The sequence below is a fragment of the Molossus molossus genome, unplaced genomic scaffold, assembly GCF_014108415.1.
Source record: "Molossus molossus isolate mMolMol1 unplaced genomic scaffold, mMolMol1.p scaffold_m16_p_3, whole genome shotgun sequence".
In the NCBI taxonomy this organism is placed as follows: Eukaryota; Metazoa; Chordata; class Mammalia; order Chiroptera; family Molossidae; genus Molossus; species Molossus molossus.
Window position 1 is genome coordinate 129,384,010 of NW_023425366.1, and position 66,078 is coordinate 129,450,087.

The 66,078-nt window shown below is 44.0% G+C and overlaps 1 protein-coding gene across 2 annotated transcripts; it reads left to right on the plus strand.

Moving 5' to 3' along the window:
- Nucleotides 1-25,332: 25,332 nt before the first annotated feature.
- Nucleotides 25,333-54,649, plus strand: CDR2 (cerebellar degeneration related protein 2). Of its 2 annotated transcripts, XM_036279786.1 has the most exons (5): nt 25,333-25,515; nt 33,970-34,082; nt 50,821-50,969; nt 51,676-51,837; nt 52,987-54,649. In XM_036279786.1, the coding sequence occupies exons 1-5, from the start codon at nt 25,437-25,439 to the stop codon at nt 53,822-53,824; spliced, it is 1,341 nt and encodes a 446-aa protein (XP_036135679.1). In that variant the 5' UTR covers nt 25,333-25,436; the 3' UTR covers nt 53,825-54,649. The 2 variants fall into 2 exon arrangements, with proteins under 2 accessions (XP_036135679.1, XP_036135680.1); XM_036279787.1 differs by lacking the exons at nt 25,333-25,515; nt 33,970-34,082 and adding an exon at nt 37,388-37,410.
- The last annotated feature ends 11,429 nt before the right edge of the window (nt 54,650-66,078 follow it).

Here is a 66,078-nt window from a genome sequence, read left to right on the forward strand (position 1 = left end):
TTTCCTGTTTCTTCACAGCCCGAATCTCCTTGACCAAGACAGCGGGCCACATAAATCTGATATGTGAATTCTCTGTCCTGGTCCCCGAGTCCCCACATTGGACCACAATGAGTCGTAGCAGGTGATGGTGATGCAGTATTACATTATGAAAGAGAGAGAAAGGATGTCTCGCTAATAAAATCAGTCAAAGAAGAAACATGAGGCTTGAAACTCCATAAGGCAGTGACATCAGTCAGGAGGGCTGGGACCCGAGCGAGGAAGCAGCAGTCAAGGGTGGAGAGCGACAGCAGTGTCCTGGCTACCAGTTCGTGTGGGAACAACCAGAGGTCTTAACTCGTAACTCCCTTAGTTCGCGCTCAAGAAGCCATACAACATGATCTTTTTTGTTTCATTTGTTTGTTTTCTAAACAGATCAGAGGTTAGAGAACAGTTTTGCCTCCTGGTGCGATGCCAACGCTGCAGGAACAGAGAAGCGGACGGCGTTCGTGCGAAGCCCGCGCTGGGCCAAGTCCTGGGTACTCGATGCAGGCGACTGAGGGGTGCAGGAGCCAGGTGTTAGCCCAGCAGTCCTAGTAAGGCCATTTCCATGTGGTGACCTAAGACACTGTAAACGTGCGGTGACGGCAGGTGGGTCCGGGGGCTTCTCTGGTGAAGTGGTAGTTGAGCTGAGTGGGAGGAGGAGTAGGCGTTAACTAGAAGGCCTCTGCCTAGAGTCCTGTGCCAAGCCTCCACCGCCACCACCTCCCCCTCCAAACACCGGTACCGTGAGGTCTGGCCACCCTCCCGACTGCTGCTCCAGAGCCCTCTCCACACTGAGTTCTTCTCAAGCCAAGAAGTGAATGGTTGTGACCCACCCTCTGTGTGTTCCTCTGCCGCTACCTTCCGGGCCCCGAGACAAACAGCGAGGCTTCGGTCATGGGCTGGCCCACCTGACACTCACCAAGGGTGCATTCGGGATGTGGGTACACTGCTGCCCTGCCAAACTAGCCACAGAAACCCTCCTTTCTGGGGCACATGGTGTTCTGTCTTCCCAGCACTCCTTCCTTTAAGAAAGATTCTTGTGCCCAGCCAGCGTGGCTCAGTGAGCATCGACCCCTGCACCAAGAGGTCACCAGGTCAATTCCTGGTCAGGGCACATGCCCAGGTTGTGGACCAAATCCCCAGTGGGGGGCATGCAGGAGGCGGCCAATCGATGCTCTCTCTCATCGATGTTTCTATCTCTCTCTCCCTCACCCTTCCTCTCTCTCTAAAATCAATAAAGAAAAAAAAAAGAGAGAGGGAATTTCTCCTCTCTGGCCAGGCTGATGAGTCCCTTGTGAGACTAATGGTGGTGTGACATGTACTGCCATGACATGCATTGCCGTGACATGCACTGCCGTGACATGTGTTGCCGTGACATGCGCTGTCGTGACACGTACTGTTGTGAGATGTGTTGCCGTGACACATACTGTTGTGACACGTACTGCCGTGACACACACTGTCGTGACACGTACTGCCGTGACATGCACTCCCGTGACATGCACTGCCGTGGCATGCACTGCTGTGACATTGACATGCATTGCCGTGACACGTACTGCCGTGACATGCATTGCCGTGACATGCACTGCTGTGACATTGACATGCATTGCCGTGACATGTACTGCCGTGGCATGTACTTCCATGACATGTTCTGCTGTGACATGTACTGCCGTGTCGTGTACTACTGTGACGTGTTCTGCCGTGACGTGTACTGCCGTGACGTGTTCTTCTGTGACGAGTACTGCCGTGACATGTTCTGCCATGACATGTTCTGCTGTGACATGTACTGCCACTCCCTCTGTGCCTGGCCTTGTTTGACACTTTTCTGTCATTGCTACTAATTTCCGCAGTAGCCTCAAGTCAGACACTACGGCTCAGCCAGGGTAATTCAACGGCCAAAAGCCCCACACCCAGGAAGTCTGAAGCTGAACTTCTCACTGGGATCTGAACTAAAAATCTCTCCAGAGAAAATGATAGTGATGATGCAAATTTATCAGAAGAAAAAACTTCATTTGTTAAGAGGAAAGTCGTGTGTTCCCTGCGGAAATGAATTTGGGGACTCCCCAGAAAGGCAATGGCCTGTTACAACTCTCAAAGCTGGATATGAGACGCTGCTGACACAGAAATATCTGAATCTAACTCCCTTTCTACCTGTTTCTCTTGGCCAGAGTGTGGTGACTACTGTTATGTTTCCACCTATTAAGATTAAGTGGGAAACAGTAACAGTATAATATTTCTCCCCCCAAAATCCCTAAGGTTATCTTCTCCTTTAGATCTGACCTTGTCCTCAGGTGGTCCCTGTGCAGTGAAACACTGACCCTATTCACAGAGGAAGGGAAGTGAGCTATGGGGAAGAAAATAACCAGTGACAATTCTGGGTGAAAACACAGGATACATATTACTGTAGTCCCATGAACTCCTGGATAGAATTCCTCCACAAAACCTCACATCACAGCCCTTCTTTTCTCCTGAAGATGTATTTTCCATTGATTTTTTTTTTAGAGAGAGTAGAAGGAAAGGAGGGAGGGGGAAGAAGGGAGAGAGAGAGAAGCATCAGTGTGAGAGAGACACATCGATTGGTTGCCTCTCTGACGTGCACCAACCTGGGATCGAACCCACAACACTTTTGGTGTACGGGACAACACTCCAACCAACTGAGCCACCTGGCTGGGGCAGAAGAATGTTTTCTAAGTAATGGATTTTATTTATGTTTCCTGCAAAGTACGCACAGGTGACACTGTAACTCAACAAGTAAACACTGGGAAAGTGTACGTTTCTATCCCAGCATGTCCTGTCTCAGCAGGAATCTGGCCAAGACTGGAAGGCAGAGCCCGTGGAGTCCGCGAAGTGTCCTGCCTCCCTAACAGGCACTGAGTGACAGGTTTGTGGTCCTCTTGCTCTGTGCGCTCATCTCCACCCGGGACTTCAACCACTGATGGGCCCTCCCAGCAGCCTCGCCCACAAGTGCCAGGTAAGCACGGGGCATCGAGCCCTGCGACTCTGTCTCCACGGCCAGCTCAGTGCCAACACCGGCAGGCACTCCGTAAACGAGTGCTGACCGAGAGCGTGTAACAGGCCAAATAGGAGTACACTCCTCTATAGTGGACTAGAATGTCATTGTCGTCTTCTGTGTGAAAAGTAAAGACGTGGTTGCAATTTAAATAATTTTTTTTTATCCTCACCCGAGGATATTTTTGCATTTATCTTCAGATAGAGTGGGAGGGACAGAGGGAGGAAGAGAGAGAGAGAAACATCGATGTGAGAGACACACATCGACTGGTTGCCACCGACATGACCCCAACCGGGGCCGGGGACAAACTGCAACAGAGGTACGTGCCCTTAGCAGGAACCAAACCCAGGTCTTTCTGGTTCGTGGGCCAACACTGTAACCATGGAGCCAAACCAGCCAGGGCTGCAATTTTTTTTTTTTAATTTTTTTTCTTTTTATTGGTTTTTAGAGAGGGAGGAAGGAAGAGGAAGAGAGAGACAGAAACGTTGATGAGAGAAAACACTGACTGCCCGCCTCTCGCATGACCCTCACTGGGGATCTGGCCCACAACCTGGGCATGTGCCCTGACCAGGAATTAAACAGGCAACCTCTTGGTGCATGGGTCGATGCTCAACCACTGAGCCACACCGGTCAAGCTATTTTTTTTTTTAATCCTCACCTCAGGGTATTTTCAGACAGAGTGGGAGGGAGAGAGAGAAAGAGAGAAACATCAGTGAGAGAGAGACACATTGGTTGCCTCCTGCATGACCTCAACCAGGGCCAAGGATCAAATCAGAACCTAGGTATGTGACCTTGACCAGAATTGAACCCAAGTCTCTTTGGTCCACGGGCCGACGCTCCAACCGCTGCGCCAAACCAGCCAGAACTGTTGCAATTTTTAACTAGGAACTACCTGGATAAACAATTAAGCTAATCAATTTTGAATATTACTATAATGAGAAGACATTACACACTGACTTTCTCGACCAAGCACCCCAGCTGAGAATCTGCACTAACAGTGAACTTAGTTTGTCCGTTACATTTACAGGCTGCTGAGTAGTATAGCCTTGGGTCAATAAGAAAAATATAGATCTATTAAACCGAGTAAAACAATCCACCCTGTGGGACCAACCTATCTCAACTGTATCAAGGAATCAAAGCCACCTTTTCAATAAGCCAGGAGGAAGAATAAGACTCCTGAACCACACAGTCCTGCTGTTGAAAGTATGAAATCCATTTCAGACGGCCGTCTGCTGCATGGGTGCTGGTGGCCCTGGAGGCACTCCCCAGTCACCTGCCACGCCCTGCCGAGTGTGCAGCCGGCCTCTGGACTTCAGCCGGACCCTTGAGATCAGCACTAGGTATGCAAGGCTGACAAATGCAAAACTGCAAATGATCAACGAGAAATGATACTTGGTGTCCTGATTAAGTTTATCCCTCTGACGATGCTTACAGTGTCATGAGACTAAATGGCCAATGTGTCCGGCCGTCCACGTGTCTGTGCAGGTCAACAGGACTGATCTCTAGAGCCTTTGTTCCCAAGGACGTAAATCTCGAGGCAGTCCGCGCTGACTGCGCGACAGAATAGGCGAGGGAGCTTTAGAAAACACCGACATCTGCCCTGGCCGGTTTGCTCAGTGGTTAGAGTGTCGGCCCGCAGACCAGAGAGGCCCGGGTTCGGTTCCCGCTAAGGGCACGTACCTGGGTTGCAGTTTGTCCCCGGCCCCGGTTGGGGTTGTGTGGGTGGCAACCAGTCGATGTGTGTCTCTCACATCGATGTTTCTCTCTCTCTCTCTCTCTCTCTCTCTCTCTCTCTCCCCCCTTCCCTCTCTCCCTCCCATTTTATCTCAAGATGAATGCAAAAATGTCCTCAGGTGAGGATAAAAAAGAAAAAAGAAAACACCGACATCTCACCCCCAGAGACTCTGACTTAACTGGTCTAGGGTGTAACCAGGTCACCAAGACTTCCTCAAGCTCCAAGTAATACTAATGTGTGACGAGGCTAAGACCATCAAAGTGAGTTTTCAGAAGCACAAGTGCACCCCTGCTTCCTGCTTTGCCTTCGTTAATCAGCGAGTGAGCTCAGAGCCCCTGCGCCACACTGTCCCTCTCCCTTCCCGGCGCCATGCTTGGCTGCTACAGCACGGCTTGAGGCTTTCCGTGCTACCTGGACCTCGAGCAGCTCCCCCGAGCAGGGGAAACACTCCTGTGGTGGGTAGAGAGAGCCCCCTTCAAAGTCCACAGAAGAAATGCTGTCCACAACAGTCCGTGGGAGGGAAGGAGGAGAAGAAAGAAACATCCGTGTGAGAGAGACACATAGATTGGTTGCCTCCCACACAACCCTGCCCAGGGCTCAGAAGTGAACCTGGAACCCAGGTATGTGCCCTTGACCAGGAATCAAACCCAAGACCGTTTGGTCCAAGGGCCAACACTCTAACCACCAAGCAACACTGGCCAGGGCTCACCTTATTTCTTTTTTTTCTTTTTCATTTATCTTCAGATACGGGGGAAGAGAGAGAGAGAAACATCGACGTGAGAGAGACACATCAACTGGTTGCCACCCACATGACCCAACCGGGGCCAGGGACGAACTGCAATTGAGGTGCGTGCCCTTAGCAGGAACCAAACCCAGGTCTCTCTGGTCCGCGGGCCGACGCTCTAACCGCTGAGCCAAACCGGCCAGGGCTGTCGATTGTTTCTTGAGTGGGTGCTCATCACTTCACAAGCCCCGGCCTTGCATATACCGATCCTCTTCCTTGGGTACTCCATCTGCACTCACAGTATCAGCACCGGCTGAGGCATCTTTCCTTGGTCAAGCCTTCCTGGGCCTGGCTTCCAGGCAGTGTGGGTCATGCCTGCCTTTGGGCCACCATTAGACACTCCCACTGCTAGTGCCTCCATTCTAGGTGGCAATGATCTAGCCTCACATCTGTCTCCCTCACTAGACCTAGGCTCCTGGCTGGCAGCAACCATGGACCTCCACAGTCTGAGCACTTGTGACTAACAGGTGGTGAGCAGCCACGCTTTCCTTCTTGCCCCCTCCAGTCCTTGTTTATACCACTGCCAGAATGTTCTAAAACAAAAATCAGAGTATGTCTTTCCCAGGCTTAAAAACCTTCAGTGGCCTGGCTGCTGTGGCTCAGTGGTTGAGTGTCGACCCATGCACCAAGGAGTCAACAGTTCATTCCCGGTCAGGGCACATGCCCAGGTTACAGGCTCGATTTCCCAGTGGAGGGTGTGCAAGAGGCAGCCAATCAATGTTTTACTCTCACATCAATGTTTCTATCTCTCTCTCCTTTCCTCTCTGTCTAAAAAATCAATAAAAACATATTTTTTTAAAAAAGAAAGCTTTGCCAAGGCCAGATTGGCTCAGAGGTTAGAGTGTCATCCTGAGCTCTGAAGGATCACGGGCTCGATTCCAGTCAAGGGCACATACCTCGGTTGCGGTTCAGTCTCCGGCCCTGGTCAAGGTCATGAGGGAGGCAACCACCTGATGGGACTTTCTCACAAAATGTTTCTCTGTCTCTCTTTCTCTCTCCTTTCCTCTCCCACTCTATCTGAAGATAAATGGAAAATGTCCTCGGGTGGGAATTCAAAAAATAAAAAGTTGTAAGAAAAATAAGATGGCTTGATGTATAGAGGGATGGATATACTGATCAATATGTGCTATAACCGCCCTGGCCAGTTTGGCTCAGCGGTTAGAGCGTTGGCCTGTGGTCTGGAGAGACCCGGGTTCGGTTCCCGCTAAGGGCACGTACTTCGGTTGCAGTTTGTCCCCGGCCCTGGTTGGTCGTGCGGGTGGCAGCCACTCAATGTGTCCCTTTCACGTCGATGTTTCTCTCTCTCTCTCCATCCCACTCTACCTGAACAAAAATGGAAAAATATCCTCGGGTGAGGATAAAAATAAAGAAAACAATAAAGAAAAAGAAAAATGAATCTAGACTCAGACCTTACACACTTTAGAAGAATGAACTCAGAATGGATCATAGAACTAAGTGTTAAACACAAAACTGTAAAACTCCTAGAAGATAACAGGAGAAAATCGGGGTAACTTTGGGTATTGCAATGACTATTTAGATATAACATGAAAGGCACAATGCATGAAAGAAATAATTGATAAGCTGAACTTTATTAAAATTAAAAACGTCTGCTCTGCTAAAGACACTGTCAAGAGAATGAAAAGACAAGCCACAGACTGGCAGAACATATTTGCAAAAGACATATGTGATAAAGAACTGTAATCCAAGATATAGAAAGAAAGCTTAAAACTCAGCAAGAAAATGAACTACCTGATTTAAACATGGGGAAAAAGGCATGAATAGACACCTCACCAGAGATATTCACATAGATGGCAAATAGGCATATGAAAAAATGCTCCACATGGTGCCGCCACTATGAAAAACAACATGGAATTTCCTCAGAAAATTAAAAATTGAACTGCCATTTGACCCAGTGATCCCACTTCTAAGAATATACCCTAAGACGCCTGAAACACCAATCAGAAAGAATATATGTACCCCTATGTTCATAGCAGTGCTATTTATAATCGCTAAGATCTGGAAACAGCCCAAGTGTCCATCAGTAGATGAGTGGATAAAAAAGCTGTGGTACAGCCTGGCCAGTGTGGCTTAGTGGATTGAGCATCATCCTATAGACTGAGAGGTCCCAGTTTGATTCCTGGTCGGGACATGTACCCAGGTTATGGGCTCACTCGCTAGTAGGGAGCATGCAGGAGGCAGCCGATCAATGTTTATCTCTCATATTGATGTTTCTATCTCTCTCCCTCTTCCTCTCTCTCTAAAAAATAAATAAAAACATATTTTTTTAAAAGCTGTGGTACATATACACAATGAAATACTATGCAGCTGTAAGGAAAAAAAATCTCTTACCCTTTGAAATGATATGGAGGGACCTGGAGAGTATTGTTCTAAGTGAAATAATCCAGTCAGAGAAAGACAAATATCACATGATCTCACTTATTTGTGGAATATAATGAACAAAATAAGCTGATGAACAAAACAGACCCAGAGACATGGAAATAGAGAACAGACTGACAAACCTCCGAGGGAAGGGGTGGGAGGGCAGGAAGAGATAAATCAAAGAGCTTATATGCATATATGCATATTCAATGGACACAGATGGCAATACTGTGAAGGTTGAGGGGTCAGATGTGGGGAGGAGGGTGTCAATGGGGGGAAAAGGAGAAACATCTGTAACAAAAATAAATTAATTATTTTTTTTTTAAAGTTCCATATCATGTGTCATTTTGGAATTGCAAATTAAAATGAGATACCACACACCTATAGAATGGCCAAAATCCAGCCCTGGCCGGTTTGGCTCAGCAATTGGAGCATCAGCCTGCGGTCCAGAGAGACCCGGGTTCGGTTCCCGCTAAGGGCACGTGCCTCGGTTGCAGTTTGTCCCTGTCCCCACTTGGGTTGTGCAGGTGGCAGCCACTCGATGTGTCCCTTTCACATTGATGTTTCTCCCTTTCTCTCTCTTCCTCTCTCTCCCTCCCACTCTACCTGAACAAAAAATGGAAAAATGTCCTCAGGTAAGGATAAAAAAAAAAGAATGGCCAAAATCTAGAACACTAGCAGCACCAAATGTTGGCAACTATATGGAGCAACAAGAACTCTCATTTCTTTGCTGGTGGATTTTCAAAATGGAACAGTCACTTTGGATGACAGATTGGTGGCTTCTTACAAAAATAAAATACTCTTATATAACCTACAATTACACTCCTTGGTATTTACCCAAAGGAGGTGAAAATGTATGTTCACACCAAAACCTGCACAGGGATGTTTACACCAGCTTCATTCATAGCTGCCAAGCTTCACAAAAAACAAGACGTTCTTCAGTAGGTGAATGAATAAATAAACTGTGGTATATCCAGACAATGGAATATTATTTTAAAAAGAAATGAGTGATCACACCATGAGAAGACATGGAGGAACCTGAAATGACTATGACTAAGGGAAAGAAACCTATCTGAAAAAGCTACATACTGTATGACCCCGACTATATAACATTTTGGAAAAGGAAAAACTATGGAGACAGCGAGAGGACCAGCGGTCTAGGTGAGGCGTGGAGGAGGATGAGTAGGTGAGGCAAGCGGATGTTAGGGCCGTGAAACTAGTCTGTACGACACTGTAATGGTGGGTACACATCCCTATACACTGTCCAAGCCCACAGAACGGACAACAAGAGTGAACCTTAATGTAAACTGCGGACTTTGTGGTGATGTGTCCGTGTGGGTTCAGCTGTTGTCACAAAGGTGCCACTCTGGTGGGGGTTGTTGATAACAGGGAGGCTGTGCATTGGGAAGAGCAGAGAATATATGGGAATTGAGTGTACTTTATGCTCGATTTTGCTGTGACTCTAAAACTGCTCTAAACATAAAATCAATCAAACTAACAAATCATGCGCTGCCTCACCATCACCGCGCACCTCAGGGAGGCGAGAGCAGTGAGCGCAGGGCCGCAGAGACCCGTGGGGGCTGGCCTCCCTCTCGCTCGCCTGCCCAGCCACACCGGCCTCCTCGTCAGACCTAGAAGGCCAGGTACTTGCTCTGCTCTCTGCCAGGCCTTTCCCCACCCCCGAGAGAGTTGCCATGGTTCCCTCCCATCTTCCTTCAGTCCTTGAGTCAAATGTCCCCTCCTCAATAGGCTTTCCCCATCATCAATCTAGAAATGCATTCTTGTTAACCCTTCCAAATCTCTTTCTTGTTTGATTTTTCACCAGAGACCTCATTACCATCTAACATACTATATATCTTACTAATTTAATTTCTTGTCTGTCTCCCTCCTACTACAACATAAGCTCTGTGAGGGCAGAGATGTCACTGCTGTTCATTGCCCTGTCACAGAGCCTAGGACGTAGAGGCTCTCAATAACAGTTGTTGAATGAATACATGAACAGCCTGTTGAGAGTGCTCTCATGCTTCCAAATATTTACCAGGTTTTCCCTACCTGCAGTGACATTCCTCCGTGTTCAGAAAGGGAATCCAACTCAGTCTCCAACACTCAGCTCAAGAACCCCTCTTCTGTGACACGACCCCTGACCCTAGGCAGACAGAGATAGGATCTCTTCTCTGATTCCCACAGTGCCCCATTATGCTTCTGGGGGGCCCTTATCACAGTGTTTGGTAATTTGCGGGGCTCCTTATTCATCTTGAATACCCCACACATTTGAACCTGGCAGATAATAATAGCAGGCCCTCAGAAACATTTATGGAAAAAAATTAAGAATAAAGCCATCAATATGTAGCTTAGACATTTGCAGTATACATAATTTAAATACCATTAATGATACTATTGAAGTTCCTTTGACATTAACACTTTTTACTATAGCTTACTCAACATCTATGAGTTAATGACTAATAATATCCAAAGTCCAAAACAACTGCCTATTAATCAGTGTAAAAGGCTGAGTCTGCATTAATATTTTTTTACATTACTTCAAAGGTCGTTTGTGTTTCCATATCGATACTAGGTTAGCCTACAGAGTATCACCATGGGAGCAAAAGACTGAGCAGGTTTGGTAAACAAAGCATTGATGCCAAAAACCATTGAGGAATGGGGTGACCTGGAACAGAAAAAGTGACATGGGTCTACGTCACACACAAATGCCATGTGTGTGTATATATGTGCATATACATGTATAGGTATCAGGCACCTTTTTGTCTGTTAATTACACCTTGACTCTAACTACTATACTATTATCATCTCATTAGGCTCAAGAGGACTTAATTATATGTTTCCTATTAATTATATATTTATTAACCCCATAGTCATAAGAGGTTATAGAACTAGAAGAACCTAACTCTAAATAAAGACACTAAGGTCCAAACAGGAGACACAGCTAGTCTCTTTAGTACTCACTAAGTGGCAGCTATCTGTGCCCTGTACTCAAGTAAGGGTGCCACAGGTACTACTTCCTATGAGCCCCACCACAGTCCATGAGGAAGACAATGTCACCCGTTTCAAAGATGGGAAACAAACTAAGGTGTCCACAGTCTCACAGCTACTCAACAGACCTGGACTCACACCCACGGCTCTGCCCCATTTCATTAGGGGTCACTCTAATGTGTTCTAGTAAGACTCCTGCCAGATCACTTTTCATAATAAAGCTATGTCATATAAAATAAATCAAGTGCAACTTCCGGTCAGGATGGCGGGTAGGTAAACGCGGTATCACGTCCTCCCACAACCACATCAAAGTTACAACTAAACTACAGAACAACCATCATTCAAAACTGCCTGACATCAAGCTGAATGGAAGTCCTACAACTACGGAATTAAAGAAGCAACTGCATCGAGACTGGTAGGAGGGGCGGAGGGGACGGGCTGGTCTCACACCCACGTGTGGCGGATAAAAATCAGGAGGACATGCCCTGGCCAGTTTGGCTCAGCGGTTAGAGCGTCGGCCTGCGGTCTGGAGAGACCCGGGTTCGGTTCCCGCTAAGGGCACGTACTTCGGTTGCAGTTTGTCCCCGGCCCTAGTTGGTCGTGCGGGTGGCAGCCATTCGATGTGTCCCTTTCACGTCGATGTTTCTCTCACTCTCTCCCTTCCTCTCTCTCCCTCCCACTCTATCTGTACAAAAAATGGAAAAATATCCTCGGGTGAGGATTAAAAAAAATAAATAAATAAAAAAAAAAAAAAATCAGGAGGACACCTCGGCTGGGAAGGTCCTCCTTAAGGACTGAGGGGTCCCCGTCCCACACCAGGAGCCCCGCTCAGGGTTCCAGTGCCAGGAAGAGAATCCCCATCACTTCTGGCTGGAAAAACCAGCGGGAACTGAGGCTCAGGGAAGCTGAGGCGGCTGGAGCCCCAGGCAGCTCCTTAAAGGGCCCGCGCACGGACTTGTCGGACTCTCTCCCTCTAAGCTCGGAGGGGAGGCAGCTCGAGGGGCGCCAGAGACACACAGGGAAGAACTGAGCTGTTTGGCACTGGAGCGAGGGCTGGAGAGGGGGCTTTCTCCAGGACAAACGTGCTGTCAGAGGCCTTTGTTACTTTGGTGAGCCCTTCCCTGGGGCGGCAGACAGAAGCCATATCTGGGACCTCAGCAACCTGGCTCACACTGGTAGCCCCGCCCTGGTGACTCCCTGAGGCCCCGCCCCACCCAACCTTCAGGCCCACCCAAGCTGTTGCCAGTTGCTTAACCATAGGATTGATCTGTCTTGGATCCTGCTTCAGGTTTTCCTAAATTCTTTCAAACAAGCAGCATCTGGTCTCAGATAGCCCCATACCTCTCATTAAGTAATACACAGAAACAAACACAGGGAGGCAGCCAAAATGAGGAGACAAAGAAACAGGACCCAAGTGAATGAACAGAACAGGAAAAGAACTAAGTGAAATGGAGATAAGCAACCTAACAGATGCTGAGTTCAAAATACTGCTTATAAGGATGCTCAGTGAACTTAGTGAGGGCCTCAAGAGCATCAAAAAGGACCAGTCAGAAATGATGGATGCACAGTCAGAAATGAAGGAGGCATTAACTGAAATAAAGAATAATTTACACAGATTCAATAGTAGAGTAGGTAAAGCCAAGAAGCAAACCATCGATTTGGAATATAAGGAAGCAAAAATCACCCAATCAGAACAAACAAACAAAAAAAGAATCCAAAAAAATGAAGATAGTGTAAGGAGCCTCTGGGACAACGTCAAGCGTGCCAACATTCCCATCTTGGGGGTGCCAGAAGGAGAAGAGAGAGAACAAAAAATTGAAAACCTATTTGAAACAATAATGACAGAAAACTTACCTAACTTGGTGAAGGAAACAGACATACAAGTCCAGGAAGCACAGAGAGTCCCAAACAAGATGAACCCCAAGAGGCCCACACCAAGACACATCATCATCAGAATGCAAAAGGTTCAAGACAAAGAGAGAATCTTAAAAGCAGCAAGAGAAAAGCAGTTAGTTACCTACAAGGGAGTTCCCATAAGACAGTCAGCTGATTTCTCAAAAAAAACTTTGCAGGCCAGAAGGGAGTGGCAAGAAATAATCAGAGTGATGAAAAGCAAGAACCTACACCCAAGATTACTCTATCCTGCAAAGCTGTCATTTAGAATCAATGGCCATATAAAGAGTTTCCCAGACAAGGAGAAGTTAAAGGAGTTCATCACCACCAAACCGTTATTATATGAAATGTTGAAGGGTCTTCTTGAAGAAAAAGATAAAAAATATGAACAAACAAAATGGCAATGAATACAAATCTATTGACAATTGAATCTACAAACAAAATGAACAAGCAGAACAGAAACATTCTCATAGATATAGAGAACATTTTGTTGGTTGTCAGATGGAAGAGGGGTTGAGGGAATGGGTGAAAAAGTTGAAGGGATTAAGAAGCACAAATTTGTTGCCAGACTGACAAACCTCAAAGGGAAGGGGGGTTGGGAAGTTGGAAGAAATAAACCAAAGAATTTAATATGCATAACCAATTGATAGAGACAACAGTGTGGGGAAAGGCAGAAGGAGGGCGGGAGTGGGAAGGAGGGGGTTAATGGGGGGAAATGAGGAACATCTTTAATACATTCAACAATAAAGATAAGTTTTTTAAAAATCTATCTACTCTTTTTAAAATATTTTTTATATATGAGTTCACAAACTTTTTTAAACCTGGAGAAGAGGAGATATTATAGGCATGTATGTGGGAAGACAAATGTAGCCTGGAATCTGATAGTAACAAGCAGAGACAGGAACTCAAACAGGTTCCATTCTAGGTCATTAAACACAGAAACAAATAGCTTGCAAACTTCAAGCTGCCCTGAAGGGAGAGCATCGCTTTCTTATGCACACACCATACCTGAGGCTATATGGCTAAGCCAAAAGTGATCTACTTGGTATTCTCTGTGAGCTAAACTGTGTCAACACAGTACCTTTTTTTTTTTTCTTTTTTCTTTTTTTTTTGGGGGGGGGGGTACATGCCCCTAGCAGGAACTGAACCTGGCACTTTCTGGTCCACAGGCCGATGCCGCAACCACTGAGCCGAACCGGCCAGGGCTTTTTTTTTTTTTTAATCTTCACCTGAGGGTATTTTTCCATTGATTTTCAGATAGAGTGGAAGGGAGGGAGAGAGAAAGAAAAATCAATGCAAGAGAGACACATTGACCAGTCACCATCCCCACAACCCCAACCAGGGCCAGGATGGAAAGGAAACTGAGGTACATGCCCTTGATCAGAATCAAACTCGCGACTCTTTCACCTGCCCAGCCGGCACAACACAGTACTTTATAGTTTTGGTACATGCCTAGCGAGAACCAAACCCGGGACTCTCTGGTCCGCAGGCTGATGCTCCAACCACTGAGCCAAACCAGCCAGCGCAACATAGTACTTTAGAAACAGAATCTTTTTTTTTTTTTTATCCTCACCCGAGGACATTTTTCCATTTTTTGTACAGATAGAGTGGGAGGGAGAGAGAGGAAGAGAGAGAGAGAGAAACATCGACATGAAAGGGACACATCGAGTGGCTGCCACCCGCACGACCAACCAGGGCCGGGGACAAACTGCAACCAAAGTACATGCCCTTAGCGGGAACCGAACCCGGGTCTCTCCGGACCGCAGGCCGATGCTCTAACCACTGAGCCAAACCGGCCAGGGCAGAAACAGAATCTTAATGTGCACAGCTCTGCAGGCAGATGCCTAGCGCCTCCCTTTCTCACCTGTAAGGATAAGAAAGAAGAGTCTTCCCACAAAGATGGAGTGAGGATTATGTGAGATAATGTGTACAATGCACTGGGCACAATCCGTGGCACCCAGTGCATGTGAGTTATCATTATTAAGGTATATACGGTAGCCAAACTACGATAAAGGCAGGAAGGCACGCTCTACTCTGTACACTTTGCTTAAGAAAGTATGACAACACTTAAAATATTTTATAAATATTTCTATCTTGCATGGTTCAAATATTTTTGAAAGTTAGTAAACAGTAAAAACTCGTCTATCTAGACGACTTATTCTGAAGAGTATACATCACAGGTTTTACTTGTCATTTAATTATGAAAACAGGAAAAACTCATCTTAGTTTTGGAAGCTACCTTTAGGTTTATTTCTGAAGGAGATCCACGCCTGCAAGAATGGTAACAACCATGGAATTTTAATAACACTCTGGAATTCCAGGACTCAGTCTTCGAGCCAAGTGGTTTTGAAACCTGGCTTTAAGATTCCTGAGTAACTCTTCTTCCCTGTGAAGGTCATAAGAGTCTTAACTGCCGGGGCAAAGCGAAACTACACTCACGGAAAGCCACTTCCGTTCTTCCACAGCTCCGCTAGGGCTTACACGAGAAAGCTCAAGGCTACAAACTCAACAGCGCAAACGTTTAGAACATGATGCTGCTCGGCTGCCACTGGGTTCCCCTTCCTTTCCCCCTTCACCACCTGTTTCCATCATGTTTCTGCTGAATCTTATATAATGTCTGGGGCTCTGAATCTTTGGCTCTCTTAATTAATAATGTCATTTTCTTTTTCCCCAAACTACCGACATAGTTAGGTTCTTCACTTCCTCAGCCAGGTAAGAGTTAAATCTTCGATCCCTGCAAGAAGCCAGGTAAATAACCAGCACACACTTGTGGGCAGAGGAAGCCTGTCTCATACATGACGCCCTCGTGGAAGAAGGAAGAACCTCCTTGGGAATGAGATCCTCTGCAAAGATCGTCAGGAAATTACGGAAGAAGGTGAAATGAAAGACTTGGAGGAAATTCATTACCAGAAGGAAGCAAAAGTTCTGGGTCCATCATCTGGGAGACACGGAGTCCAGGGGGGATCCAGGTCACTTTCTGAGAAAGGTTTTCCTTGAGGCGTCCTTCAGGTTCAAAGCGCCGCATGCGGCACATGCCAGTGTAAAGGCTGGCAGCGGCGAGGACGGCAAGAACAGCAGCAATGGCCTGACAATTGAGCAAAATGTCCACGTCACCAGGCGAGGCCACAGAAAAGGATGCCGGGAGCGCCTACCAGTGCGGCCACGTGGTTCGTGTTAATAGCTGAAGCCAACTTTCCTGTCTAGTGAAAATCTCAACAAACAGGGCGCACTGGGCTTGCTGGACAAAGGTAAGCATGCTCTCGAGAGCACACAGTGATGCCACCAGGTGAGGTCCCCTGAGCCGGGCACCTTCCTGCTCGTATTTCCAGGGAACCGAGGCAGCAGAGAGGCTACTGAATACAAAGCAGCACCATACAAAGCACAGCTGTGACGACTGAACAGCGGTCAGCCTTCGAGTTGTTGGGAAAACACGCAGTCAGGCCATTAAGAGCATTCCGTATCATTAACATTATCTAGGAGGGAAACAAAAAAACCAAACAAGATTATTTTAGGGTAGTTCATACTGATGAAAATGACCCCTGCATGTTTACTTAATGTGAAGGAACTAAAGCTGATCATTGAAAAACTCATTGCTCTAAGAACTACCAGGGGCACCTGCTGACATATTAACAATTGCTCAGACCACTCGCTAAACACTTTCATTTTGTGTTTAGGCATCACTGTACTAGAGTTTACATGAATTTTTTTAAGTACAAGTTAAAGTAGTTTTGGGTTTTTTGTCTTTTTTTTTCTTTTATTGATTTTTAGAGAGAGATAAAGGGAGAGAGAGAGAGATAGAAACATGGATGAGAGAGAACATTGATTGGCTGCTTCCTACATGCCCCCCACTGGGGATCAGGCCCACAACCTGGGTGTGTGCCCTGACCGGGAATCGAACCAGCGAGCTCTACTTGGTGCATGGGTGGATGCTCAACCACTGAGCCACACCGGCTGGGCTACATGAATTCTTCATTGGACCCTTAAAACAATCCTAAGAAGCAGGTACAGTTATTATTCCTACTTTACAAAAGAGGAAACTGAGGGCCAGAGAAGCCACTTGCCTGGCTAATAAATGACACAGCCTGGTCCAAGCCAAGGCAGACGGCAAACACTCAGGGTCTCTGTGTTAGACGGCCTTCCCACAAGGCACACAGGGCCATGCTTAGCAAAGAGTGCTGGCTTGTGTATGCACCATGGCATAGTTTCATGAAGACCATAAACTGAGTATCATTTGTGAATACCATGGGACTTTCCAAGACATGGAATATCTTAACAATGAATCTAATTGTTCCACATAAGTGAATTTTCCAGATGGCCAAAGCTTACCTTTTAAACCCTATAGATTTTATATTTTAAACAGCAATCCTTTACAGATCTCTCTCTGCCCTCACACAGAGGACTTGGGCCATGGAAACCCCTGTCTTAGAATGTCTTTCAGATACATGAGGCATCGGCTCTTTGGAGAATCACAAGAATGCACAGCCCTGAGGAAGAGGAACTGTCCTAGCTGAAGGGACAGAAGGGCTCCGTCTCACCTGGGCTTGGTAAAAGGCCACTTCTGAAATCTTGTACAGATGTGAAAAAAACTTCACATAGTAAAAACTGAAGAAAGAATTTAGCATTTCAATCCCTAATGTTATAGAATATGCCCAAGCAATGGGCTTGGTATTTAAAAGTGTCATTTTTCCATGTAGAAGATATCTTCTTCCTTTTGTTTAAAAGAAAGAAAATGGTTAAAATTCACTGTTTTAATACAACAGCTGATGGGTGGCACAATTCCACTGGATACTGGTTAATTTTAGTTGAGTCCAAACCCACTAGCTATGAATATATAACCAGATTCTACTCTCCTATCCATTCACTCAATATTTTTTGAGCTGTTGCCAGAACCCTCATTTGCATAGGGTATGGAATGTTTTTAATATCTCTTCTAATTTATAAAAGTAAGATTTATCCAAGAGTTTAGACATGCTTAACTTGTGGCCAGGGAGAGGCGTTTATGACACTGTCATCCTACTTGGGATGGGGCAACAGAAAAGAAACAAAGAGGTGACACCCTTTAACTAAAGCCACAGAGAAGGGCCCTGGCTGGTTTGGCTCAGCGGTTAGAGAGTCAGTCCGCGATCCAGAGAGACTCGGGTTTGGTTCCTGCTAAGGGCAGGAACCTCTGTTGCAGTTTGTCCCCGGCCCTAAGTGCGGGAGGCAGCCACTCGATGTGTCCCTTTCACATCGATGTTTCTCTCTCCCTCCCTCCCTTCCACTCTATCTGAACAAAAATGGAAAAATGTCCTCAGGTGAGGTTACAAAAATAAATAAATAAATAAAGCCAGAGAGAAGGAATAGAAGCAAGCCCCTCATTTTAAATGTTTTTTTTTTTCTTCATTAACTTTAGAGAGAGGAAGGGAGAGGGAGAGATAGAAACATGGATGAGAGAGAACATCGATTAACCACCTCCTGCATGGCCCCACTGGGGATTTGGCCCATAACCTGGACATGTGCCCTGACCAGACACCAAACTGGCGACCTCCTGGTGCGTGATCGATGCTCAACCAGTGAGCCACACCGGCCGTGCCAAGCCCCTCATTTTAGTATAAAATTCTCCACTCAGTAGTACAGACTTGCATTGGAAGATTTTTTTTTTCTTTTCTCCTGACAAACTATGTAACTCTGGCCCAAACGACATACTTAAGATGGATATGGGAAAAAAATACTTTCAGTTGGAATCCGGTGAGGCAGAAGTGCGATGTTCCACACTGAGGGCCTCGCGCGGAAGCTGCACCTCGAGGAGATGAAACAGAAGGTGCGCGAGGATGTGATCTCCTCCACACGGGATTTCCTCATCTATGTGGCCCTGCTGCGGGTCGCTCCTTTTATCTTAAAGAAATTGGACAGCACATAAAGATTGAACATCAAATGTGAATGCATGATATGAAGAGTTTCTACTCTGCAAATGAATCTGCAAATGAACAGGCCCAGAAGGATGTAAGAGACTCTTTGAATGGACATAAAACTTCTACTTGTTTAAGAACAAGTTTGGTTGTGATAATTGACCTTCATAGCTAAAACAGAAAACTATTTGGGAAGTATGAAAGGACATTGTTTTATGCCTGTGATATTCAGCTTCCATGAATGTTGGTGTAATTGTAAATAATGTCAAACTCCATTTTCTAGCAAGTATTAATTATATAAGAGAATTATGTCTGCAGTGGCCCTGTCCTGTCAGTCATTTCTGTTGACCTTTTTACTTCTGCCTGGATAATCTTTGTTGAGAAGGTCCTTATGATTAGTTATGTTTTATGGAAGCCAGCACACAACCACAACAATTAAGCACAGGACCATTCATCTATATTTTTAATAAATATACCAATTAAGAAAAAAAGAAAAAACACTTTCTGATCCTTGCTCTGATCAACATCCCTCTTAAATCTATCCTGTTGTCTCACCCTTCCGTGACTTGATTTACCCAACTGGAAAACAGGAAGAGGTTGACCAAACGAGAGGTAGGTATAGATTCATCTTCCTTTTAATCTTGATGATAGTTTTGTTTTTTTTTAATCCTCACCAGAGGACATTTTTCTGTGTATCTTCAGATAAAGTGGAAGGGGAGGGTGGAATATTGACATGAGACACATAGATTAGTTGCCTCCTGCACAAACCGGAACAGGGCCAGGACTGAACCGCAATCCAACCCAGGTACGGTGCCCTTGACTGGAATCGAACCCATGACTCTTTGGTCCACAGGCTGTAGCTCTAACCTCTGAGCCAGTCTGGCCAGGGTTGATGATAGGTTTTTTGTTTTTATTCTCACCCAAGGACATTTTTTGTATTTACCTTCAGATAGAGCAGGAGGGAAAGAGGGGGGAAGAGAGAGAGAAACATCGATGTGAGAGAGACACATTGTTTGGTTGCCACCCACACAACCCCAACCAGGACCGGGGACACTGAGGTACGTGCCCTTAGCAGGAACCGAACCGGGTCTCTCTGGTCTAACCGCTGAGCCAAACCAGCCAGGGCTGATGATAGTTTTAAGATAACACTCTGACTTCCTGTTTCATCCTTGCCTTACTGGAACACTGGCCCGGTCTCCACAATCTTTATTGAATCAGATAACAAAAATATTCAGATAACTTGCCCTGGCTGGTTTGGCTCAGCGGTTAGAGCGTCAGCCTGTGGTCCAGAGACCCAGGTTTGCGTTCAGTTATTCCTGCTAAGGGCACGTACCTTGGTTGCAGTTTGTCCCCAGCCCTGGTTGGGTCATGCGGGTGGCAGCCACTCAATGTATCCCTTTCCGTCAATGTTTCTCCCTCTCTCTCTCTCTCCCTCCCACTCTGTCTGGAAAAAAAAAAAAAAAGGAAAAATGTCCTCAGGTGAGGATAAAAAATTTAAAAAATTCAGATAACCTGAGAGCTGTAACTTGCCTGAGTAAGCCTAAGGAAATAAGCAGACACTGCAGTCTGTATTGCCCAATTTCTTAGGGAATGGAGGAAAAATTCCAAATGAGGAGAGGGTATTTGGCTCAAATGATCACACTACCAAAGTCCCTGAGCTTCACTTTGCACTGGGCAGATCCAAGAACATTATGGGAAGTAGGACCCTCGAATGATCACAAGGGGTTGTTAACCCAGGTGCAGACATGCATTGTCTACAGAGTGAACAAAGAATATTTTGCCCATGTGTGTACTAGTATTCTTATAATGTTTGTAATATTTGTAGATTCTGCTGTAATGATAAAATACAAATCTGAATTGTTTTTGTCATTATGCAGTGTTTAAACACTCGAAAAATAGACAAGTACTATTATGTGAACGTCAGCCAACATTTTTGGCTTTCAAGATAAATTCTCAGGGTTCTAAAAGCTGGGAACTCCTGGTGCAGACTTCACTCTTGGGAGTCACTTTTGGCATAAATCAGAAGAAAGATTAAGGCCAGAGGTTACTGGATTACTAAGAGCGCCAAAACAAGGGAGTCAGAAAACCCAAAAGCCACAATACAAATTTAGCCCACCAAAATCTAGACAGTCTTCTTTTCCTCAGGCTCATTTCTGGCACGCTACAACAGAAAGCATGGCACACCCTCTCGACTGGTCTATCACAACGTCAGAAGGCAGGAGTTTAGAAATTCAGAATTTTCCAAAGGTCAGGCTTGCTGAGTTGAGATCCAATTTTCTAAAAAGAATTTGAGATAAGCACCCATCCTGTTTGAAATATGTGAATGGAAGGTTTTAATAACAATATGAAAACTCTACAGCCTGAATTTCTCTTTGTTTATACATGTGGAGAGGAGGAAATAAAAATCTTCCTTATTTCTTAAATTCTTTTACACACACACACACACACACACATATATATTATTCTTCGTTGATTTGAGAGAGAAGTGGGAGGGAGAGAGAACTGGAAACATCGATTGGCTGCCTCCCGCATGCTCCACTGGGGATCGGGCCCACAACCTGGGCATGTGCCCTGACTGGGAATCAAACTGGCGACCTCTCGGTGCATGGGTCAATGCTCAACCACTGAGCCACACTGGCCAGGCAAGTCTTCCTTATTTCAACCTGCAAAAGAACTATCAATATTTTGCTTTAGATTGTCACCCTAGTAAATACTTATTTCAGTAAGTATCTAACTGAAAATCACTACATACAATTTTTGTAAAGCCACCATTGCTATCTAAAGATTCTCCTTACCTGATATTACTATAGCAACAAAACACAGAACAAGAATATTTTATGTTTACAACCAGGGATAAAGGACTTCCAGTTCCTCTTTACCACAGAGTTTAAAAATAGTAAAATGGCCCAGCCGGTGTGGCTCAGTGGTTGGGCATCGACCCATGCACCAAAAGGTCACCTGTTCGATTCCCGGTCAGGGCACATGCCCAGGTTGTGGGCCCAATCCCCAGTGGGGGGCATGCGGGAGGCAGCCAATTAATGTTCTCTCTCATCAATGTTTCCAGTTCTTTCTTCCTTCCACTTTCTCTCTCTCTAAAATCAATAAAGAATAAAATATACAATTTTAAAAAGGTAGAAAAATGGTGCCATGATTAGGGTCAGGGCACTAAATACCACCGGGGTTGTTATTCACTAACCTACTACTACTAAACCAAATATTTATGTTGCTGAAGAGGCTGCTCATGATTACTTCTAAGCTATGACTAAGTAGATTCCAAAAGAATGCTGGCGACCCCTCAAGGCAGGGTTTTTAGCATTGAAAGTTAACATCTTGCCCGGCCTGTGTGGCTCAGTGGTTGAGCATCGACCCATGCACCAAGAGGTTGCCAGTTCAATTCCTGGTGAGGGCACATGCCCAGGTTGTGGGCCTGATCCCCAGTGGGGGGCATGCCGGAGGCGGCCAATTGATGTTCTCTCTCATCAATGTTTCTATCTCTCTCTCCCTCTCCCTTCTTCTCTCTCTAAAATCAATAAAAAAAAAATTAGGAACTTAACATCTTTTCTTCAATGCAGTTTTTGTTCAAGCTTTTCCAGGAAAAAACAAACTAAAAAACAAAAGAACTTTCCCTAAATAGTGTCCTTAAAAAGAACCCACTATTGTCAGGCCGGTGTGGCTTAGTGCAGTGAGCATCCTCTCACAGACTGAGAGGTCACGGTTGGATTCCTGTTTGGGGCCGGGTTGCAGCCTCAATCCCCAGTGGGGAGTGTGCAGGAGGCAGCCGATTGATGTTTCTCTCTCACATGGATGTTTCTACCTCTCTCTCCCTCTCTCTAAAAATCAATAAAAACATATTTTTTAAAAAACCACTGACTTCCAGTCAAGAAGGCAGGTAGGTAAATGTGGTCTCAGCTCCTCCCACAACCACATCAAAATTACAGCTAAACTGCAGAACCATCATTCAGAACCGCCTGACATGGAGCTAAATGGAAGTCCTACAACTAAGAGATTAAAGAAGCAGTCACATGGAGACTGGTAGGAGGGCGGAGGCAGACAAGGTGGTCCCATACCCACGTGTGGTGGATAAAAATCAGGAGGACACCTTGGCTGGGAAGGTCCTCCCTGAGGAGTGAGGGGTCCCCGTCCCACACCAGGAGCCCACAAAGAGAGAATCTTAAAAGCAGCAAGAGAAAAGCAGTTCTTTGCCTACAAGGGAGTTCCCATAAGACTGTCAGCTGATTTCTCAAAAAAAACTTTGCAGGCCAGAAAGGAGTGGCAAGAGATATTCAAAGTGATGAAAAGCAAGAACCTACAACCAAGATTACTCTATCCTGCAAAGCTATCATTTAGAATCGATGGCCATATAAAGAGTTTCCCAGACAAGGAAAAGCTAAATGAGTTCATCACCACCAAACCGTTATTATATGAAATGTTGAAGGGTTTTCTTGAAGGAGAACAAAAATATGAACAATAAAATGGCAATTAATACATATCTGTCAACAATTGAATCTACAAACAAAATGAGCAAGCAAAACAGAAACAGACTCATAGAACTTTCTGTTGCTTGCCAGGTGGGATGGGGTGGGGGGGATGGGTGAAAAAGATGAAGGAATTAAGAAGTACAAATTTGTTGTTAGACTGATGAACCTCAAAAGGAAGGGGGGACGGAGGACAGGATGAAATAAACCAAAGAACTTCTATGCATATGTGCATAACCAATAGACACTGACAATAGTGTGGGGAAGGCAGGAAGGGGGTGGGATTGGGGAGGAGGGGGTCAATGGGGGGAAAAGGGGGGACATTTGTAATACATTCAACAATAAAGATAAGTTTAAAATATAAACAAAACAACAACAAAAAGAAGATAAATGCAAAAATAATTTAATTTAAAAATAAACAGTAAAAAACAAAACACTAAGGTGCAGGGTGGGGAGAGATTAACCAAAGAATTTATATGCATGTGCATTGCCCATGGACACAGACAAAGCCTGGGGTGGGGTGAGAGCCAGGTGGTGGGGGAGGGGGGAGAAGGGGGGAAAAGGGGGGCACTGGTGGAGGGGGCAATTTGGGGAATAAAAGGGGGGACACCTGTAATACCGTTAACAATAAAGATCAAAAAAGAACCCACTAATACCAAAAGGTAGAAAGGGTAGCTTTTTTAATTGTCATTTTAAACTATTAATAATTTGAATTCTCCAGATCTTTCTTTCTTTTTGAAGGAGAATGTTAAAGAATGTTTCCCATTTGATTTGGGGTCCAAAGGAGCTATTTGCCATAAGGGAAAAAGCCAGCACTTTCAATTTTGCACATCAGTGGCTGCAGAAGATGAGTCCCTTGAAGGTCAGATTCATGCTTCTAGCCCTTCAGCTTATACAAATCACCATCAGCAAATCCTACATCCAATCATCTCTCTTTCCAAAGAGCTCTATCTGTAGTGACTTACTTTGAAATTAAGATGGTTTTAAGTTCTTTTCTTTTGGCTCTGGATTAATATCTCTACCACAATATTAACAATAGGGAAGCAAAGGCTTTACATGAGACCTAGCTTTCTTCTTTTTTAACCTAGCAATCAATAAAAAGTAGGTCAGTAACATGTTGCCTTTCAGGATACCTGCATTCAAAAGAAAGAAATCTGAGTTTGCCATTTCTCTTTTGTTATCATTATTACCTTCTAACGCCATTATTCCTTCCACATCTATTGGTTGGCATTCTGCTCTAAAAGAGAACACTGCATTCTCTTCTCTCCAGGTGCAATGTTATGAGCCCAGAGGTTCAAGTTGTGGTCTCTGAACCTTCTAAAAATCGTATTCACAGTTGCTTACAGATTTTTTTCTAAATAGGTGTCTTCAGCTGCACCCCCTTCTGCCCCCAGGTTACCAAGTGGGTCCGGAACCCTCCGTTTTAAGGGGAGTGAGTACTTCCCAGAAGGTTAGAGGTGAGGGCTCAGGTGTAAAGGAGAAAACGGCTGGCAGCCCTAAACTCCCGTCCCATCCTTAATTTCCCTGCGTCAAGGAGAGCCTATCTGGAAGTCTAAAGACCAGAGATCGGATGGGGACGGTGACCTCGGGTTCCTGGGCCCCTCCACGTCCCCGCCTACACGAGGGACGCCCCACACCACCAGTCACGCTGGAAGCCGGACTCGCCTTCCCGCCCATGCGGCCTGACCACTGGCAAGATGTCCCGCTGGCCAGACCCCCATCGCCGGCGCCGCAGAAGCCGCCACTTCCAACCCCGGGGCGGGTTCCCACAGCGACCCGAGGCAGCGAAAAGGGCGGGGCTCGGGCCGCACCCCTTCGCTTTTCCCCGCCTTCTTTGTTTCCTCCTGAGTTTCCATTGGCTGCTTGCCCGTGAGACCGAGCGACCCGCGGGACTGCGGTGAGAAGCGATTGGAGGATGTCGCTGCCGCTCGGCCAGCGGCCCGCTCACGATTGGCCAAGGAGCCGCCGGGTTTGAATCGCAGCCCCGGCCGGGGAGGGCTCTGCCCAAGTGCCACGTTGGGCCCGGCTGCGGCGTGAGGGTCCGGGTCGCCGCTCCGGCTGGGCGCTCGCGCCGGGCTGCTGGCCGTTGGGGCCGTTGGGCGGCGCGAGGTGAGCCGGCGGGAGGCTCTGGACAGGCGCCGAGGGCGCGTCCCGCCCGAGGGTGGCTCTGGCTGAGGGCGGAGGGGCCGGCGGAGCGCCCGGGGCAGCGGCTGAGGTGGAACCGCGGCGGCGGGGGTCGCTGCCCCCGGGAGGACCGGCCGAGATGCTGGCGGAAAACCTGGTGGAGGAGTTCGAGATGAAGGAGGACGAGCCATGGTACGACCACCAGGACCTCCAGCAAGGTGAGGCCGTGGACGGCGGGCGGGCTGGCGGCCCGGCCGGGGAGGCTCCGGCCTGCGAAGCTGTTAAAAAGTTGCTTCTGCTTGCGGCCCGGGGACGCGCGGTGCAGGGAGGCCGGCCTCACCGGCGTGGGGGCAGCGCACCTGCCCGACCCTCCCGGGGAGGCGCAGCGCGCCGGGCGCCTGCGCAGTCGCGAGCATCGCACTGGCGCGGCCCGACTGCTGGCCCCGCGGGCGCCGTCTGCAGCGCTCTGCGGCTCAGCCCCCCTCCCGGCTCAGCCCCCCTCCCGGCTCAGCACCCCCCCCGGCTCAGCCCCCCCCTGGCTCAGCCCCCCTCCCCGGCTCAGCCCCCCCCTCCGGCTCAGCCCCCCCCCGGCTCAGCCCCCCCCCGGCTCAGCCCCCCCCCCGGCTCAGCGCCCCCGGCTCAGCCCCCCCCGGCTCAGCCCCCCCCCCGGCTCAGCCCCCCTCCCGGCTCAGCCCCCTCCCGGCTCGCGGCTCGGGGCTTGGGGCTCGGGGCTCGGGGCTCGGGGCAGGGCTGGCGGTGCGCCGCGACGGGGCCCGTGCCGAGCCCTTGCACTCAGGCATCCGCACAGTAACTCTGGAAGGGTCACTTTTTGTCGTTAGCCTCATTTCCCAGGTGAGGAAAACGGGGGCCAAAGCGGCCGAGTGCCTTCCCTGGAGTTAAGAGAGGGAGCAAGTGTTTTGAACCCACACGCTCAGCAGGAGACAGTCGCGGTCCAAACCCTGTCTCTGCGTTACCACCGGTTTACAGCTTCTTCCGTTTGATGTTGGACTGTTGAAAAAAAGTTGCTTATGTATGTGTAGTTCACCAGATGCCCTGAAATGAGTTGTCACTCTGAACTCTAGCGTATTAGTTAAAAACAGCCTTTCGTTTCTTGACTTGCCTTAGATTTCTTGCTGATGGTGTGTCTCTCTGCACTGAGGAACCTTAGACGGCCCTCAGTTTGGAGCCAGGCCCCCCTTCTTTTGCATATTGATAGCAGGAACTTGCGACTGGAGTACACTTTTTGTGTGCCAGGCACTGGCTGGCCCTTAACACAGGTGTCATTAAATCCTCCCAACAACTATGGAGGTAGAAGTCGATACTGTTATTGGGGGAGCTAGGTAGGTTTCCACTCCAAACTCCACAGCAAACTTTCTTAACCACTATACTGAAGAATCCTCAGGAATTTTTTTCAGGCATCTTCCTTTCTCTGCAATTAATTTTTTCAACTTGCACTGAAAAGTTAACATTTCATTTAGTGACTATTAAATGACCATGATGTTCATTCATGTTAATAATCATTGAACTTGGTGAGGGTGGGGTTGGGGGATGTAAGCTTGAACGATACACTTTAAAAAGGAAAATAAACAAGCACCCCTTTTTAAATCAATATGCTGCGGACAGTCACTTAAACCAAAGTAGCTCACCGCTACGCGCGCTTATACAGTAGAAGCTATTTAACAGCTGCAGTGGAGTGTTGATCATGTTCTCTGTTCCACCAGACAAATTTGTCTTACATTTTAACAGACCTGTTTTCAGAATTTCCCCATGGCCTAGTTTGATACTTTCTTCAGGATTAATGTGACAACCACTGTGCAATTGCAAGATTTCCTTATAATAAACTAAGCAGTTTGTATAATCAAAGCTAAATATTTTTCTTCCCTGCATTTAAGAAGCAGAGATCTGCACAGACTTGGTTTTGGGCGTTTTGTTTTTAATCTAGCATAATACTCCGCACATAATTGAAGCTCAGTTTTAATAGTTGTTGGGCTGAACTGAGGCACTCATCCAGGATTACTGTTTTCATGGCTCTCTTCTTTCAGGTACCGTAGGCCACACTGCACTTTCTCCTTCGGGAGGTTTTAGGAACAACTATTTGTAATATTCAGTCTGTTTGAGAAGCAAACACAACTTGTTGGGGTTATATGTAGAACTCTTTAACCTCTGAGAAGAAGGAAATCATCAGGTGTTCAAGTTAATGAAACCTTAAAGAACACAGGTCGAACCTCCTTAATGCCAGTTTGCATTTGGAATTTGTTCTGTGCTTCTCAAAGGACTTTTGCATCCATTATCACAGTGGACTTTGACATAACCCTGTATGTCATAACCAAGTGTGTGGGGTAAGAATAGATGTGAAATTCCAGCAATCATAACTTATGCATATGACCTGTAAAAGAATGAAGGCTGCAGGCACATCAGGTCTGTCCTGTTAAACAGATTGATAAGCAAATGTAGTGGGATTTTATCAAGTGCAGACATTTGTCTGTTCATTTGTTAACATCCTCACTACTGGCAGACCTTGTTTTATCACACTTCACTTCATTGCATTACACAGGTGTTACATTTTTTATTGCAAATGGAAGGCAAGACCCTCCACCAGCAAAAAGATTATGACTTGCTTTATTGTAATACTCGCTTTATTACAGTGGTCTAGAGCCAAACCCACAATATCTTTTGAGGTTTGCCTGCATTAACTGTACTGAGCAAGCCTTGTTGGGAGAGAGCTGTACAAGTTTGTTTGTCTGTTTCTTTGTTTTCCTTTAGCAATAGAAGCATTATTTAAGTAGATTTAATTTTTTTATGTCAAAGTTTGCTGTGATCTTCTTTTTTAAGTTAAAATTGCTGAAAAATATCTAACCTCGGAAAGTTCTGGTCTACTATTCATACCTTTATAGAAACATGTAAAGCTGTGTGCAGGCAGAAAGAGAAAACCTTTGCTTTTACAAAACACTTTGATGAAGAGATTGCCTTTTGTCAGAGGGCTGAGTTGGCACAGGAAGAATACTGACAGTGATCTCTTCGGGTAAGATCCTTTCTGGGACAGCAGGAGCCTTCTGTTTGAAATGTGCCCCTGAGAGCAAAGTGGAAAGACTTCAGAGACTGGCTTTTCCTTTAGGCCAGCTGCTATTACCATTGAAGTTTGGTGAGCTGTGCTAGTTTAGAATAAAGATTCAGGTTTCTGTTGCATGGACAGCAAATGAAATCTTGGTTTAAAGGAATCCTAAGATTCCTACTTCTTTTCAAGATGAGTACATTTTCCTAGTGTGTAACTCATTTGCTGAATCACTGTTTGGAGGGTCATTAAAACTGACATCATCGTTTTTCTTGTTTATATTCAAGTTTTTTGCTTTCCCAATTATAGTACCACTGGCAACAGGAGTTACACAGACGCATCACCAAATGACGCATTTTACTTTGTACTAGGAAAAGCTTTCAGCCTTAGTGTTATTGAATTACTGCTGTAGACCACAGCTAATACGGGAATATGTTGTCCTCATATGGTTTTGAAAAAACTAAGGAAAATAAGAAAAATATAATAGCAGTGGAATTTAAAGATTTTTGAATTCTGGAAGAAAGATCCTTTTAAAAATACACTCTGGCTGCTAGAGCTAATTTTTTTGTCTGCCTAAGGCATAGGGCTGAGTGGAGTCTGTTTACAGCTAACAGTGTACAGTGTTAAAGTGGATTATCACTTGCAAAAGCTGATTAGTGAAAAATACTAAATACGAAGGTGTTGCTAGGTTGTGGTTCTCAAGCCTGCAGTAAATCTGTGGTATTTTTAGTGCTGCCTAGGCCAGTTTAGTAGGATTTAGAAAAGACAACTTCCTAATGAAAACCTTATTGGAAAAGAGATGAACAGATGCATACAACTTCAAAACTGGATTGTTTCTTTTTCATTTGTGCCTTAATTAAAAACAATGATGAAGAATATTGAATAATCTCCCATTTGTCCCACTGATTATTTAGAAAACCATCTTGGGTTTACTGCCAGCTTTTGACTCCTTTTGGTTGTGGAAGCCATATGCTATATGACAGGAAATGTGAACTTTTTTCAAGACCAAAAAAAGACCCGTGTCCTTAAACTAACAGATGAAGTAATATCCTGTTACACAGTGTGACTTCACAGGTGCTTTCTTGTAGTTGATACTTGTCTTGCCAGAATTCTATCCTAAACAGCCTATGAAATATGTAGGAGACTGAGACTTGAGGTTACTGAGCCCAATTGGGCTTTGTTTAACTGGAAATAAAGGCCGAGATAGGACAGGTCTCAAGTTCTTTTCTGGTTGCTGTTACTGGAAGAGTGCCTTACTTGGCATCCTTTTCTGCAGCAGCCGGTGCAGAGCTGCTCCTGGCTGTGCATTAAAGAGCATAGTTGGTCTCAGAACGGAATGGAAGTAAGGAAGCGTGACCTGAAGTTAGTCTTGAGTTAGGTATGGACTGATAGTTAAAAACATCTTTGGTGAGTCTCTGGTCCTTCCCAGTGAGGAATTACCACATTAAAACAGGCCAGGAGAGACTTTGTCTTTAATACAGTATAGTAGCTTCTATGTGGGACTGTGTATATACATTACATACCCTGTGAGTACAAAATAATTATTTCTGGAACATCTTTAGCCGTACATAGTTCGGTTTTCACTTAGTGAAAACAATATATTAGCTTGCCTAGGGCTGTACATACTTTCTTTGACAGAGCAGGCAGTGAAAGCCCAGTGTCTCAACTCTAGTTTCTCATCACCATCTGTGAAACAAGTGAAAAGATTCAGTACCTCAGCTAGGGAAAGGTGTGCTCTCTACCTTAAGGGAGTGTGGACACCTGTCAGTAGTCTGGAAGCTGTGTAGATGTGGGTAGTAAAGCAGAGAATGCGATGCAAGGGAGCGTTAGAACCTGGTGACAGCAGCGGTGTCTGTTTTGCCAGTGACTTCTGTGTAGATTTCATCAGGTCAGTTCGCATCTTTGTGCTTACTGTTGTTTCATCTGAAAAACTGGGCTAAATACCTTGAAAAGATATAAAGAGAAGTGTCTCTTACATGATTTGAGCTTTTCATAAAGGTTCTATGTCAACACAAGATGTTATGTCATGGAGTTGTTATCTGAAGTCCTTAGAACATCAATAGGTATTGTTAATATTTAAATCATGAGGGAATGTGTTTTTAAACACCCGACTACCAACAGTACACTAGTTTATTTTAAATGTAAAATGTGTACTATGAGCTGGAGTGGTGTATGGTCAATTTCACGACTTTGCGGCTTTTTTTTTTCCTAATGAGGGAAAAACAACCAGGTAAAACACTAATTCTGCACTGGAATGAACAGTACCAGGTGACAAAATGCATTGCTTTTCTGTTACCAATTTTTCTTGGTTGAGTTTTAATATTGGTAGTCATGAATAGATGTAAACCTTATTTGTCATCCTCTAAAAATTAAGTTTAAAAATCATGTAGTACAGTTCCCTGTTTTTATAATAAATACCTTTCAATAATAAATATTTTTATGACATTACGTAAAATTTCCATCATACTTATTTTTTTTTCTTTATTGATTTTAGAAGGAGAGGGAGAGAGAAATAGAAACATTGATGAGAGAGAACATCGATTGGCCACCTCCTATATGCCCCCCTACTGGGGATTTGGCCCACAACCTGAGCATACACCCAGACCAGGAATCGAACTGACATCCTCTTGGTGCATGGGTCAGTACTCAACCACTGAACCACACCAACCGGGCTTCATCACACTTAGAATAAAAGTCAAACTTTACTATGGCCTATAAGATCTTGTATAATCAATCCCTGCCAACTTCTCCAACTTCATCTCAGACCACTCGTCCCCTCATGCTTCTTCTTTTTTTAAAAAATTTTTATTTTCTTATTGATTTTAGAGAGAGGAAGGGAAAGGGAGCGAGAGATAGAAACATCAATGAGAGAGAACATCGACTGGCCGCCTCCTGCATGCGCCCCTCTGGGGATCATGCCCACAACCTGGGCACGTGCCCTGACTGGGAATCGAACTGGCGACCTCTTGGTGCAGGGTCGACACTCAACCACTGAGCCACAACGGCTGGGCCCCTCATGCTGCTTTCACACTGGCATTCTGTCCAGGATATGCCACGTTCTCTCCTGTTGCAGTGCCTCTGTCTGGCTTTCACTGGCGAGGACCTCATCCTTCAAGCTTTAGCTAAAACATGTCCTCAAGGTGACTTTCTTTGTGACCTTCTTTTCTAAAGTAGATCCTTTGTTTATTATCACCAAATCCATTTTTTTTCTCCCACACCACGTCCAGTTGAGTTAACACATCTTTTTAGCTCTACTTTCGAAACATATTCAGAATCCTATCCCTTCCCTCCGTCTCCATCTCTACCACACCAGTCCAAGCCACCATCATCTCTCACCCAGATGATTGCAGTATCCACTTGCTACTTGCTTCCATCTTTATTCCTTTCCATCTGTTTACACAGCAGCCAGAGTGATCCTGTCACTGAGTTACATTTTACTCAGTATAAAGCCAAAATCTTGTCCTCCTTAGTTGGACCCTACACAAGCTGGCCAACCTTGGAGCTCTGTGATCTCTCTCTCTCTCTCTCTCTCTCTCTCTTTCTTTCTCTCTCTCTCTCTCTCTCTCTCTCTCACACACACACACACACACACACACACTCACCCCCACCCCACCCCTTAGCTGCAGCCTCATCGATCTCCTTATTAGCTCTAGTGATGCTTCCTCCCAGGGTTTTTATACTTGTTTTGCCTCTGCCTGGTATGTTGGCCACCTCGATAGATCTACATGACCATGTATTCTGTTACTTCATATCTTAATCCTGTCACCCTGTCACATTATTACATTTCAATCTCTCACATCCATACTCTTCCTATTCCCCTTCCTTGCTTGCTTTATTTTTTTCCTTTAGCACTTCCTGCTATCATATATTTTATCATGCTGTTTCTCCCAATAGAATATAAGCTCCAATTTTAGCTAAATTCATTCTTATATCCCCAGTATCCAGAATGGTATATGGTGTCAAACAAACTCAAAAAGAGTATAGAGGCATTGCTAGAAATAAATGGTGAGGATTTATTCAAATCACTTAGGGTTTGCAAACCATAAACACAACTAGGCAATACCTAGAGTATTGCAAAGATTTAAAAAAAAAAGCTAAGAGTTCTTATAGTAAAACATACATTCTTGAGAAAAATCAGTCCTGATTTCTGAGCCACTAGATTGGATACATGAACATTGTTTCCTTAGTCCTGCAGGGACAATACTGGAGATTTGATGTACATCTAGGCACTGATACAGGATTGGAAAGTTCGCAAGTGTAAATTCCCAGGCTGGTTAAAACAAAAATAGTATCGTTTCCTCACGCTTCAGCCTACTTGATTGTAGTAATTTAGCAGCTTGGTGGTAGTGCACTTCCTCACTCTGTTTCTCACTGGCATTACTGAAGGTATGTATGCAAGTATGAATGAGGAGTGTTTATCACAGTTTGAACGTTCATCTACTTGTCTTGCTTCCTCCATTAATCTAGAGAAGCAGGAACTTCATTGTCCTTACCATTTGTAGCTAAAGCTTAGAGAAGTGCCCAGCAATAAACACATTCATTTGTGGGTCAATAATAGTGTTACTGTAGTAGCCTTTGTATTGCAGCTTAGTTTGTATAGTACTTCTGTGCATTTCACTTGATTTCACAATTATATTGTCTCTGGACAAGAATACTAAGTGAAGGGCCCTTTAAAGCCCCACACTGAATGGTTAGCCTGGTAAATGCTAGTCAGCACAGGACCTCAGACCTTCCTACTCAGTCGAGTGCATTTCCGACTATTAAAGGACCTCTCTAATGAAGTTTACCATACAGATAGTTACTTCAGTTAACTATGTTAGAACTAGTGTCCGTTACGGTATCGTTTAATTTTTATTTCTGGGATTGTGTATAATACCAACAACTCCTGTCTTAATATGCATTTCTGTCTAAGAGGAGAGTTGAAAAATGAGGTTTAAAATAGAAATATGGTTCTGTGCTAAATCAAAGTACTGCATGAGCTACTGACATGAATTAGAACTGCTATGCTGCTTGTCTGGTTTGTCCATCTTGGAGAAGGACATGAAGAAGAGGAGAAAAAATGGGAGACCTGGGGCAATGTTCATATTATTGATGTACCCTTCCTTTTTTTTTTTACTTAATAATTTTTAGTCCCCTTTGGAGGCCAGGATCTGTAACAATAAACTTTGCTTTCACAGTTGCAGATGATAAAATTCACATTTACAGCAGCCAGATTTCATAGGAACTTTAGAGACTATTTAAATATCTGCTTGTACTTTGGTTGAGGCTCTGTCCAAAGTAGATAATCAGGATGTGAATAAATCCAGTCCATTAGCAAATAATTATGATCTTAGAAGTCACAATGCTGAATGATCATTCCTAGACTAATGAGTATATCTCCATAAAGTAGATGGTCTTCTTAATATCTTACATTAGGGGTGCATAAGGGAGCATATTACAAGTAGAGGGCCCCAGTTCAACAGGATCTTAACTTGGACTCAGGTTTCCTTCTAGATCATTCCACCTTCTACAGGGATCTGACTTAAACTTTCTGTGTTGGGTTTGGTCTTGGTTCATTTTAAGGACTGGGTTATATAAAATGTTGACTGAGATCATTTGTGTTATTCACTTGTTGTGCTAGATCTCCAACTTGCTGCTGAGCTTGGGAAGACACTACTGGATCGGAACACAGAGTTGGAGGATTCTCTTCAGCAGATGTACACGACCAATCAGGAGCAGCTACAGGAAATTGAGGTAATTTACTCAGCGGGAGAGTTACGCTTGAAGGCATGGTGTGTTGCTGCAGTTAACACCAGTCATATTCTGCTAAAATGCCACTTGCAATTAAAAGCAATGTTTAATTTCTCGCACACACTTTTGAGAAGAACCATCAGAGATGGCAGAGAGGTTAATTTCTACTTTTGTTAGGCTTTCCCAACACTTAAGTCTGAATGATGAGACATTTCTCTCCGCACCTTTGGTGTAAAGTATATTGAAGTAAATTGTCTGGTATTTGTCAGTATATGAAGCAAAATAAAACTTTCAATATTATACTTAATTTTTACTTTTTTCTTTTAAAAAATGAATTATGCAAAGGGGTATAAGAAAATAAATCAGCCCTGGCCGGTTTGGCTCAGCGGTTAGAGCGTCGGCCTGCCGTCCGGAGAGACCCAGGTTTGGTTCCCACTAAGGACACGTACCTCGGTTGCAGTTTGTCCCCGGCCCTGGTTGGTCGTGTGGGTGGCAGCCACTCGATGTGTCCCTTTCACATCGATGTTTCTCTCTCTCTCTCTCCCTCCTGCTCTATCTGAACAAAGAATGAAAAAGTGTCCTCGGGTGAGGATAAAAAAAAAGAAAAAAGAAAAAAATCATATAATGCATATAATGAACACTTTTGTACCTACGACCCAGCTTACGAAAGAAAACTACTCACATTGTTGAGGCTTTTTGGTTGCATCTGCCCTTCCCTTCTGCCCCCACCTGCATCCCCATCCCAGGTGGTACAGTAGAACCAGCTTGTGTCTACTGCAAAAAAAATGTAAAAGACCTTAGAACAGTGATATCTTACTGAGCTCTGATTATATACTGAACCAGGTGCTGGAAATTCAAAGAAGTAGAATTACACAGTCCTTGACTTCAAAGCAGTCAAAGTTACACAAATTTCAGTTTTGTTTTGTTTTGGTTTGGTTTGGTTTTTAATCCTCACCCAAAGACATGCTTTTATTGATTTTAGAGAAAAAGGAAGAGAGAGGGAAGGCGGAAGAGGGGAGAAGTAGAGAGACACATCAGTGTGAGAGAGAAACATCAATATTTCTGCTGTATTTGCCCTGACTGGGGATCGAACCCGAAACCTTGGTGTGTGCCCTGATTGGGAATCATACCCACGACCTTTTGGTGTACAGGATGACACTCCAACCAATTGAGCTACACCAGCAAGGGTCACAGATTTCAGTTTTTTTTTATTTTTTTTATTTTTTATCCTCACCCGAGGACATCTTTTTCCATTTTTTGTTCGGATAGAGTGGGAAGGAGAGAGAGGAAGAGAGAGAGAAACATCGATGTGAAAGGGACACATCGAGTGGCTGCCACCTGCACGACCCAACCAGGGCCGGGGGCAAACTGCAGCCAACATATGTGCCCTTAGCGGGAACCGAACCCGGGTCTCTCTGGACTGCAGGCCAACGCTCTAACCGCTGAGCCAAACCAGCCAGGGCACAGATTTCAGTTTTTAAAAACAAAAAATCCTATCATCAAAAGGCAAATTTATAATCTCAATATTCTTAATTTTACATAGTTATGGTACATATAATAATTTCCTTCGTCAGGGTTTACAAAATAGCCAGTGATATGACTGAGATACACTTTATAATTCTAGGAAGGTACATCCTGTAATGATATTAGAGCCACCAGCTACCATTTTTAACACATTCAACCTCAAAAGAGCATGGAACATGCCATACATGTAATGCATTTAATTACTTAAAGAGTTTTTCAGCCCTGGCCAGTTTGGCTCAGCGGTTAGAGCGTCGGCCTGCGGTCCAGAGAGACCCGGGTTCAGTTCCCGCTAAGGGCACGTACCTCGGTTACAATTTGTCCCCGGCCCTGGTTGGGTCGTGTGGGTAGCAGCCACTCGATGTGTCCCTTTCACATCGATGTTTCTTTCTCTCTCTGTCCCTCCCCACTCTATCTGAGCAAAAAATGGAAAAATGTCCTCGGGTGAGGATTAAAAAAAAAAAAGTTTTTCAGAAATCTAACAATGCAGAAAAACCAGATGTTTTAAAACTGTTAACTAGCCAGATGTCATATGTGGTTAAGGAATTCATTCCTACTTTGGTTCGTAGACTTTGTTTTTCAGCTCACTGCAAGATTTCACATAGGGGTCCTAGTGTATAAACATGAAGTCATTATACACTGTGATATATATTTAATTGTATTTGGGTATTTGCAGTCTTAATACAATGGATTGGTGTTTTTTATGAAAGTACCTATAAATCACTATAATTAAATACTATTACTGGTATTTTAGAAGATCTCCCAAGTATAGAAGGAAAAAAGTCCAAATATTTGAATAATTAAGAGAATGGTGTTTATTTGTTCCTGTAGATCACAAACACGTTTGCTTTATGATTCAAATAACTTGTCTTTCTACTTTTGTTTTCTGTTGTATTGAAGATGATTAAATAGTTAAGACAGATGGTTGACATTCTGAAAAAATCCACAGATCCTTGAGATTCTCCAAATTTACAAATAATACACCATCATCTAATGTCTTCCATGAGATGTTGCAAAGTTAATGAAAATGAAGTATCCAGTCCTTAATGATTATATGAATATAAAATTAAATACATATATAAGCTATTCAAATAAATTTAACCTGTAGTACTTCCAAAAACATTTTCATGAATCACTTTTCTGTTTCTTACAAATATTTGAATTATAATTGACATGGAATATTATATTAGTTTCATGTGTACAGCATAGTGATTCGGCATTTATATAACTTACGAAAGTCATCTTCCAATAAGGCCAGTGCCCACCTGGCACCTTATATAGTTATTATGATATTATTAACTATATTCCCTATGCTGTACTTTACACCCCCATGACTATTTTGTTATTAGTCCTCACCTGAGGAGATTTTTCCGTTGAGTGGAAGGGGGAGTGGGGAGTGAAACACTGATATGAGATGAGAGAGAGACTCATCGATTGGTTGCCTCCTGTATGACCCCAACCAGGGCTGGGTATCGAACCCACAACCCAGGTACGTGCTCTTGACCAGGAATCTAACCCACAACCCTTCGGTCTGTGGGCCAACACTCCAGCCACTGAGCCAAACCAGCCACGACCCAATTTGTACTTCTTAATTTTCTCACCTTTTTCACCCATTCCCCTCGCCTGCTCCCCACTGGCAACCATTCCTTTGGTGCCTGTTGCATAAGTCTATTTTTGTTTTCTTTGTTCGTTTGTTTTGTTTTTTTTTAGATTCCACATATAACAGAAATCATACAGTATTTGTCTTTATCTATCTGTTTTATTTCAAATAGCATAATACCCTCAAGATCCATCCATGTTGTTGCAAATGGTAAGATTTCATTCTTTTTTATGGCCCAGTAATATTCCATTGCATATGTGTACCATATATTCTTTAACCATTTGTCTATCAATGGACACTTAGGTTGCTTCTATATCTTAGCTATTGTACATAAGGCTGCAGTGAACATAGGGCTGCATATATCTTCTCAAATTAGTGTTTTGGATTTTTTTTTCTTTTTTTTAATCTTTATTGTTGAACGTATTACAGATGTTCCTTATTTTTCCCCCATTGACCCCCTCCTTCCCACTCCCGCCCCCCTCCCACCTTTTCCCACACTATTGTCTGTGTCCATTGGTTATGCATATAAGTTCTTTGGTTTATTTCTTCCCACCCCCCAACCCCTTTCCCTTTGAGGTTTGTCAGTCTAGCAATGAATTTGTACTTCTTAATCCCTTCACCTTTTTGACCCATTCCCCCATCCCCTCTTCCATCTGGCAACCAACAAAATGTTCTCTGTACCTATGAGAATGTTTCTGCTCTGCCTGTTCATTTTGTTTGTAGATTCCATTGCCAATAGATATGTATTCATTGCCATTTTGTTTGTTCATATATTTTATCTTTTTCTTCAAAAAGACCCTTCAACATTTCATATAATAACGGTTTGGTGGTGATGAACTCCTTTAACTTCTGCTTGTCTGGGAAACACTTTATATGGCCATCGATTCTAAATGACAGCTTTGCAGGATAGAGTAATCTTGGGTGTAGGTTCTTGCTTTTCATCACTCTGAATATTTCTTGCCACTCCCTTCTGGCCTGCAAAGTTTCTTTTGAGAAATCAGCTGACAGTCTTATGGGAACTCCCTTGTAGGTAACTAACTGCTTTTCTCTTGCTGCTTTTAAGATTCTCTCTTTGTCTTGAACCTTTTGCATTCTGATGATGATGTGTCTTGGTGTGGGCCTCTTGGGGTTCATCTTGTTTGGGACTCTCTGTGCTTCCTGGACTTGTATGTCTGTTTCCTTCACCAAGTTAGGTAAGTTTTCTGTCATTATTGTTTCAAATAGGTTTTCAATTTTTTGTTCTCTCTCTTCTCCTTCTGGCACCCCCAAGATGGGAATATTGGCATGCTTGACGTTGTCCCAGAGGCTCCTTACACTATCTTCATTTTTTTGGATTCTTTTTTTGTTTGTTTGTTCTGATTGGGTGATTTTTGCTTCCTTATATTCCAAATCGATGGTTTGCTTCTTGGCTTTACCTACTCTACTATTGAATCTGTGTAAATTATTCTTTATTTCAGTTAATGCCTCCTTCATTTCTGACTGTGCATCCATCATTTCTGACTGGTCCTTTTTGATGCTCTTGAGGCCCTCACTGAGTTCACTGAGCATCCTTATAAGCAGTATTTTGAACTCAGCATCTGTTAGGTTGCTTATCTCCATTTCACTTAGTTCTTTTCCTGGGGTTTTGTTCTGTTCATTCACTTGGGACCTGTTTCTTTGTCTCCTCATTTTGGCTGCCTCCCTGTGTTTGTTTCTGTGTATTACTTAATGAGAGGTATGGGGCTATCTGAGACCAGATGCTGCTTGTTTGAAAGAATTTAGGAAAACCTGAAGCAGGATCCAAGACAGGTCAATCCTATGGTTAAGCAACTGGCAACAGCTTGGGTGGGCCTGAAGGTTGGGTGGGGCGGGGCCTCAAGGAGTCACCAGGGCGGGGCTACCAGTGTGAGCCAGGTTGCTGGAGTCCCAGATATGGCTTCTGTCTGCCGCCCCAGTGAAGGGCTCACCAAAGGAACAAAGGCCTCTGACAGCACGTTTGTCCTGGAGAAAGCCCCCTCTCCAGCCCTCGCTCCAGTGCCAAACAGCTCAGTTCTTCCCTGTGTGTCTCTGGTGCCCCTCGAGCTGCCTCCCCTCCAAGCTTAGAGGGAGAGAGTCCGATAAGTTCGTGCCGGGCCCTTTAAGGAGCTGCCTGGGGCTCCAGCCGCGTCAGCCTCCCTGAGCCTCAGTTCCCGCTGGTTTTTCCAGCCAGAAGTTATGGGGATTCTCTTCCTGGCACTGGAACCCTGAGCGGGGCACCTGGTGTGGGACGGGGACCCCTCAGTCCTCAGGGAGGACCTTCTCAGCCGAGGTGTCCTTCTGATTTTTATCCGCCACACATGGGTGTGGGACCAGCCCGTCCCCTCCACCCCTCCTACCAGTCTCAATGCGGCTGCTGGTAGTTGTAGGACTTCCATTCAGGTTTTGAATGATGGTTGTTCTGTAGTTTAGCTGTAACTTTGATGTGGTTGTGGGAGGATGCGATACCACGTTTACCTACGCCGCCATCTTGACCGGAAGTCAATAGTGTTTTGGATTTTTAAGATAAATACCCAGAAGTCAGATTGTTGGATCATGTAATTCTGTTTATAATGTTTTGAGGAACTTTCAAATTGTTCTCCATAGTGGCTGCACCAATTTGCATTACCATCAACAGTACACATTTTCCCCAAAGCTTGCTTGTTTGTTTATTGATGATAGCCATCTGACAGATGTGAGGTACTATCTCATTGTGGTTTTAATTTGCATTTCTCCTATGACTAGTGACATTGAGCATCTTTTCATATGTCTATTGGCCATTTGTATGTCCTCTTAGGAGAAATGTCTATTCAAGTACTCTGTTCATTTTTTAATCAGACTGATTGTCTTTTTGGTGTTAAGTTGTATAAGTTCTTTATATATTTTGAATATTAACACCTTATTGGATGTATTATTGGCAAATATCTTCTCCCATTCAGTAGGTTGTTTTTTCATTTTGTTGATGGTTTCCTTTACTGTGCAAAAACTTTTTAGTTTGACATAGTCTCATTTGTTAATTTTGTTTTTTGTTTTCCTTGACCGAGGAGTCATATCCAAAAAAATATTACTGAGAGCAATGTCAGAGAGTTTGCCTATGTTTTCTTTTAAAAGTTTTATGGTTTCGAGTCTTATATTCTTGTTGAATTGATCCCTTTATTATTAGGCAGTGTTGTTTTCTGTCTCTTCTTATAGCCTTTGTTTTAAAATTTATTTTATCTGATATAAATATTGCTACCCAGTTTTGTTTTGTTTTTAGTTTATTCTTGTGTATGATGTAAGAAAGTGGTTTAGTTTCATTTGTCTACATATACATGTGCAGCTTTTCCCAACACCATTTATTGAAGAGACTGTCTTTACTCCAGTGTATAGTCTTGCCTCCTTTGTCATAGATTAATATGTCTGTTTTTATGGTAGTACCATGCTGTTTTGATTACGATAGCTTTGTAGTGTATATTGATACCAGGTATTGTGATACCTCCAACTTTTTTCTTTTTTTCAAGATTGCTTTGGCTACTCAAGGTCTTTTGTGATTCCATATAAATCTGAGGATTATTTGTTCTGTTTCTGTGAAAAATACCGTTGGAATTTTTATAGGGATGGCATGAATCTATAGATTGCTTTGAGCACTTTAATGATGTTAATATTTTCCATCCATGGTATATGCTTTCATTTATTTGTATCTTCATCGATTTCTTTCTTCAGTGTCTTAAAATTTTCCAAATACAGGTCTTTTACCTCTCTGGTTAAATTAATTCCTAGGAACTTTTTTTTAATGCAATTGTAAATTGGATTGTTTTCTTAATTTCTTTTTGATAGTTCATTGTTGGTGTATAAAAACAACTGGTTTCTGAATATTAATTTTGTATGCTGCTATTTTACAGAATTCATTTATCAGTTCTAGTAGTGTCTTGGTGGAATCTTTAAGGTTTTCTGTATACAGTATCATGTCGTCTGCAAATAATGATCGTTTTACTTTTTTTCTTTCCACTTTGGATGCCTTTTATCCTTCTTCTTGTCTGATTGCTGTGGCTAGGACTTCCAGTACTATGTTGAATAAGAGTGGTGGAAATGAATATCCCTGTGTTGTTCTTGATCTAAAAGATGCTTTTAGTTTTTCCCCATTGAGTATGATATTGGCTGTAGGTTTTTCATATGTGACCTTTATTATATTGATGTATGATCCCTCTATTCCTACCTTGCTGAGAGGTTTTTATCATAAATGGATGCTGGATTTTGTCAAATGCTATTTCTGCATAAATTGATATGATCATATGATTTTTATTCTTCAGTTTGTTTATGTGGTGTGTCACGTTAATTGGCTTGCAGATATTGTACCATCTTTTGCATGCCAGGAATAAATCCCATGTGATCATGGTGTTTGATTTGTTTTAAGGTATTACAGAATTTATTTACTAATATTTTGTTGAGGATTTTAGCATCTACGTTCATCAGGGATATTTGTCTATAATTATCTTTATTTGTAATGTCTTTGGTTTTGGAATGAGCTTGGAGCCTTCTCTCCTCTTGAATTTTTTGGAATTATTTGAGAAGAATAGGTAAATTTTTAAATGTTTGTGAAAATTCATCTGTGAAGCTATCTGGTCCAGGGCTTTTGTTTGATGGGAGCATTTTCATTAGCGATTTGACTTCATTAGTTGTTATCAATCTGTTTGGATTTTCTGTTTCTTCTTGATTTAATCTTGAAAGTGTGTATGTTTCCAGAAATGTATCCATTTTTTCCAGGTTGTCCAATATGTTGGTGTATAATTGTCTGTAGGATTTTTAAATAATTCTTTGTATTTTGTTATTGTTAAATGTCACTTCTCTTTTATTTCTGACTTTATTGATTTGGGCCCTCTGCCTTTTTTTCTTGATGAGTCTGGTTAAAGGTTTATCAGTTTTTACTCACTTCAGGCTTTGTTTGTTCTTTTTTTAGTTCCTTTAGGTGTATAGATTCTCATTGTTTAACAGTATGTTATTTCACCTCCATGTGTTGATGTATTTTTCAGTTTTGCTCTCCTAATTGACTTCTAGTTTTATAATTGTGATAGGAGAAGATAACTTGATATAATTTCAATCTTCATGAATTTATTGAATCTTGCTTTGTGACCAAACATGTGTTCTATCCTGGAAAATGTTCCATGTGCGCTTGAAAAGAATATAAATTCTGCTGCTTTGGGATGAAATGTTCTAAAAATATCAAATTCATTTGCTCTAATATGTCATTTAGGGCCCCTGTTACGTTGTTGATATGCTGTCTAGATAATCTATCCATTGATATCAGTGGGGTCTTACAATCCCCTACTATGACTGTTACTGTTGATCTCTCCCTTTATGTCCATCATATATTGCTTTATATATTTAGTTGCTTCATGAAAGTCAGTAGGAATGGGATAAAATGAGGAGATACAATGTCAGGGCTGGCTAAGCCCACTTAGCAGCCAGAAGATTCCCAGAGACCACCTTACTGCTCACTTGATTCACATCTGTGCCTGGCTGACTTACAAATCACAGCATATAATTTTAAGTTCTCTCTAAGAGTCTAAAAAAAGAAAGTTTTGATGATTTTGTAAAAGTACCCAGGCAGACAAAGAATCTAATTCCCTACTAAAACATGACCCTTGTATTATGTGCCTCTTATCACTACAACATGTGGGAACCCCTAAATTTTATAAGGGCCCTTTTCTTAATTCAAACCTTATGTCAGTTGCTTTTTGTTTTGTTTTTTTTTTCTAAATAAGATTGTTATTGAAATATACACACAGGAAAAAAAGTATAAATTTTTGGTATATAGTCAGTGAATTGTTATAATGTAAACATACCCATGCAACTAACACCCAGATAAGAAATGGGAATTTTATCATCTCTTCCCATCACCACCCCCACTTACCAGTATTCTAACACCCTAGATTAGGTTAACCTGTTATTGAACTTGCATGAATGGAATCACTTGTGCAAATTTTAAACTAACTTTTCAGAATGTGTATGAGGAGTTGTCCTGTTACAGAAATAATGCATGATTATTTTTTAAATTTAGAAAAATATATAGTTGTAAACCAGAGTCAGCTCTTATCCCACCAACCCAGAGAAATTTTAAATGAGACAGTCCAGAAAAATGGTCCTGGAACACACTCATGAATGAAGACTAGTGCAGAACTGGTAAAAATGGATAAAACCCTCAAACTGTGACTCATTATGGAGACAGACAACTAGGAGACTGTCAAAGGGTAGTTTTTAAATAGAACTAACTATGGGTATGCTTTCAAACTGTCAGAGGTTTCAAACATTAAAAATGGTCAGTATTATGTTGGGTATCATTTTTTATGTAAAAAAGATTAAATTATTGAAAGTAATGATTGACTTCAGACACACCTGTAGCCTTTTTCCCTTTTATTCAGTGTTAATCTGAGCAGCTAATTTTTCAAGAATGCAGAGCAGATATTCTCCCCGGATGAGGGGGAGGGAAGAAGCTTTGGAGAGTAATGAGATCTGACACCTCAGACAAAATCGGATTCTCTTAAAGTGCCTACAATCATGAAAGCAGCCCTGGCCAGTTTGTCTCAGCAGTTAGAGCATCAGCCTGTGGACTAAGGGGTCACGGGTTTGATTGCTGGTCAAGGGGCACGTACCTGGGTTGCAGGTTCAATCCCTGGCCCTGGTCGAGGTCGTCTGCCATGTGTCTCACATCGATGTCTCTTTCTTTCTTTCTCTCTCTCTCTCACCCCCTCTCCCTTCCACTCTATCTAAAAATTAATGGGAAAATATCCTCAGGTGAGGATTAACAAACAAACTAATCATGGAAGCAGCCTACAGCCTTGTATTTGTGTTGCTTCTCCTCATACCCTTCATTATCCCCACAGGAGTTATCCTCCCACTCTAAGTAGTCTGGTCTATAAAAAAGAAATGAAATCTTACCATTTGCGACAGCATGGATGGAACTAGAAGGCACTGTGCTAAGTGAAAATAAGTCAGTCAGAGAAAGATGAATACCATATGATTTCACTTACATGTGGAATCTAAAGAACAAAATAAATGAACAAATAAAACTGAAACAGACTCATAGATAGAGAACAGAATGATGGTTGCCAGAGGGGAGGGGGTGAGGGGGCCGGGTGAAAAAGGTGAAGGGAATAAGAAGTACAAATTGGTAGTTACAGAACAGTCACAAGGATGCAAAGTACAGGGAACATATGAATTTATAGGGAACTATAACTTTTGTGTGTGTGTGTGGTACTTGCCCCTAGCGGGAACCGAACCCAGGACTCTCTGGTCCGCAGATGGACGCTCAACTGCTGAGCCAAACTGGCCAGGGCGGGAACATACAATATTAATAATATTGTCACAACTATATGGTGCCAAATGGGCACTGGAAATACTGGGGGGAACACTTTGTAAAGTATGTGATTGTCCAACCACTATGTTGCACACCTGAAACCAATACAAAATAATATTGACTATAAACTATAATTGAAAAACAAATTAATTTAATTTTTTTAAAAGGTAAAAGAAAAGAACAGAGTAGTCTGGCCTTTCAAGAGCTCGTGTCTGGAAATTTTAAAGCATTTTTTGCTTTCTTTACTACACTTACGAATATTCTACTGTATGTTATACTTATTTGTTTTATTCTCCCCTATCCTCCCCTACCCCAATTTCCCATTGCAACATTGAAGGCTGTTGCTGTATTTATTCATGGTCTTTTGCACATAGTAGATAATCGATAAAAACTTGTTGAAATCAGCATAAATAGTTTACAAAAGCACTTTCAATAATTCCTAAACTGTGGGTCTCCACCTATGTGGAAGGAACTCTGGCCTCGGTGTTAGAGGTTCAGGTTGAAGCCCTCCATTCTGTATCAAATAGCTACAGACCTTAGGCATGTGGATTACCCCTCAGATCCTGTTCGCTCCCTGTGTACAAGTGATAAGGATCTCACGCCATTGGGACAGGGTTGTTCTGAGGGGAAGAGATTATTTAAGTCTACACATTTTGGACAGTATGAATTGTTGCACAGTTTGCCCATGTTTTAAGAATTTTAGTAATAAAAAAATCTTAATTCTGAAAAAAATTAATTTATTTCAATTACTGGAAAATAGGCCTTAAAAACAAGCCATGCTTTTAATAGTGAGATTAGAAGTGGTTTTTACTTTCACATTCATGCTTTTCTCCCACCACCCTAAATTTCCTAATCAGGGTAAAGAGGTTTTTCAAAGGTAATAGGAAATATTTATTCAGGAAATAGGAAGGTCATTTTGATGCTAAATTCAGATGATTTGGGCTTAATCGTTAATATAAGGATAATCCCAACACTACATAAAAGCCAAATTTCCACCCCATTTCTTAGACGTTTTAGATTTGGGTTGTAGCTGTGTCTTCCTGGGTTCCATCTCAGGGCTCTGCAGTGGCAGGTAGGTGTTAGTATAATCCTGTAGGCCTTTCTTTTTCGAACCTGTGCTTCATTTGTAAAGGTGGCCCTTTTCATAGCTGTTGTGCATAACCTGAACTTTGTACTCATAGTTGAGGTGACCTGTGCAAATTTCAAAATCTGTGAGATAACTCACGGCACTTCAACTCTGATACTCTTGCCTGTAAGTTGACATTTTTGCTACCCCATGTTCTCCTCTCATTGTTTGAGTAGATGTCTCCTTCTCCCCTGTTTGATATGGCAGATACTTTGTACATGAACTTCGGGTACTGGGATTTTAGGATCTTGGAAATCCAGTCAGATTCATTTGAGACTGTGTATCAAAGATTCTGAATTGAGAATACCAGAACATTAGAGGCATATCTATGCACCTTTAAATGAAAGGTAGAAAGTGAGCTAATCCATTTCCTTCTAGATTCATAAAAAAGTGATAAGTGCTCATTTGACGTTTCAGAAAGCAAGCCTTCAAGTGGCATCTGACTGTGTCGAGTTCTGGTCCTCTGGCCTGAAGTCAGTACTTGCTGAGAGGTCTAATAATTTTTTACCAATTAGAACTTCTTTGCTCGGTAACCAGACACACAGTCTTGGAGAAGTGAAGGGCTTTCTGATTAGTTTTAATAAAAATAAGATTAAACTTCTACCATGTGAAAACAAGCTCCCTGCCATTTTTTTGGATTATCCTTAAAGCCAAGTCCTGTAAGATCAAAATATCACAAGATCTTCCTAAATGGTTTTGTTCTATTTTTATTACAGGCTTTAAAATTTTTTTTATTATTATTGATTGACTGATTTAGAGAGAGAGAGAGAGAGAGAAACATTGATTTGTTGTTCCACTTATTTATGCATTCATTGGTTAATTCTTGTATGTGCCCTAACCGGGGATTGAACCTGCAGCCGTGGCATATCGGGACGACACTCGAACCAGCTGAGCTACCTGGCCAGGGCTGTCATGGGCTTTTTACATATATATCAAATGAGGGAGACTTAATGTAGTTTTTCAGATAGCCTTCTTGTGCTTAGTTCCGTACTGACTTGTTTCCTTTATATTGGCCACAACTCTAATTTGAGCATTGTATCTTGGAAAAGGGGCAACAACTTGGGACTCACATAATAGCTGGTAGGGATTGTAAGTGACTCTCTTTCAGATTACTTGGGTATATCCGTGCCATGGGAGTAAATACCAAGAAATAATCTAAATGGGACAAGGGGGAAGAGAATTAGTGGCTAATAAGGCCTTTTCCCATGAGGGCTATAAACAAAGCTCCTCTCAGAATTTTAAGATAAATTTGTGGACATGTCCCAGTCTGAGTTGTACAGAGCATGACAAGCTATTGTGAAGAGAAGTCTAGAAATGGCATTCAGCTAGTGGTTTTTAGGTCTCTACTGTGTGTCAGGATTTGTGTAAAAGGACGAGCTATATGAGGGGAGGGTTAGAAAGACTGACAGTTCAGGTGTTTATTATGATGTTGGGTGTTTTGAGGGTAATTAATTGCATGCCTTGGGAGAAGTTGTCTGAAAAGGTTTTGGACAGAGGCCTGAAGGGGAATCAGGGCTCTTGACCACTCTCGTGCCAGGCATCCCTTTGGCTCTCTACTGAGGTCTATAATGTTTCCCTTACAGCACACAAAATACATAGAATCACGCAAGGAATCTATTATTGAATGCCTATCAAAATATTGAAAAAATACATGTGTGATTAGTAATACAGGTGTTTCTTTATGGATATATTAAATACCAAGATCCAATGGCAATCTAAAAACTATAATTTCAAGTATTAATGAGTGTAACCAATAAATCAGGATTGCAGCTGCAACCACTACAGTGAGATATGAAAGTATCTATGATTTCTATTGGTGGTAAATTCCTAGACACCCCTCATACTACATTTGTTGCCACCATTCATAACGGAAGGAAATGCTACATTTCAGTTAGAAGTCGGTGACAGTGAAGGTGTTACTTTCCCCACTTCCAAGTTTACATGACCCTCAAAATTCTATCCATGGACCCCAGATTAACTGCTAGATTAGGTGGAGCCAGCGGGAGAGGGGAGAGTAGGGTAAAGATCTTAAAGGAGGAGGGACCATGAGTGAGGCAGCTCCAAAATTTTAGGGTAAACATACCCCCTGACTGTGAAATAAGGAAGACAATAGCTAACAGGTGAAGCTGGAAAACCCATTTAAGAGACAGTTGGAAAAGTATTAACACTGAAACATGAGAGATGATATTAAGGAATTATTGGAGTTTTATAGATGTGGTTGGAATTGTGGTTAAAATTAAAAGTGTATCTTTTAGCCCAGATGGAGTGGTTCATGGATTGAGCATCCTCCCATGGACTGAGAGATCTCGGTTCAATTCCCGGTCAGGGCACATGCTTGTGTTGCCAGCTCAATCCCTAGTAGGGGTGTGCAGGAGGCAGCCATTCAGTGTTTCTCTCTCACGTCGATGTTTCTATCTCTCCCTTTCTCTCTAAAAGATCAATAAAAACATATTTTTTTAAAGTGTATCTTTTAGAAATATATAAATATGTGTGCTTGAATTAGATGTCTTAGATTTGCTGTAAAATGATTGAAGATGAGTAATGTGTAAGAGATGAAACAAGGTTAGCTGTGTTGATAATTGTTGAAATTGGATGATAGTAGATGGGGGTTCATTAAACCATTTTCTCTGCATTTAAATATGTTTGAAATTATCTATAGAAAGTTTTAAAATGTAGTAGATAAGATTAGCCATCTGTAGAGAGTCAGTATTTGTGTGGACTGAGAAGTTAGGAAGAAGAAGCACTCAGTTAAGTTAACTAAAATGTAATTTCAGGGGATTATGATTCTAAAAACGTATCAAGCCCTGGCCAGTTTGGCTCACTGGTTAGATCATCGGCCTGCAGACCAAAGAGTCGCGGGTTCGATTCTGGTCAAGGGCGCGTACGTCGGTTGTGGTTTGGTCCCTGGTCCTGGTCGGGCTCGTGCGGGGGAGGCAACCAATCGATGTGTCTCTCTCATGTTGATGTTTCTCTCCCCTTCCACTCCATCTGAAAATAAATGGAAAAATATCCTCAGGTGTGGATTTTTGAAAATAATAATAATAGCCTGGCCGGTTTGACTCCATGGTTAGAGCGTCAGCTTGTGGTCCACAGAGACCCAGGTTCGGTTCTCGCTAAGGGCATGTACCTCGGTTGCAGTTTTTCCCCGGCCCTGGTTGGGTCGTGCGGGAGGCAGCCACTCAATGTGTCCCTTTCACGTCGATGTTTCTCTCTCTCTCTCTTCCTCCCACTCTATCTGAACAAAAAATGGAAAAATGTCCTCAGGTGAGGATAAAAAATAATAAGAATAAGAATAATAAAAAGATAAAAACGTATCAAAATATAACATGGTAGAGAATGCTTCTGTGATACAGTTCATTTATAGCCTGAGCTTAGTAACTGCAGTTAAACTAAGTCCTAAGAAGGGAAATGGTTAGGTTAAGCTGAAGAATTATGCCCTGGCCAGGTAGCTCAGTTGGATATAGCATTGCCCCAATACACCAAGGTTGTGGATTTGATCTCCAGTCAGGGCACTTACAGGAATCAATTAATGCATAAATAAGTGGAACAAAAAATCAGTGTTTCTTTCTTTCTCAAATCAATAAATAAAAGTATTTTTTAAAATTTAAAACAAAAAGAATTACTGTTGTCTGGCCGATGTGGCTCAGTGGTTGAGCGTCGACCCATGCACCAAGAGGTCGCTGGTTCGATTCCCAGTCAGGGCACATGCCCAGGTTGTGGGCCCAATCCCCAAAGGAGTGGTTCATGCAGGAGGCGGCCAATCAATGTTTCTATCTTTCTCTCCCTTCCTCTCTCTCTCTCTCTAACATCAATAAAGAAAAATAAAAAAGACAGGTAGTTTAGGGAGGAGGGGATCAAGGGGGGAAAAAAGAGAGACATCTGTAATACTTTCAGCAATAAAGATAAAAATAAAAAGACAAGTAGGTTAGCCTGACTGGTGTGGCTCAGTGGTTGAGTGTTGACCCATGCACCAAGAGGTCGCTGGTCCTATTCCCTGTCATGGTATGTGCTGGGGTCGTGGGCTCATTCCCCCTGGTAGGGGGTATGCGGGAGGCGGCCAATCGATGTTCTCTCTCATAGATGTTTCTGTCTCTCTGTCTCCTGTCCTTTCTCTCTAAAGAAATTAATAAAGAAATAAAGAACTGTTTAGCCCTGGCCAGTTTGGCTCAGCGGTTGAGCGTCGGCCTGCAGACCAGAGAGCCCCAAGTTCAGTTCCCACTAGGGGCACGTACCACCAAAAAAAAAAAAAAAATTAAGACAGTTTAATTGGGATTCGGAGTTATTCTTTTTGCCCTGACCAGTTTGACTCCGTGGTTAGAGCGTCAGCCCGCAGACCAGAGTCACAGGTTCGATTCCAGTCAAGGGCAAAATTGCGGTTTGTCCCTGGCCCAGTCAATGTGTCTCTCTCACGTTGATGTCTCTCTCTCTCTCTCTCTCTCTCTCTCTCTGTCTCTGTCTCTGTCTCTCTCTGAAGATAAATGGAAAAATATCCTTGGGTGAGGATTTTTTTCTTTAAAGTTCTTTTCATAAAATAAACCTGTGGTATTGTGGTAGAATAAAAATTATATACTTGCTCTTTGTCCCAGTTTCTGGCACAGAGCTCATAAGACCCTTGGCACCCCTGACCTGGTAGGAGAGGGACTGGTGCCAGAAGAAGGCTGGAACTGTCAGCCCAGCTCCAGCCTGGCGAGGGGCAGGGCTGGGGAGGGCATCAGGCACAGTGGAAGCGCTAGCTGTCTCACCCATGTAAGGAGGCCTTGCGGGAACTCTCAAGCTGCGTGGTGGATGAACCTGCCTGCTGGGGGGGCGGCACCTGGAGGGGAGGGCGTGGAAGTCTGCGCCCGCCCGGCCCCTTGTCCTGTGCATCTCTTCCACTTGGCTGTTCCTGAGTTGATTCCTTTCTAATAAACCAGTAAATGCAAGTGAAGTGTTTTCCTGAGTTCTGTGAGTTGTTGTAGAAAATTATTGAACCTGAGGTATGGGTGGGCCCTGGGACTCGCAACTGGTATCTGAAGTGGAGCAGTTTTGTGGGACTGAGCCCCATGACCTGTGGGGTCACTGATGCAGGGAGTGTGTTGGAATTGCACTGCGGGACACCAGTGGTGCTGGAAGGCGGCAGGTGAGTCAGGTGGACCATGTGTGACGGTGCATCCACCTTCTCTTACAGCACCTGACCAAGCAGGTGGAGCTCCTGCGGCAGATGAATGAGCAGCACGCGAAGGTCTATGAGCAGTTAGATGTCACGGCAAGGGAACTGGAAGAAACAAATCAAAAGCTTGTTGCTGACAGCAAGGCCTCACAGCAAAAGATTCTGAGGTAAATATTCTAGAATCCATTTCAGAAGCCCTGGGCAGGAGTCATGTAGTGTAAACTAGAATAGAGCATGGGTTTGTGTGAACATGGGGTAAGGTTTACCTTAATTCTTCTTACTGTTGTTGTTAATCCTCATCCATTTTTTCCATTGATTTTTAGATAGAGTGGAGGGTGGGGGGTGGAGAAACGTCGATGGGGGAGAGAGACATCAATTGGTTGCCTCCCCGAGGCTGTGGATCAAACCTGCAACCCTTCAGTATGTGGGCCGATGCTCTAGCTGCTGAGCCAAACCGGCCAGGGCTAATTTAATTCTTTTTTTTTTTTTTAATCCTCACCCGAGGACACTTTTCCATATTTTGTTCAGATAGAGTGGGAGGGGGAGAGAGAGAGAGAAACATCGACGTGAAAGGGACACATCAAGTGGCTGCCACCTGCAGGACCCAACCAGGGCCGGGGACAAACTGTAACCGAGGTACATGCCCTTAGCAGGAACCAAACCTGGGTCTCTCTCTGGACCACAGGCCAATGCTCTAACCACTGAGCCAAACCAGCCAGGGCTAATTTAATTCTTGATGAAGAATAGAGATTAGGTAGGAGCCCTTTCCAGGTAAGTGAGCCCGGTCTGAGTGACTGGCAGCTAGTCTCTCCTCCCAGCTCTGCCTTCAATTTCACATGACAAGCAGCAGTCGGGTTTGTCTGTCCCTCACAGTCTGACTGAAACAATCGAATGTCTGCAAGCCAACATCGGTCACCTCCAGAGCCAAGTGGATGAGTTGAAGGCATCTGGCCGAGGGAGGAGGAGCCAGGGGAAGCATGACCAGCCATCAGCACCCAGCTTCTCGTGTCTGAAAGAGCTGTATGACCTGCGCCAGTAAGAGCCCGCCTTCCATGGCGTGTGTGTGGGGGGGGGGGCACCTCCGCACAGATGCCACCTGCACTCCTGTGGACTCGAAGTGCACTTAAGAAACACTGCTTGGCTATTAGACCACCAGTGGTTTGAACAAAGCCACTTAACTGAACATGCAAATTATAGAGTTCTTAGGTCTTAGCAATTTTGTGAAAACTCATTTTCTAAAGTCTTGGGAACATTATTTCCATGCTTTTAATGCGTTAAATCTTAGTTTAAAGTAAGATGCAATACTTCTGATAGACTACAAATGTTGGGGCTGTGTTTCACATTAGAGTGAAGAAAAAAAATGAAATTTCAATTAAAAAATCCTGGCAAACTTTCTTTTTTTATGCCTGTGCAGATGCCTTTACAGTCTAGTTAGGAGATTGTATCTCTGACTGAACTGTTGTTGAGCATGCTGTGTCCGGGGCTCTGCATGAGGGGCGGCAGGTGGAGTCGACCGTTCCTGCCCGCCCTCGTGGAGCTTTTCATCCCTCAGGAGGCGAGTGAGCAAATGATCACACAGATAAATAGTTACAAGTTGCCAAGTCCCCTGAACAGCTGTGTGTGTGACGATTCTCACCCTTGGCTCAGCTCATCAGATCACCTGGCAAGTTTTCTTACTGCAGTTCCCTTCCCTCAGGCCTAAATCACCATCTCGGTGTGGGCTAAAGCCACCAGGTCATTCTGACGTCTGTCCCTGGTTAAAACCACTGCAGCAGTGGCTGCATATTATGAACCACATGGAAAGCTTTGGAAGAACCCCAAGTCTAGGCGGCAGACCGGCTAGGTCAGAATGGGGGGGGGGGGGGCGTCAGTAATTTTTAAGACCACCTGGGTGAGTGGAACCTATCCGTGGTCGAGGACCCTGGGCCATTCTGATTCCCTTGAAAAATAGCACTCAGTTTACTGGTCTTAGGGAATGTGTGTTCTGGAGCACCTTCAGTGTTTAAAAACCAGGGTAAAGAATTACGTTTTCAAATGTTTCATTTGCCCGCCTCACACAGTTTCTTCAGCCTCTGCTCTAGTGAGGAATAGGGGGAATTCGGTCCCTGTCACGGCGCCTCAAAGATACTCAGCTGAGGACAGTCCCCATCCTGGCACCCGGTAACGGTCTCCCATTGTCCCTAGGCACTTCGTGTATGACCACGTGTTTGCCGAGAGGATCGCTTCCTTGCCGAGCCAGCCCAGCCCCGCCGAGGAGGAGAACCAGCAGCTGAAGAAGGCGGTGAAGACGCTGCAGGCGCAGCTGAGCCTGGAGCGGCAGCGGCGCGGCGCCCTGGAGGAGGAGTACGGGCTGGTGCTCCGGGAGAACGACGCGCTGGAGCAGCAGCTGGGGGCCGCCGGCGCCTACCGGGCCCGGGCGCTAGAGCTGGAGGCCGAGGTGGCGGAAGTGCGGCGGCTGCTGCATGCGGAGCGGCCCTTCGTGAACGGGGTTGAGAAGCTGGTGCCCGACTCCCTGTTCGCCCCGTTCAGAGAGCCCGACCAGAGCCTGCTGGAGGAGATGCTGCTGACGGTGCCCGAGGCCCAGCGGAGGCCCCTCAAGCGAAGCAGCAGCGAGTCGGTGCTCAGCAGCCTGGCGGGCGGCGACATTGTCAAGGGCCACGAGGAGACCTGCATCCGGAGGGCCAAGGCCGTGAAGCAGAGGGGCGTGTCCCTGCTGCATGAGGTGGACACCCAGTACAGCGCCCTGAAGGCCAAGTACGAGGAGCTGCTGCGGAAGTGCCAGCAGCAGGAGGGGGACTTGCTGTCCCACAAGGCTGTGCAGACTGCCAGGGCTCCAGGCAGGGACCCAGCTGTCAGGGACCCACCCGCCGCTGGTGCTGAGGAGCCTGCGGGCTCCCCCGCCAGCACAGCGCCCCCCGAGTACAAAGCTCTCTTTAAGGAGATCTTCAGCTGCATCCGCAAGACCAGGCAGGAGATCGACGAGCAGAGAACGAAGCACCGCTCCCTCCCCTCTCCTTCCTAATGGCCCCCGCTCCCTGCGCACGCCCTCCCCCATCAGCCCTCTCCCACTCTGCGAGCGTCTGTGCGTCTGTAGACCCCAGCGCCTGAAGCTGCTCCTGGCGGCTGCCTCGCTGCTTTGCTTACCCAGCAAGTGTGGATGTGCGGTGAGGACCGAGGACAGCTCCCGGGATCAGCTCCTGGACCCGGACCCCTTTACGCCTCACTGGAGGTCCCATGACACACTGCCTCTGGCTGGCGCTGAGTTGGCTGCCATTCCTGGAGAAGCCCCAGAAGCAGCGGGGGAGGTCTGTGCTCCGGGAGGGGGGCCTGGAGCTCCCACAGGACGTACTTGTGTATACAGCGCACAGTGTGTTGGGGGAGGCGAGGTGAACTAAGCTGCTCCTGGCTCACTGTCTCACAAATGGCAGTCAGCTGCCAACTGAACTGTCCACCGCACTGTGGACGCTGCGAATTCATTAAGAATGCTCAGGAGAAAGTAAGGGTCTAATCCAAAGAAACAGTGTTAGCAAATACTCCATACCTTTGAGTTTCGTTTGCCACCAGTTGGACTGTGACAGGAATCCTAACAGATCAAACCCGCTGAGCACCAAAGTCAGCCCGTTGGCCTGCACTCCAAGGGCCCTCACCCCACATCCAGATGTCTTCACACAAAGTATACACTGGTTAGGAGAGCCGAGTACACGCCTTCCTCTCACATTCAAACGAAGGGGACAGACCTCTCCTGTGCTGGCTGAGCGGGATGGGCTTGGCTGCAGGAGCCCCGTCTGCTGCCTTGTCGAGCAGGGTTGGAACAGACTCCTCGTACTCCCATACTTTAATTTAAAACTATTTAAGAGAACTGAAGTTCCAGTAATTGTATATATTTTTCTAAAAACCAAATAAAACTACCTATGAAAATGAACAAATGGATCTATTGCTTATTATTTTAAGCTTCACTCTTATAAGCAACTGTTCACTCTTTTCCAGCAGCATCACTAGGAAGATTTAATAGTGGGTTTTTTTAAGGTTCTTAAAATTGATTTTAGATAGGGAAGAAGTTAGAGAGAAACACTGACCACCTGCCTCCTGCATGCCCCCTCCTGGAGGTTGAGCCTGCAACCCCGGGCATGTGCCCTGACCAGGAATTGAACCAGTTACCCTTTGGTGCACAGGATGACGCCCAACCACTGAGCCACACCAGCCAGGGCTTGATAGTGATTTTCCCCCATTTCTTCTAAGCTGTTCCTTGGGATTGTGTCAGAGCACCAATTCTGCTCAAGTGGTGGTTAAAATTGCTATATGATTGAAAAACATTTTCAAATTATATACAATATAATTTTTCACTATATTTTAGAAGTGTCAGACTTGGTTCTAAATTAATAGCATTTGACCAGTTGATTCTCAAAACATTTGCTCATTCAATTGTAGGAAAGAAACATTACAATATTCAAACATTAGAGCATTGAATCTAAAAAAAATTACTTTGGGATTATTTAGGTTTTAAAAATGTGGGTTAAGATATTTTATTAGGCAAAGAGTTTGTGAGTAGTTAACCTCCCAACCCATCCTCTCCCCAGAATCAACTAATTATGTTTCTTGTATATTCTTCCAAAATACTGTGTGTGTATATTAGCACACGAGTATAGTTATATGACCCATATTTTTAAACAAATGAGTATACTGTAAGCACTTTTCTGTACTGCATCTGCCATTGTTACTGAACCATTTATCTTTGAAATGATCTGCCCATCTACAGTTTTTTTTTAATCCTCACCCGAGGACATTTTTGCATTTATCTTCAGATAGAGCGGGAGGGAGAGAGGGGGAAGAGAAGAGAGAAACATCGATGTGAGAGAGACACATCCAGTGGTCGCCACCCACACGACCCCAACCAGAGCCGGGGACAAACTGCAACTGAGGTACATGCCCTTGACCACACACACACACACACACACACACACTAGTTCATTTAAATTCTCCCTGGTGGGTATACTGCTTCTAGTCATTGCTACTACCAAAAATCTGTAATAAAATATATCTTTGTTCCTTTTTGTCCTTGACAATTCTTTGATCCATCTGAATTCATTTTTTAAATTTATCGTGGTTAAAAATACACATAGTATAGTAACAAAGTTAATCAGTTTAAAATGTAGTCCGGACTTCCGGTCAAGGTGGCAGGTAGGTAACTGCGGTATCGCCTCTTCCCACAACCACATCAAAATAACTACAAAACAACCATCATTCAGAACTGCCTGACATCGAGCTCAATGGAAGTCGTACAGCTACGAGATTAAAGAAGCAGCCACAAGGAGACTGGTAGGAGGGTGGAGGCAGAGGTGGGCGGGCTGGTCCAACACCCACGTGTGGCAGATAAAAATCAAGAGGACACCTTGGCTGGGAAGATCCCCCCTGAGAAGTGAAGGGTGTCCGTCTAACACGAGGGCCCCAGCTCTGAGTTCCAGTGCCAGGAAGAGAATCCCCATAACTTCTGGCTATAAAATCAGCGGGAACTGAGGCTGAGGAAGGCTGAGGCGGCTGGAGCCCCAGGCAGCTCCTCTTAAAGGGCCTGCGCACGGACTTATTTGGACTTGCTCCCTCTGAGCTCAGAGGGGAGGCAGCTTGAGGGGCACCAGAGACATACAGGGAAGAACTGAGATGTTTGGCATTGGGGCGAGGGCTTTCTCCTGGACAGAGGTGCTGGTGGAGGCTGATGTTCCTTTGGTGAGCCCTTCCCTGGGGCGGTAGACAGCCTCCATACCTGGGACTCCAGCAACCTGGCTCACACTGGTAGCCCCGCCCTGGTGATTCCCTGAGGCCCCGCCCCACCCAACTTTCCGATCCACCCAAGCTGTTTCCAAAGGCTTTACCATAGGATTGGACTGTCTTGGATCCTGCTTCAGTTTCCTAAAATCTCTCAAACAAGTAGAATCTGGTCTCAGTGAGCCCCATACCTCTCGTTAAGTGGCATCAGGTCTGGCACTAGCAGCAGCCAGCTTTGGTTCACAACTTGGCTTTTCCTGGGCACCTTCAAGCCCAGCACAAGAAGCAGCCATTGGCAGATCACTTTGTATCTTACGCCTGGTGGCCCTGGGAAGAACACAAGCAGTGGCTGACCTTGCCCCAGAGCCAGCACACCCAGAGGAGAGCTTCAGACCACAGCGAAGCACCACCACCCAACCATCTCAAGTGACACACCCAGTGAGTGGACTCAGTGGGTACCAGAGCCCTGCTGAAGTAAGTCTTGCTCTGTGTGGTGGGCCCCTGCACAGCTGATCCTCCAAGGTAGTCAGAGGTCAGTGGGCACAGCCAGTCCTTGCAGCTGACTGGCTAGAGTAAATCCCTACTATTGATGTGCCAACATCAATCAAGACTCGATTACAGAGATTCCAAAATGGCGGCAGAGTGAATGGAACTACACAGACCGTCCCCCAGGACCAAACTGGAATTACAAATAAAATAAAGGCAAATCGTTGGGAAAAAGCAACTGAAAAGCAGCTTGTGAGGACCATATAACCAGGGACACTGACTCGATCTTGGAAGGACTGCAGAGGCGCGAGAGGGGGGCTGGGAGCCCACAGACAGCAGTGGCCTTAGCTGTGAGCAGCAACCTTGGGGTTACACTCCCAAGCGGCTCCACAGCGCAGACGGGACAGACGCTCAAATAGCCACAGCCACTCACATTGGGCTTCAGCAGAGGGAGGGCAGACTTGACAGGAACTGTGTGGGGACACTCGGGATTTGGAGGGCACTCGGAGCTTTTGCTGAGTTGCGGCCACACAGGACGGTGGCCATCTTGCTCCTTCCCAGGGCTCTGGGGAGAGGCAGGGGCCCCTTGAAATGCAAACTGAGTCTCCTTAACAACCAGCATCTGCCCCACCCTCAGGAAATCCCTATACACTGAGCACCTGAAAAAGTTTTTTATTCAACTGAGAACCCAAGGCTCTTCAAGTAACCACTACTGATAGCCTCCAGGCAAAAAGCTAGAGGATAACTGAACCATTCCTGAACTAGCAACTCTAACCAGGAAAGTAAGACTTGACAGTGGTGTTTAACATGGGTCCTGCCTCGCTCATCCAAACCCAGGAATGGGAGCCACAAACCAATACCAATGCCCACAGGGAAAATTTGGCAGGCTCCAAAGCCCACTGTGATAGCCAAAATGGTGAAACAAAGAACTAGAGAACTAGAAAGGAAAAAAAAAAAAAAAAAAAACAGAGCAAGTAGAAGGAAGGAAATAGTAAAGATCAGAGCAGAAATAAATGACATAGAGACCAAAAAACAAAAAACAAACAAAAAAAAACACACACACACACAATTCAAAGGATCAATGAAACAAAGAGCTGGTTTTTCGAAAAGATAAACAAGACTGATGGACCCTTAGCTAGACTCACCAAGAAACAAAGAGAAAGAACCCAAATGCACAAAATCAGAAATGAAAGAGGAGAAGTAGCAACTGACACCACAGAAATACAAAAGATTGTTAACAACTACTGTGAACAATTATATGGCAACAAATTCGACAATCTAAGTGAAATGGACAAATTTCTAGAAACACACAGCCTCCCAAAACTGGACCTGGAAGAGATAGAAAACTTGAACAGACCAATAACAACAGAAGAAATTGAAGACTCTCCCAGTAAATAAAAGCCCAGTACCGGATGGCTTCACAGAGAAGTTTTACCGAACATTCAAGAAAGAACTAACACCTATTCTCCTCAAACTACTTCAAAAAATTCAAGGAGAAGGAAAACTTCCAAACTCATTTTATGAGGCCAGCATAATTCTAATTCCAAAACCAGAGAAAGACACTACAAAGAAAAACTAATGAACATAGATGCCAAAATCCTGAACAAAATACTAGCAAATCGGATCCAGCAATACATCCAAATTATTCACCATGACCAAGTGGGATTCATCCCAGGGGTGCAAGGCTGGTACAATATTTGCAAATCAATAAATGTGATACACCACATAAATAAAATGAAAGATAAAAACCCATGATCATATCAATAGGTGCTGAAAAAGCATTCGACAAAATCGAGCATCCATTTCTGATAAAAATGCTCAGCAATGTGGGAATAGAGGGATCATATCTAGACATAATAAAGGCCATATATGAAAGACCTACAGTCAACATCATACTCAATGGGCAGAAACTTAAAGCATTTCCCTTAAGAACAGAAACAAGACAGGGATGCCCACTTTCACAACTCTTATTTAACATAGTACTGGAAGTCTTAGCCACAGCAATCAGACAAGAAGAAAAAAATAAAAGGCTTCCAAATTGGAAAGGAGGAAGTGAAACTGTCATTATTTGCAGATGACATGATATTATACATAGAAAACCCTAAAGACTCCATCAAAAATCTACTAGACTTAATAAATGAATTTGGCAAAGTAGCAGGGTACAAAATTAACATCAAGAAATCAACGGCATTCTTATACACCAATGATGAACTCACAGAAAGAGAAACTGAAAAAACATTTACCATCGTGGCAAAAATATTAAGATACCTAGAAATAAACTTAACCAAAGAAGTAAAGGACCTATTTGCTGAAAACTACAGGACATTGAAAAAAGAAATTGAGGAAGACATAAAGAAGTGGAAGCACATACCTTGTTCATAAATAGGAAGAATTAACATCATTAAAATGCCCATATTACTCAAAGCAATCTATAAATTCAATGCAATCCCCATCAAAATATCAACAACATATTTCACAGAACTAGAACAAATACTTCAAAAGTTGATATGAATCCAAAAAAGACCCTGAATAGCCACAGCAATCTTGAAAACGAAGGACAAAGTAGGTGGGATCACAATACCAGATATCAGGTACTACAAAGCTACTGTAATCAAAACAGCCTTGCCCTGGCCGGTTTGGCTCAGTGGTTGGAGCGTCGGCCTGCGGTACGGAGAGACCCAGGTTCGGTTCCCGCTAAGGGCATGTCCCTCGGTTGCAGTTTGTCCCCGGCCCTGGTTGGTCGTGTGGGTGGCAGCCACTCGATGTGTCCCTTCACGTCGATGTTTCTCTCTCTCTCTCTCCCTCTCTCTCCCTCCTGCTCTATCTGAACAAAAAATGGAAAAATGTCCTCGGGTGAGGATAAAACAAAACAAAACAAACAAACAAACAAAAAAACAGCCTGTTACTGGCACAAGAACAGGCATGTAGGCTAGTGGAACAGAACAGGGAACCCAGAAGTGGACCCAAGACATTATTCTCAATTATTTGACAAAGGAGGCAAGAGCATACAATGGGGTAAAGACAGCCTCTTTAATTGGGAAAATTGGGCAGCTACATGCAAAAAAAAAATGAAACTAGACTATCAACTTACACCATACATAAGAATAAACTCAAAATGGATAAAAGACTTAAATGTGACCCATGAATCCATAAAAATCCCAGAAGAAACTGTAGGCAACAAAATTTCAGACATCATACACAGCAGAATTTTCACTGATACATCACCCTAGGGAACAGAAACAAAGGAAAAAATGAACACGTGGGACTACATCAAACTCAAAAGCTTCTGTACAGCAAAACAAACAACCATCAAAATAGAAAGGCAACCCACTGTATGGGAGAACATCACTGCCAATAATACATCAGATAAGGGGTTAATTTCCAAAATATATAGAGTGCTCATACAACTCAACAAAAGGAAGACAAAGAGCCTAATTTTAAAATGAGCAGAGGAGCTGAATAGACACCTCTCCAAATAGGACATACAAATGGCCAAAAGATATGTGAAGAAATGCTCAACATCACTAATCGTCAGAGAGATTCAAATTAAAACAACAATGAGGTATCACCTCACACCTGTCAGAATGGCCGCCATCAACAAATAACCAAACAAGTGTTGGCGAGTGTGTGGAGAAAAGGGGACTCAGTACACTGCTGGTGGGAATACAGACTGGTGCCGCCACTGTGGAAAACAATATGGTGTTACCTCAAACAATTAAAAATTGAACTGCCATTTGACCCAGTGATCCACTTCTAGGAATACACCCTAAGAAGCCCGAAACACCGATCAGAAAGAATATATGTACCCCCATGTTCATAGCAGCATTATTTACAATAGCTAGGATCTGGAAACAGCCCAATTGTCCATCAGTAGATGAATGGATAAAAAAGCTGTGGTACATATACACAGTGGAGTACTATGCAGCTGTAAGAAAGAAAGATCTCGCCCTGGCCAGTTTGGCTCAGCGGTTAGAGTGTCGGCCTGCAGTCCGGAGAAAGAAAGATCTCTTATCCTTTGAGACGACATGGAGGGACCTGGAAAGTATTATCCTAAGCGAAACAAGCCAAGCAGAAAAAGACAAATACCACATGATCTCACTTATTTGTGGAATATAATAATCATAATAGTCTGAGGAATAGGGTAGACCCAGAGACGTGAAAGTAGGGTACAGACTGGCAACCCTCAGAAGACGGGGTGCTGATGGGACGGAAGAGATAAACCACAGAACTTATATGCATGTATGCATAACCAATGGACATAAACAACAAAGCCGGGGATGGGGTGGGGGGGACAGGGAGGAGAATGTCTTTGGGGTAAAAAAGGAGAAACACCTGTAACAAAAAAAAAAATTCAATTACAACAGAGGGTGTACAGTCCACACAAGGGGTGAACCTCAAGGGTCCAGCTGGGGTAATCAGGGAGGCTGTGCAACTGGATCCTACAGGACACCTAAAACATTAGGCCACCCTACCATGCCTAGGAGAAATAGCAACTCTACCTAATACACAGAAACAATCACAGGGAAGCAGCCAAAATGAGGAGACAAAGAAACATCTCTCAAATGAAAGAAAAGAACAAAATTCCAGGAAAAGAATTAAACAAAATGGAGATAAGCAATCCAGGAGATGCAGCATTCAAAACACAAGTTATAATGTTACTCAAGGAACTTGGTGAGACATTCAAAGAATGTAGTGAGACCTTCAAGGGACTTAAGGAGACCTCCAAGGAACTTAGTGAGAACATCAAAAACATAAAAAAGGACCAGCCAGAAATAAAGGATGCACTAACTGAAATAAAAAAATAATTTACAGGGAATCAATAGTAGAGTAGGTAAAACCAAGAAGCAAACCATCAATTTGGAACATAAGGAAGCAAAAAACACCCTATTAGAACAGCAAAAAGAAAACAGAATCCAAAAAATTGAGGATAGTGTAAGTAGCCTATGGGACAACTTCAAATGTGCCAACATTCACATCATAGGGGTGCCAGAAGGAGAAGAGAGAGAACAAGAAATTAAAAACCTATCTGAAAAAATAATGACAGAAAACTTCCCTAACTTGGTGAAGGAAACAGACATACAAGTCCGGGAAGCACAGAGAGTCCCAAACAAGATGAACCCAAAGAGGTCCACATCAAGACACATCATCCTCAAAATGCCAAAGGTTAAATACAAAGAGAGAATCTTAAAAGCACCAAGAGAAAAGCAGTTCAGTTCCTACAAAGGAGCTCCCATAAGACATCCAGCTGATTTCTCAAAAGAAACTTTGCAGGCCAGAAAGGAGTGGCAAGAGATATTCAAGGTGATAAAAAGCAATGACCTACAATGAAGATTACTCTATTCTGCAAACCTATCATTTAGAATCGATAGACATATCAAGAGTTTCCCAGACAAGATAAAGCTAAAGGAGTTCATCAACACCAAACCAGTATTATATAAAATGTTCAGGGTCTTCTTGAAGGAGAACAACAAAAATATGAATAAAATGGCAATTGATACATAGCTGTCAACAATTGAATCTACAAACAAAATGAGCAAGCAGAACAGAAACAGACTCATAGAAACAGAGAACTTTTTGTTGCTTGCCAGATGGGTGGGGGATGGGAGGATGGGTGGAAAAGATGAAGGGATTAAGAAGTACAATTGTGACCTCCGGTCAAGATGGTGGCGTACATAAACGTGGTATCGCGTCCTCCCACAATCACATCAAAGTTACAATTAAACTACAGAACAACCCACTCGATGTGTCCCTTTCACATCGATGTTTCCCTCTCTCTCTCTTCCTCTCTCTCCCTCCCACTCTGTCTGTACAAAAAATGGAAAAATGTCCTCGGATGAGGATTAAAAAATAAATAAACTACAGAACAACCATCATTCAAAACCGCCTGAAATCGAGCTGAATGGAAGTCCTACAACTACGGAATTAAAGAAGCAACTGCATTGAGACTGGTAGGAGGGGCGGAGGCGGACAGGCTGGTCCCACACCCACGTGTGGCAGATAAAAATCAGGAGGACACCTCGGCTGAGAAGGTCCTCCCTGAGGACTGAGGGGTCCTCATCCCACACCAGGCATCCAGCTCAGGGTTCCAGTGCCAGGAAGAGAAGTCTCTCATAGCTTCTGGCTGGAAAAACCAGCAGGAACTGAGGCTCAGGGAGGCTGAGGTGGCTTAAAGGGCCCGTGAACAGACTTATCAGACTCTCCCTCTAAGCTCGGAGGGGAGGCAGCTGGACGGGCACCAGAGACATACAAAGAAAAAATGAGCTGTTTGGCATTGGAGCGAGGGATGGAGAGGGGGCTTTCTCCGGGACAAACGTGCTGTCAGAGGCCTTTGTTCCTTTGGTGAGCCCTTCCCTGGGGCGGCAGACAGAAGCCATATCTGGACTCCAGCAACCTGGCTCACACTGGTTGCCCCGCCCTGGTGACTCCTTGAGGCCCCGCCCCACCCAACCTTCAGGCCCACCCAAGCTGTTGCCAGTTGCTTAACCATAGGATTGGCCTGTCTTGGATCCTGCTTCAGGTTTTCCTAAATTCTTTCAAACAAGCAGCATCTGGTCTCAGATAGCCCCCATACCTCTCGTTAAGTAATACACAGAAACAAACACAGAGAGGCAGCCAAAATGAGGAGACAAAGAAACAGGTCCCAAATGAAAGAATAGAACAAAACTCCAGAAAAAGAGCTAAGTGAAATGGAGATAAGCAACCTAACAGATGCTGAGTTCAAAATACTGCTTATAAGGATGCTCAATGAATTTAGTGAGGGCCTCAAGAGTATCAAAAAGGACCAGTCAGAAATGAAGTATGCACAGTCCGAAATGAAGGAGGCACTAACTGAAATAAAGAATAATTTACACAGATTCAATAGTAGAGTATGTAAAGCCAAGAAGCAAACCATCGATTTGGAATACAAGGAAGCAAAAAACACCCAATCAGAACAGCAAAAAGAAAAAAGAATTAAAAAAATGAGGATAGTGTAAGAAGCCTCTGGGACAACTTCAAGCATGCCAACATTTGCATCTTGGGGTGCCAGAAAGAGGAGAGAGAGAATAAGAAATTGAAAACCTATTTGAAACAATAATGGCAGAAAACTTCCCTAACTTGGTGAAGGAAACAGACATACAAGTCCAGGAAGCACAGAGAGTCCCAAACAAGATGAACCCCAAGAGGCCCACACCAAGACACATCATCAAAATGCAAAAGATTCAAGACAAAGAGAGAATCTTAAAAGCAGCAAGAGAAAAGCAGTTAGTTACCTACAAGGGAGCTCCCATAAGACAGACAGTCAGCTGATTTCTCAAAAGAAACTTTGCAGGCCAGAAGGGAGTGGCAAGAAATATTCAGAGTGATGAAAAGCAAGAACCTACAACCAAGATTACTCCATCCTGCAAAGCTGTCATTTAGAATCGATGGCCATATAAAGTGTTTCCCAGACAAGAAAAAGTTAAAGGAGTTCATCACCACCAAACCATTATTATATGAAATGATGAAGGGTCTTTTTGAAGAAAAAGATAAAAAATATGAACAAGGAAAATGGCAATGAATACAAATCTATTGACAACTGAATCAACAAACAAAATGAACAAGCAGAACAGAAACATTCTCATAGATACAGAGAACATTTTGTTGGTTGCCAGATGGGAGGGGAGTAGGAGGAATGGGTGAAAAAGGTGAAGGGATTAAGAAGAACAAATTGGTTGCTAGACTGACAAACCTCAAAGAGAAGGGGGTTGGGGGGGTGGGAAGAAATAAACCGAAGAACTTACATGCATAACCAATGGACACAGACAACAGTGTGGGTAAGGAAGGCAGGAGGGGGGCAGGATTGGGGAGGTGGTGGTCAATGAGGACTAAAAGGGGGGAACATCTGTAATACATTCAACAATAAAGATGAGGTTAAAAAAAAAATGTACAGTCCGTGGTAGTAAATAAGTTAACATTTTTGTGCAGCCATCACCACCATCCATCCTCATAATTCTCTTTATCTTTAAACCTGAAATTCTGTCTCCATTAAACAATACTTCCCATTTTCCACTTAACCAATCCTTGGCGACCACCGTTATACTTTGTCTTTATGAATTTGACTACTCGAAGTACCTCAGATAAGTGGAATCAAACAGTAGTTGTCTTTTTATGATTGGTTTATTTAAAACAATTTTTTTTCTTTATTGATTATAGAGAGAAAGGAAGGCAGATGGCGAGAGAGATAGAAACAGTGATGAGAGAGAACATCAACTGGCCGCCTCCTGCATCCCCCACACTGAGGGTTTGGCCCACAACCTGGGCATGTGCCCTGACTGGGAATCAAACTGGTGACCTCTTGGTGCACCGGTCAATGCTCAACCACTGAGCCACATCAGCTGGGCATGATTGGTTTATTTCATTTAACATAATAACCTTAAATTTCACTCATGTTGAGCATTCTGCAGACTTACTTTCTTTTTTTTTTTTTTTTTTTGGTGGTACGTGCCCCTAGCAGGAACTGAACCCAGGCCTCTCTGGTCCACAGGCTGACGCTCAACCGCTGAGCCAAACTGGCCAGGGCCAGACTTTCTTTTTTAAGGCTGGATAATATTCCCTTGTATGTATATACTACATACTGCTTATTCATCAATGGATACTTGGGTTGCTTCTATGTTCTAGCTATTGTGACAAATGCTGTTGTGAACATGTGTGTACAAATATTTCTTCAAGAACCTGCTTTCAGTTTTTTTCAGTATATACCCGGAAGTGGAATTGCAGGACTATCTGTTTTTAATTTTTTGAGGATCTCCACACTGTTTTCCACATTGGTTGTACTACCTTACACTCCCACCAACAGTGTACAAGGGTTTTAATTTCTTTACATCCTTGCCAGCAATAATCCTTATCATTGAATGTATTATGATGTCCCCCCCTTTTTCCCGTATTTTGTTTTCTGTTTTTCTGATAACAGGCATTCTAATGGGTGTGCAATTTCTATCTCATTGTAGTTTTGGTGTGCATTTCCTTAATGATTAGTGACATTGAGCATCTTTTCATGCACTTGTTAGCCAT

Coding starts and splice junctions, on each gene's coding strand:
- CDR2 (XM_036279786.1), top strand. CDS start 25,437: ATGCTGGCGGAAAACCTGGTGGAGGAGTTCGAGATGAAGGAGGACGAG. Junction 34,083..50,820: donor AGCAGCTACAGGAAATTGAG/GTAATTTACTCA, acceptor CTTCTCTTACAG/CACCTGACCAAGCAGGTGGA. Junction 50,970..51,675: donor TCACAGCAAAAGATTCTGAG/GTAAATATTCTA, acceptor TGTCCCTCACAG/TCTGACTGAAACAATCGAAT.